The sequence below is a fragment of the Amphibalanus amphitrite genome, unplaced genomic scaffold (genome assembly GCF_019059575.1).
Source record: "Amphibalanus amphitrite isolate SeventyFive unplaced genomic scaffold, NRLGWU_Aamphi_draft 000035F_arrow, whole genome shotgun sequence".
Taxonomy (NCBI): domain Eukaryota; kingdom Metazoa; phylum Arthropoda; class Thecostraca; order Balanomorpha; family Balanidae; genus Amphibalanus; species Amphibalanus amphitrite.
In genome coordinates this window covers 346,519-416,729 of record NW_024881531.1, presented here as the reverse complement: position 1 = coordinate 416,729, position 70,211 = coordinate 346,519, and the positions used below count along the sequence as shown (strand labels likewise).

At 50.8% G+C, this 70,211-nt stretch overlaps 4 protein-coding genes across 4 annotated transcripts in view; 3 read left to right on the top strand and 1 right to left on the bottom strand.

Annotated features, from left to right (window-relative positions):
* Positions 1–7,842, top strand: part of LOC122370829 (transcription factor 21-like) — an 8,435-nt gene extending 593 nt beyond the window's left edge. Inside the window, exons 2-4 of the mRNA XM_043346764.1 lie at positions 2,659–2,806; positions 3,519–3,668; positions 5,579–7,842. Coding sequence (XP_043202699.1) covers positions 2,660–2,806; positions 3,519–3,668; positions 5,579–5,767 — 486 coding nt within the window. The 5' untranslated portion in view covers position 2,659 and the 3' untranslated portion in view covers positions 5,768–7,842. The remainder of the gene's footprint in view (positions 1–2,658; positions 2,807–3,518; positions 3,669–5,578) is intronic.
* A 23,072-nt stretch (positions 7,843–30,914) lies between these two features.
* Positions 30,915–33,204, bottom strand: LOC122370820 (DNA-binding protein inhibitor ID-4-like). Its single transcript, XM_043346754.1, has 2 exons — positions 32,702–33,204; positions 30,915–32,223 (listed from the first exon to the last, which is right to left on the bottom strand). The coding sequence occupies exons 1-2, from the start codon at positions 33,074–33,076 to the stop codon at positions 32,191–32,193; spliced, it is 408 nt and encodes a 135-aa protein (XP_043202689.1). The 5' UTR covers positions 33,077–33,204; the 3' UTR covers positions 30,915–32,190.
* A 4,876-nt stretch (positions 33,205–38,080) lies between these two features.
* Positions 38,081–41,209, top strand: LOC122370814 (transmembrane protein 177-like). The gene is made up of 6 exons (XM_043346744.1): positions 38,081–38,090; positions 38,376–38,546; positions 39,230–39,458; positions 39,636–39,860; positions 40,101–40,262; positions 40,595–41,209. Exons 2-6 carry the CDS (start codon positions 38,401–38,403, stop codon positions 40,817–40,819), a joined length of 987 nt encoding a protein of 328 aa, XP_043202679.1. The 5' UTR covers positions 38,081–38,090; positions 38,376–38,400; the 3' UTR covers positions 40,820–41,209.
* A 4,087-nt stretch (positions 41,210–45,296) lies between these two features.
* On the top strand, positions 45,297–57,233 carry LOC122370524. The gene is made up of 21 exons (XM_043346191.1): positions 45,297–45,339; positions 45,425–45,594; positions 45,850–46,041; positions 46,377–46,468; positions 46,642–46,738; positions 47,048–47,206; positions 47,413–47,559; positions 47,914–48,156; positions 49,624–49,722; positions 49,831–50,178; positions 50,317–51,347; positions 51,844–51,976; positions 52,231–52,396; positions 52,699–53,629; positions 53,861–54,060; positions 54,228–54,655; positions 54,878–55,082; positions 55,225–55,439; positions 55,724–55,876; positions 56,127–56,256; positions 56,516–57,233. Exons 1-21 carry the CDS (start codon positions 45,297–45,299, stop codon positions 56,788–56,790), a joined length of 5,457 nt encoding a protein of 1,818 aa, XP_043202126.1. The 3' UTR covers positions 56,791–57,233.
* The last annotated feature ends 12,978 nt before the right edge of the window (positions 57,234–70,211 follow it).

The following is a 70,211-nucleotide window of genomic DNA, read 5'->3' as shown; positions in this document are numbered from 1 at the left end:
GTGCTCGCAAAAAGCAAAGTCTCTGTTCTTCCTGATATACTCTTAGTTTTACATCCGCAGCTCTTCTAGCCACTGCATACTTTGACAGTAAATAAAAACTCCGCTTTCCTGCCAAGCTACTATAGCGACCTTTTTGTTCTTGCGTCCTGCGTACTGCATACGTTTAATGGGCTGCCATTATTTTTTGTCTTTGATTGCGTTTTTCATTTAACCATGCCTTATTGAAGAAATAACTTTTTGCAACGGAACGTGAATGATGCAGCCGGCCGTGCGCGGCTTTGTGCGCACGTTAAACTTTGGACTCTAAATTCTGCCATAGAATCGGAACTACGCGATCGGAGGGTAGAGGGCAGGGTCATCGCAACAAGCTTCGCTTAGCGGTGGCTCTGTCCTTGTGAATCCTTCCCATCAAAAGGTTCGGACTAAATTTATAAAAAAGTCAATGCATCCACACGCCATACATTGCGACGGAACGTTTTTGCTGAACTTGAACTCATCTGTACCCCTCCCCCACATTTACATCCCGTGCATCAGTTGCGCCTTCTGCCACCCTAGCTTATTGGTCTTATTTGTCTTGGTCTTTACCTTTCATCCCTTTTTAGTCGTGTCAGGAATGTGATCCAATCGTAATACCAAGACAACTTTCTAACTCGGCTCATAGTCATGAATTAGGATTGGGGCAGCAACAAGAGACAAGCGGCGATCGAAAGCCAAAGATAATTCAGAAAAATAAAAATATATGTCATTATTTAGGTCAGGTCAAAGGTCATGCCACGAGAGGTTATCGAATGGTAAATTTTCTCGAGTTCGGGATTTACAACGTATTAGCTATTGACTTGCGAACTAATTATTTCAAAGCCTTAGGGCACCTGGTAATATCTAAGTTCCGGCCAGGAGGCCTAAGGTAAGATTCTGTTTTTTTTTTAGGAAAAGGTTTTGCCAAAAATAGTCTCAGAACCTCAATTGTGACACTTTCATGCTCGCCTTGCTTTGACGCGTTCAATGATAAACCTTTTGTTGTGAAAAGTTTAGCCAAGTTTATTGAACTCAGGTCTAGGTCAGGTAAAAAAGTCACGAAGCTGTTCGAAAGAGATCATATTTCATATTGATGAATTGGGTAGGCTTTTTATTTTCTGGGTTCATTTGTGGCCTTCGTCATCCGCTAGTTTAATTTGATCGGGAGGTTTCGACGGAAAACTCCGATGACCTCAGACGACCTTAGAGACGTCACATATGATGCCATGCAAGGCAAGAAAATAATGATTTTGCATAAAACCTTGCAAAAAAATGCATTAAGTTACGAATAAATGTGCCTTATATTTAATAATGCCTCGACCCTTGCCCGTATTGGTGATTTCCAGCCGCGAACGTATGGGGGGGGGGGGTCCGTTGGACCCCCCTTGCCGCTTGGCCCCTGATCGAGCTAGAGCTTCGCGGAAAAAACGAGCGTGTGGCCCGTCAGGAGAGGAAGCCGATGACAATTTTAAGGTCCTAGGTCATTGGTTGACCTTCCAGGTCAGGTCAATGGACCAAAAGTCGGGAAAATCGGGACCTGTTAGAACGTCGTTAAGTGTGGCGGCTAATTGCTATGGTTTTTGTCGGGGTGCTGATCACGCACATCATGTTAGTTGTGATCACATATGATGTCTTCATGCATTTAGGCCAGGTCGGGTCAGGTCAGGTCAGGTCAACCAGTAGGGGTCCTGCTGGGTATTAGTAGCACGTGTGAACCGCCTCTGACAGCTTCTTAACATGTTACATAGGCACCAAAACTTCTTTATAAATGTTCAAAATGTAAAACTCGAAAAAGTGAACCGAGGTCATCAAAGGTTAAAGACCTGACCTGACCTTCAGGTGACCTTGACACCCATCCTGACGCATGGGAACATCATATCACATGTTTAAACGCTTGAAACCACGAAAAGACTGCAAACGCAGGGCTAATGCTAGCCGACATACGCCGCATCGCGATTCCGGCCAAACAGGGCCTCAAGAAATCGGTCACAGGTCAAAGGTCATTTAAGTCAGGGTCATGAAATTTTCAAAGTCGGTGTAAAATTGATTGACTCGAGGGTACTGAACGTTTCGTCGCCATCGGCCGCTTTTTACGCGAGTTATTCGCGAAAAACCGAGGAGGGGTCCGTTTGACCCCCCACTATACGGGGGGGGGGGGGCTAACTTATTTCTGTCGTCAAAATAAGAGTTTTCATAGTTTCTTCGTTGTCCTTTAATGAAGTCACGTGACCGAACTGACCCCAGGCGGCCACCATTAAAACTAAAAAACGCTTCAGCTCCCTGCGAAAGATTTCCTCGCACTGAGTGCGCTGCCTTTGTGAAGTGGCGACATTTTTTTTTTTTTTTGACCGAGCAGAGGTTGACTTATGACATCATAGTTCAGTGACCTGGTTTGACCCGAAAATGCAACTGATTTTAAAAGCTTAGGCTTAAACCAACTATCTATTATGTAAACTTTTCGCCCTCTAACGCAATCGTGTTTTGAGAAATTATGAGAAAGCCGTCAGTGCGTGCAGTTGCACCCCACACTCTCTCCTCAGCCGAAGGGTGTTAAATATGTCTGACAAATGTGACGCTTTTTCATGATTATGCTTAGCATGTTATGCATTGTATCATCGCCGCCCGTTCCCCGTTTTTGACCAGGATGCCACGGCGCCGAAAGTCGAGCGGCGACTCCAACTCCTCTGTGAGCTCTTCCGGCCTTCAGGAGAAGCCCCTTCAGAGGAACGCCGCCAACGCGCGGGAGCGGACCCGCATGAGGATACTCAGCAAGGCGTTCACACGACTGAAGGTCAGTGGGCGGGGCCAGGTCGCGACCCGTCCGCCGCGCCCGGCTGGAATCCAGCAGGAATGCTGGCGAGATCCAGCAGGAATGCTGACGAGAGCACCTGTTCAGTGTGTGCTCACCGCACTCAGCTGGCCCTCTGTCGCAAAACGCCGTTTATGTAAACAGTGAGACTTGTTTGTGCTATGTGGTGATTCGAATGACAGTGCAATGTTATGCATGACGGCTGCTATTTTCGTGATGGGTAGGGACACTCACTGAAGGGTTCTGAACGCGTTTGAGGCTGGTGACAATGTTTACCTTTGTCTCGTCGTAACGACGAATTGTGGACCGTTCAGGAGGTCGGTCATGAGACGTATTGGCTCCCCATGTCGCCACAGTGGTACTGTGGTACGCGTCACGCATCTGCATAGCAATCTGCAACCCATTGTCCTTTGGTTTATTGCCTCAGTGTGGCTCGTGCATAAAGGCACACGCCAAGCACCAAGTTACAAAATTAGTCATTTGACTCTTAGTCTTGACCATTTATCATTGTAGTGCCTATCCAGTACCCTGTCAATTTAGCAAACCAAATTTTCCCTTCAGGCTAGGAAGCATTTATTTTTTTCAGGCCCAGGTGTGATAAAAAACTATGTTGGTACGTTCAAAGGTCATTCCTCCCCTAATAACTTGACCTCTATCTGTCTGAGTTGACCCGATGACGCCTGTCCGCGTTCAGACGACGTTGCCGTGGGTGCCCTCGGACACAAAGCTGAGCAAGCTGGACACGCTGCGGCTGGCCTCCTCCTACATCAAACACCTGGCGGCCCTGCTCGAGTCGGATCCCGACAGTCTCGGCGACAACGTCTACCCCCACCCGGCGCTGATGGTAAGTCATCGCATACCCCCACCCTGCGCTGATGGTAAGTCATCGCATACCCCCACCCGGCGCTGATGGTAAGTTGTCTATACGTTTAGTTTCTACCCAAGCCAGGCTCATGATGCAGCAAGCCATCACATACCTCCAATCGGCGCTGATGATAAGCCGCCTAGCCCCAGTTTTCGCTGATGAAAGGTCGATTACTCCTACCCGGGGCTGATTGAAATATAAGTTCCCCGGTGGAGGCTCAGCAATTTGGGTTATTTCGCAACGGACAGTCCACTACCTTGTGGTATTTATCCAAAGGGAGACACGGTCAGTTAGAAATGGCCAGGTCTTTCCCATGACAGAGCAATCATTAATCTTACGCAGCCACACATTCGCACACCAGCTTCAGAAGGGGTCGAAGTCCGAGCGTGGTTTCCTTGACACCAACCTGCTGGGAGGGCTTAGCATTTTAAACGCTTTTTGCGCTGGCTGGTGCCCCACTTGTGGCACTCCGTTAATCACATAATGACATAGTATGACGTGTTCGCTGGTCAGGGGGAGGGGTAGGATCGGTGGCCACAGATCGAGTGCCACTTTGACCGGCGAGCGGTGATCTATTTTCGGACAGCGCGCGGGCCGATCACCCTCAATACGTGCCTGTTTACTCTGTGTCGGGGCTGTGTTTGTGTTCGGAAGAGGTGTGCCGTCCCTACCACTGGGTCAGTCCCCCGGTGAAACCTATAGGTGCCCACAAACAGCAGCGCCGGTCTGCGGTGGGAACACGCCGCTCCAGCGGCACATTAGCCGCCGTGCGCCACATCGGCCGCAGACTGCTCCATTTGCGCTCGGAACCGCGACACCGCAGCCGGCCGCTCTGGTATCGTCGGAGGCGACGCGACCAAGTGACGTGACGCGTCGTCACGACGGCGCGCGAAGCTGAATAGCGGCGCTGTCAATCACGCTAAAATGTTTATTTTCGCGGGCCGTATCGAATCACGCTTCCGATTGGCGGGCCGCTCACAGAAACAAACAGTGCGATTGGTCATAAAGAGCTCGAGGCACTCGAGTGAGACGCCCCATATGGTCCCCTGTTTATCCCCGCCGACTGTAAAACGGCGCGAGCAGCCCGTCGGCCGTCGTCACCGTCCGCGCGCCCCACCCGAGTGCTCGCCCTCTCCGGCTACCCGCCGCCGAAAGGATTTTAAAGTCGGACGCGACGCAAGGATATCGAGTTACGATAGTGGTGCTGTGCTCGTCAGGAGGTAGAGTGAAGAGGTGGAGGCGGGACGGCCGCCGTCGGCGAGGGTTCAAAGGGCCGGCAGTCCGACAGGGCCAGTCCGGAAATGGCGGCTTCTTTGAGCGTGTGCCTGGTCACGTTCGTTTGAAGGTGCAGAAGGGTTCGAGAGAGAGTACAATTCAATGCATTTGCGGGGAGCTGACGTTATTTTTGCTCACGAGAAATGTTCGCAATCAGCGTCCAAATCACTACTCATAACTGTAAATTTGGACTTATGGATTTATCGCCACACCATAGCAGCACACTGATGCATGTATCATACGACACAGGAGTTACAGGTCAGCTCTCCGACTTCACGGCGCCGCAGCAACAATGACTGGGCCGATTCTGAGGCGGTGGGGCGCCTGTCTCAGCAGAGTTGTCACATGTGACGAGCGTGGAACGCCGGCTCACAGCAGGCTTCTCGCCCCTCGCCAGCGGGCTCCTCCTCACCCAAGCCCTCCCCTCTCCATACCTACGGCGAAACCACGGATCGCTTGAGGAACTGTCGGAAAAGGCGGTACAGCTGCAAATGTGGATGTCCTAATCTTCATTCGAATTTGTTAGTTTAAATCGTGGTGGAACTGTCACATGTTCTCGTTTTGAACGGTATGTTTTATCAATGGAAGCATGACTCGATGTTTTTTTTTTGCAGAGCTGGCCATACACCGCCCAAAAGGCCTGGTCGGAGCAGGCAGCCGCCCAGCCGGAGGTCAGCCGAGGTCAAGGTCAGCCTCAGGGTCTGGCAGCTCCGAGTTCGCAGGAGGAGGCGGCGTTTGCTCCGGTGGAGTACGCCTGTTACGGCGGCGCTCAGTACGACACCAACTACAACTGCCTGCGGTAGAGGAGACGATGGATCGGAACACGGACATAGGAACAGTGCTGTGGCTGGAGAAAGGTGCTGGAACAGTCTGGAGATCGACGTTAGCTGATGGCTGCGGCTCTAAGGTGCTAATGAAGATATGGAACGCATGCAGTGTTCAAATCATTGATAAATATGTAAGATGCAATTGCACATGCATGATGTTCAATTAATTGACAGTGTCCCGCTAAGATAGTGCAACCGTGCCTAAAATGAAATAGCACGTATATACTTAGAGATTCCCATTAAAAAATTGAATGGTATCGTAGCCATCAAATGAAATCAATTAAATTATGCGGCTTAATTTCAACCATATAAATAGGTACATTAAATGTAGTCACGTTAGTAATTGAAAAGTCAATACGGTGACAAGCAATACCAGCGTAGAAAACTAAACAAAATCGAGTATTGAACAAAGTGTGTCTTTTGTAGACGAAAAGACGGTTTTTAGAATGCTGTGAGGAAAACTTTCCTTGTCGCACGAGTGTGAAACTGAACTATATATTATCTCTCTCTTGTTAACCCGCGCCCTGGTGGGGGGGGGGGCTATTTTTTGCCCCCCCCCCCTCCAGACTTTTCGATATATCTCCAGAACCGCTGCGCCAATCGCCACCAAACTTTCAGTACCCTCTCGGACATCAATTTTACACATCGTGACCAAAATTTTTCCAAAGGCTATGATAGGTTGGCTGGAAATGACGTCAGAGTGACGTCATGTTCTGCCGTTTTCGACCAAAAAAAGGGTTTCGAGGGAAGAGCTGTCAGGCCTATAGCTTTGCAAATACAGAAAAACGACAAGACATAAAATATGTAAAATTGACAGGGCTACAAAACTGCTATCTCGGATTTTTGAAATTTTTGGATTTTGACCCCCAAAAATCAAAAAATAGATTTTTTGAATATAATAACCGAAAAATCCAAAAAGTTTTTGGAGTTTCGCAAAAATCGGAATATATATGATAGTCCTTACCGCCTTCTATCCACATACCAAATTTGAGATTGATACCTCATTTTTTGGCGAAGTTATAGCGAAAAAAACTGTTCAAAATTGATGACGTCAAATTTTCAAACTCAATTTTTAGCAATTCTAGACCCCGTAGCGCAAAACAAAGACCACCATTAGACTCCCCGTGACGAGCTGCATCGAATCAATACCCATTTTGTGCAAAACTATCAACTTTAAAATTTGACCTTTCTTGACCTGACCTTGACCTGACCTTCACCAGAAAGTGACCTAAGCCGTACCTGATAGTCTTATAACCAACACCATTGAGTTGGAAATGAAAAATTGGCCATAAAACATGCATCGCACAACCTAAGTACCTAATGTTAGGTTCATGTGACCTGACCTCTGGGCTCTGACCCTTGGTGACCTGACCTGTGACCTGACCTGGTATTGTCAGTGACCTCTTATAGCAACATATGTACTAGGCAACTGACGCCCTATCGCTGATTCTCGACAAAATGCGTTTTCTTCGGTGTTATAGCGCATTCCCTAGATGACCCGTGAACGGTGAAACATGTCATCTTTGACCTGACCTGTGACGTCATCGGTGACCCCGAGGTCAATGAAATTTGGTTTCCCTCAACAAATTTGACAGGCCTTTCGAACGCCGTTTGAATTTTGAGGATCCGTCAAGTAGTTTCGGAGATACGAGGGGGGGCAAAAAATAGCCCCCCCCCACCAGGTCGCGTTATAAACAGACCCCACCAGGGCGCGGGTTAAATATTCGCCCTTATGGACGAAGAATAGATCGGAGTCAATGCACGTTGTGATCGTATGTAAAGCATCGTCATTCATCGATTGGGTAATGGGTACATGAGCCGAATGACATGGCAGCCGCAGCTATAAGTGCCGGCTCATTCAACATGGAGCTGCCGCCGACCTGTGTCATGCATTGGAATTTCATTCTCGGAGTAAATAACTTTTTCAGTTTTCGCTTAAAGCTCTATTAAGCCATGTGAATGAAAAGCACTGTCTGATTTTAGACGCTGCATTTGATGTATTTTCATTGGCTATTTGGCCTCAATACACATTCGTTTTCTTGTACATACTTGTGTGTATCAAATTATCACGCAAATAACCTCTTGTTATACAAGCATGTATGTAGGTACTGAATAAGTTTCACATAAACACAAATGTATGTGATAAACTTGATAACCATTTTCTGAAGCTTCTAATTAAATCCGCTTCGTTCCGTTCATTTACAACCAGTCCGATAGTGAGTTAATGTCAGGACTGAGTCGAACTACATAGTACATATCTTAGTGAGATTTAAAGGATATAATAAAATGACAAACAACCATGAGACATAATTTAATTTAAAGGCTCATATCAAGTGGAGGTAAAAACTCGGCTCGAAATCGACCACTGGAACGAGAGGTATAATTCATTTTACACTTAGGCAATGGAAGCATACGTTTCGCGCAAGTAACGCTACCTATCCCATTTATAATCGGCTAGCCAATAAGCCTATGGCAGCAGACCACTGTGTATTGTGTAACTGCTTGGAACAGACGCCCATCTGCAGAGGAGCCCCACACAAAGGCCATGGCTTGCTGCTCGCAGTCGCCGGCTGGACAGGCAGCCGCGGTATATTTCGGGAGCTTCTCCGACCGCTTCGTTAGTCGTCGCGGCGGGAAAACAATGGGCCTGCGCGCGGGACACAAAACACCTGTGGCCTGTCGGCGCCTCATCGGACACTCCCTCCCGCTCCTCGGCCCCTCCCCCTCCCCCTCCGAGCGACCGGATATGGGCGGGGGAAGAGCAACCTTCCGCCGGCCGGCTGTGTTTACATGACATTTATTTTATATGCACTAGCAAGAAACTGATCTGTAAAGGAAGAGTGATATATTGTTGAAGAAGTGCTGGGGCTGATGGTTGCTATTCCAAATTCTCTAGTTGAAGCTATTCTCTCGGGCAACTCTTGTGCGTCAATTCAAACAAAATTTGATGAAGTGTCTGTCATCGGTCGAGGAAAAAAGAAGTTTGCAGTTTGGATTATCTAACTGGTTTTATGCTTTTATGTTTGGTTATATGCTTTGTGAATGTAAGAACGCATGAATAAATGACTTAATACCTAATTCGCCTCGCATTGCCAATCAACGACGCAACAACTCCCATAAGCGTATAATTGTTTCGTCCCTCTGTTGGATAAGGTCCTTTCAGCCTACACTTATTTGGAATTATGACTGCTTCAGGCTTCGTGTGAAATGACACCTCAGGATTTCATAGTACTGAACAATGCATAGGTATACCTAGTACCTACTCTTATTTAGTTGTTTGATAATAACCGCAATTAATGTAAACATAAGACGTTAAAAAGGTAGTTACTCGTATTGTATTGTATTTACGATCATGGGCGATCCATACTGGCGTGGCGATTCGTACACTCCCATCACAGGGAGAGGGATTGAATCAGTGAACCTATCCGATCCTGTTGAGACAAGAGTGTCCCGGTGGAACAGACCATCCAGCCATGCACTCGGGTGCAAAGGGTCACCCTATAGTGATAGGGTCTGTTCCTATAGGGTATGTATAGGGAACTGCCGCCCTACTCAGAAGCCATGCGTGATGTGGGAATGAATCTCAATTCTCACCCCAAAACAGGTGTGATCAAGAAAGGGGGTAAATATTTTGTACTTATAGGTCTTGATGACAAAAGAACGGATGAGCATGCGAAAATAGGTATGTTTCAGAGGGGCATCGTCAAAAGGGATGGATGGTCGGGATGCATGATCGGGTCAGAGGGCCTTTTCATGGTAGGCCGTAGGACATCTATATTGATTTCCATGTACTGCCATATCTAAAACATCGGATTGTCAAGGAATGCATACTAAACCGTGTTTCCTCAACCCTCCCCCTTCCCGTGGCCGCCAGAGCACTCGTATGCCCCTGTGTCTTCGGCAATGCTTTACTTCGTAGCGTGTCACGAGCGCCACCTACGCAGAAGAGCGCGCGGAGCTTGTGCTGTTTTTCTGTAGGTGTCGCTCGTGGCAGCTGTGATCACCGGGTGCAGTCGGCTTTTCGTGCTGAGATCGGGGACGGACAGCAGAAACATGTCGGATGTGGTCGGGCCTGAGGCATGCCGAATAATAAAACAAATTTGAAGGGAAAGAAGGATTATGTGCATTTATAAATGAATGAATGAATGAATGAGTATAAAATGAATGTGATGGCGTAACAAAAATGAATATAATAGCACTTGAGGACTATTCGCGTGCACTAATGTGGTCACTTGGTAGGATGCATAGGAGAGACCGGGCAAGCGGCCACCCTCGTTAATCGTTTTAGCCCTGCACAACTGGCGTCAGTTCCAGTCCATGGCTGCCAAATATACTTCTCTTCGCGGTCGTTCGAATGAGCCAGGCCGGGGTTTCCGGCCCGTCGCCATTGTTCTGATCGACAGATGGACGGAACGCCATTTTTTCGCAGGTTTTCCTTATTATCCCAATAGGTATGTTCATGCTTTTAAGTGCTATTTTATGCCATGACTATCTGAAAGTTTATTTGGCCTACATATTTTTTTTTTCAAAATTTTCAAAATTTCGAAAAATCGAGATAGGTAGCAGTTTGATAACGTGTATTTGTAGTCCACTCATGCAAAGGAATTTGATCTAAATATAGCTTTAAAAATTAAAACTGAGCTTTTGAGAGCGTTTGCCGTAATTCAATATTTTGCATCAAAACTGGCTGACATGACGTCACTTTACCGTCATTTCCGGCCAAACAATTTTAGCTAGTGTGTCGTGTTGATCCGTCAAATGGTTTAGAAGATATTGCCGAAAAACGGGATGAGGCCCTGCAAAGCCCCCTTCCCCCCTCCAGTCATGCGTGAGCTAGCTATCATATGGGCAGTTCTAAAACGAACCATTTCCAAAATTGTGGAACAATTTATATTTCTGCCAGTTTGGGGATTATTTCCTTTTTCATCCTCGGGAAAATCCATCCTAATCGTTGGTCCCACTTTTCTGTCAGATTAGACGGTATCCACAATCGGACAGCGTGAGAGCAGTTCCAACTGAAGCCGCCCTTTAGGTCACAAACCTAGGGTCACCGTTGTCACATGACCTCAGGGGCATGATATGAGCTCATGAGTAGGGTATTACTTATTCTGTGGGCATTTAAATTATACCTGCTTAGCAACGCCTCAACGCGTTGACTTTGGTAAGAAAGAAGGACATTTCCGTTAGGTACGAAGAAACAAAGATTAATTTTTTCTTAGTGACAAGGAAGCTGGAGAATTGACCGGACTCATGATGTCACACGACTTAGTATGCTGGTAGCAGTTATTCGATCGGGGCAACTAAGCGCGAGCATGTACCTTCTTAGATGAGATCACTGAGCGTGACCTCGAGACACGACCTTCGGTGACCTAGGACTAAAATTCACAACATAAACGAAAAACATGTCTGATTCTATGCATTCTAATGTGTAGGTATGGCATGGCAAAAACAGCGACGCTACACACCGGCGTTTGGTGTAAAAAACATACACGCTCGAAAACGCCTCTCCCGTCGCCACGGCACGCCTCGGCTAGTCAAAAGTAAACGAAGTTGACCAATGCCTTTTCAAAAGAAACATATTTTTGTCTATGTGAGAATGCAAGCTGTTCCTAAAGAACTTAGATGTCAGCCACCGTCAATGCAGTCAACACTTCCCAGAGCCAGATTGTGATTCCGTGTGCCTTTTTTACCGACTGTCGCTCTGTAGACGGCTCGGCAAATCTCTGCCTTCTGTTCAGCCCCTCCCTCCGCAGTCCATTTCACGGAGCTCGGCCAGTTACACCTCCCCGGCTTTGTAAACACATTGTCCGCCACCTGTTCCGGCGAATCGAGGCAGCGTCAGAAGTGTGTGCGCCGGCCCGGATGGCCGGCAGAGAAGCCGAGCCAGTTGGTCGATCTGCCGAAGTCGACGACACCGCGCGGCGACCGGTGTGCGACGCCAAAACACGGCATATGCAATGCCATCTGCCGCTCCGGCGGCATTCGCAGCGCGACGCTTCTGGCGCTTTTTCTGCGCCGCGATTGTGTGCGGATTCGTCCCCATCTGGCAGCTTGGTGACCAAGCCTGCCGTATGGCGCCCGCGATGGAGCGTCTGTCGTAGGACACGAAATGCCTCGGGGGAGGATCATCGCACATGCCGGGTAACTAAAACGGAGCCTCAGGCGCACTTCTAGAACAACCATTTAAACCAAAGTCACCTTGAGTGACAAAAACTGAGTGAGAAGAGATGGGGAGACGGACCGGCCGGCCGGCCGGCGCATTCCTCAGTCGCCCTCTGTAACAGGTGAATGAGGCGGCGGCCGGCGCGGTGGTGATTGTGCGGCCGCTGCCGCCCGCGGCTGTGCACCTGCCACCCTCTGCCGGGCCCGGGGGCCCGCCGGCCCACCTGGGAGCGCCGCCGGTCCCCTCCCCGGCCCCAATCACGCAGCACTCCGAGACCATCTGTCGGCAAGACGAGGGGAGCGCGGAGCCAGCGGCGAGGTGCCGGAGCCAGCGGCGAGGTGCCGCCGCCGCGCCGCCAGGGCCGCGCGGCCGCATACCTCGTGTGTCTTACACAAAGGTCCGACGGGGAGGGAGAGGGACGCCCATTGCCCAGCCGTGCCTGAGGACGTTCGGTGGCGCGACGTGGGGCTGGTTTATGGGTGATTCAGTGGGCTCAGGATGGCAGGCGACATATGGGGAGCGTGTGAACTGATGTCATCGGGTCTTTAGGGAAACACGCGTTATTTTGATTTGCGAGTTGTCATCCGCGATGTAATTTTATTGCGTGAAATTGTTACAAAAATTGGTTACGCTCAAGAATGTTGCTTTTACGACTTGAGCCGCATTTTCATTAAAATGCAATCAGCCACCATTCCGTGACATCATGTCGAGAAAACATTTCATGCGTGTGACGAAAGCCCGAAGACGACGCCTAACTATAACATGTGCCAAAAATCAAAGCTGACACTGAACAGAATAAGTTGATATTGGTTATTCACTCTTCCTTCAACAGATTATCAATTGCCTTCTTGGAGGTGGGCACCTAAACTCTAAACCCTTTCCTCCCATCCTTCTTTCTCGGGTACGACAGTTGCAAGAGCTTCTGACTTCGCTTCTGACGGCCGACTGAAGACGACCTGGGGGACGTGAGGTACCGAGAAACCGAGCCCGATTCCTCCCCATTCCGCGCCGCAGTCTTTCCAGATTTCTTACCAAAGCTCCGAAGCTACCGTTTTTAATGTGTTATAGCGTTTAGCATAAGGTCGATCGTCGAAGCAAAGCTGGCAATTTTCTTATTCAAAGCACCATCCTGTTTGTCAGGGCATGGATTACGCAATGCGCATTGCACACGTGTGTAACGTGAGCTTTTACTTTGCTTTTATGTGTGTGGTTATTGGCACCTTTTTAGTTTCCTGCTGTGAATGGTATCTCGAGACGCTAAACAGCATATGTTTCGATGCTAACCAGGTGCCATCGTTCACACAAGAGGCTCATGGCCTGTGAAGTGATCCATCCAATAATTAATTACTCGTCGGTCATTTACATTTACTCGCATCGCTGAACATTTGTCGAAGACATCCAGCAGATGTTCTACGAAGCATGGCACATTAGATGCTAACAAGACTGTCATGCTTACCACCAATCGGATAAGTAATGACCTAGACATAAAACCATCACATGGCTGTGTGGAATCAAATTGGAACCTTGTTTTGCAACAGATGACGGTATTAAAGCTGGATATGTCATGAATAAAGTAGGATACGAGTAGGTAACGAGAATGTTTAGTTAACGTCGACAATTTTCTTGTTTAAAATGATAAAACAGGAACACCCATTCCTAGCAGGGCTGCGGAGTCGATGCATTTCGAGTGACTCCGACTCCGACTCCGACTTCAGCTCGGAATCCGAACGTTTTCCTCAAGTCCATTTAGTTCAAGTCCATGACAGTAAAGCTCATGGTGGCCAGATGTTTTATTTTGCCTGAAACTATCATTTGCCCGTTCCAAGGCCTTGCTCCGCAAATATCCTTTATAAATAGCTACCATGCATAATAAAAAAACAAGTTTCGGCGAATCCACCGTCTTCTGTTTTTTTTTTTTTTTTTGAAAAAGCTCGTCCAAAACAGGTAAAGGGGCCTTTTCCGACAAAATCTGATTTCAGGTCAACGAGCGTAGTATCAAGCAAGCAGGCGCAGGGAATGACATTGAGCCATGCATGCAGCGTCAAGTGCGACTCCGGAGTCGGAGTCGGTAAGGTTTTGGCGACCCCAAATCGATTACCGATTCTGGGTAGAACTATTAACTCCGACCGACTCTGACTTCGACTACGAGTCCGCAGTCCCCTGATTCTTAACACAAATAAAGAATTAGCTATTGTTCTCAAAATCTACAAGTTGATGTCTAGCTCTAAATTGTTTTCTGAGAAATATGTTTTTTTTTGCAACTTTTCCCGAGCACCAGACTTGCTCGGTATGGGCCAGCGTGCGTCGGTTATTTACGTGCTTCGTTTATCAGGCTATAACAGGCCGAAATAAACAGCTGGTGACAATTTTATTGGCTTCATCAAAGCTCACAGAAGCGTCAACCGTTTGGCCGTACCCTCAGATGAGTATCCTACAGGACATTTACACCACGGTGGATAAATATAGAATTGCTTATTTTCCCAATTCCAAAAGTATTCTAGCAGCATTAATTGGAAGATTGGCCGACTTTCGCATTTGCATTGCTCATGCTTTCGAATATTGTCGCTATAAAGAAATGAGCTCAAGCAGCATGGCACCTTCAGTAGATACTCCATTCATATTCGGTCCTATAAGTCAAATTTTGAACAACCTCAACAACCCTTGGTTTCCACCATTCGTTATAATCACATTCTTGTTCTCATTTGAAGCTGAATACTTTTTCATGTTGTTACGAAAATGTTTTCTTCGGAACCAGCTCGTGCCACCTTTGAATATAGGCACGTGAATTATGGATTTTCGAAAATAAAATAATTTAGCATCGCGGACGGTTAAGTAGTCTGTCGCCACGCGCAAGGTTCTTTATCGGAATGACAGTGTTAGACGGTGAACGACTGCCGCCACTGTTGTGGATACATCATGTCGAGAAATGACGAACAGTAGTAAAAAAAAAACTACATTTGGCCATTTGGGTATTGTGAGCAAAGCAGAGGTCGGCCGAGGTCATGCCCTGTCGTTTACGGGCATACCGAGCTATGGGCGGTGGGCACACCGAGTCGGCGGTGAAATAGAGGGACTGTTCGGGCTCGGTGGCGGTTAGCGCAGCGGTTAGCTGAGGACAGTTCTCGGTGGCAGGGCTGAGGAGTCGGAGTCGGAGTCGGAGTCGGCGTCGGAGTCGGTCGGAGCCAACAGTTCTGACCGGAGTCGGAGTACGGAGTCGAATTTAAAATCCGGAGTCGGAGTCGGGGTCGGAATCACCTAAAATCCATCGAATCCACGGACCTTCCCGGGCTGCGGAGTCGGGAGTCGAAGTCACCGAAAAACCATCGACTCCGCAGCCCTGCTCGGCGGCAGCTCGTAAGTATGAAGTTGTCGATCCGCCCTCCCCCCCCCCCGCCGTTCTGTACGACAGGAGCTCGGATGGTCGTCAAAGACTGCGCGTAAGCCTCTGTCGAGGGTCTTCCCTCCACGCTATCCTACAGCAGCAGCTCTGACAGTCCTCGGCGGCTGTCTGTAAGCAGCTGTCGATCGGCCGCTGTCCGGCAGCCGCCGCGGGTCCAGCGCGGCGCGGCTGGCGCCCGGGCGGTTGCACCATATGCGCCGGGGGTGCCGGCGGCGGGCAGATGGCGCCGCACCGCGCGCTGGACGACATCTGCAGCCGCCGACGCAGATGACGCCGCGGCGCGCGATCGACTCCATCATATGGTGCCCGCTGCCTACCAACAATGATATATCAATGCGATCGGCCGCCAGCCGGCCGACAGCGCGGCCGCTCGGCGGCGGTGACAGCTGCCCCCACGAGCTGCCCGGCCCGGCGCCCAACTGGAGCTGGCCACCCGGCGGCCAACTTCAGACCGGCGCCGCCCGCCGGCCCGGTAAACCCACAGGAAACCATTCATTTCGGCCATCGGGCGCGGGGACAGTATCAATTTCAGGCGGTTGGCTGGGCGTTGGCACCAGGATCGGGTTGGAAATTTTCCGTAATCATGGAGAAGCTGACACAAATAGACGCCAGTGCTAAATTAATATATAAACATTTTATATTTCTAGTTTAGTGGCCATGAGTGCCGTCAGTCGTACCTAATGCATTTATCCCATAGTCCAGGATCATTCAACCCCACATTCTGGGACTCTAGCTAGAAGGTAGCTGAGGAAGCAGCACCCTGCAGCCTGCTGGTTATCGATTTTGTCCCATTTGAAGTTCTCACGGAAACGGCCTCTAATGATCGATCCGGAGGGAATATCCTCCGGTCACGCATGTGCAGTATGCACGCTTGTAACACTGCCAATGGAGGCACATGAAAGCAGTTAGGAGGTAGAATTATAAAATTGCAAGTTGTTCTCCTCTTGCTCCCTCCCAAGTCCCAGGCATACATCTTTTTTCTGTATCTCTCCTTGTCTTTCTCTTCTCCTGTTCCCTCTCTCTCTCTCTCTCTCTCTCTCTCTCTCTCTCTCTCTCTCTCTCTCTCTCTCTCTCTCTCTCTCTCTCTCTCTCTCTCTCTCTCTCTCTCTCTCTCTCTCTCTCTTCCCCTTTCTCCCTCTCTCGTGCAATGAAATTCTTGGCTTTCAAACCTATATTTCTACATAACATCACTTTAGATTTATGATGTCAAATTTGCAATCGCGCAAAAACAAATAAAAAATACAATCGCGCCAATACATGTAATAAGATAATAAATACTAGTTCAGTCAAAATAGTTCACATACTCAACTCAGTGCCGCACTTCTATAAGTATATGCGGAAACAGTGGCCTGCAATCTATTGGCTTCAAATGCAAGCGAGTAGCCACCCACCTAACCGGTCCTAGCTGCATTCCAAGTGTGAGCGTATTCGTTTCACCTGTTCTTGAGATGCAGACGCGCGTCCCACCCCGTGCCTCGTGTCAATGTCACCCGAGTCTCTACATCAAATCGTGTGATGTGATGTGTGATTTCCTTTATGTCAAATGTATATGAAAACTGAGTAACATTCATCCATAATCAATGTGATTGATTAGATCCGTCCCTTCTTCAATCACGAACTGTTTGGTAATAATCTTTGGGAACCGTTTCGGAGATATTAAAATTTCAAGCTGATAAATTCGTCCGATTTTGGACGAATGAAGCGCTTTGAATCCGTGAGAATTCGGATAAATTACCGAGATAAACTGATTTCTGAATCATGACCATGCTCGCACGTCTCAATTATAAGGTTAGTAATAAAATGTCAAGCCTTGAGGAAACATGCAAAAGATTTTGATTTTGAAAGCTGAGGATTTTGCGATTTTCGGCAGATGTCAGCCAGTCTTTGAATGCTGGATAAAGATGACAATTTTATGGCATCGGCGTTGAGCTTTCGATTATACCTATAAGACGTAACACCGCTGTAATGAAAATATGCGATATAAAACAGCTTATTTACTTATTACTTTATTCAATCACCATGAATGGGCCAGCCCCCACATGCAAGTGAAGAAAGTTAATTAGCTTGTTAGGTATGACGAGGGAACGTATGTAGGTACAGTCACCGGCAGTTGCTACCCATCACCCCCGGACGGCGGGGGAGCAAGCTACCACCGCCCCTGCGAGACTAGCGCCGCCATGCGCCAAGAAGTGGAAACACCACGTGACTGAGGCCACGTGAGGGCAGGGTCACGTGATGGAGGGGAGGAGCATAGTAGCTTTTGCGCCCGACACTAACTGAAATGCGGCGCTGTGATTGGGCGCCTTAGCATGAATGAAGCCCCGGCGCTAGAATCAGCCGTTCGCCTTATATGGAAAGTGAGCCTTTGCGTTTCACTGTTCTGTATTGGTTTGAGAGCCACGGCACCATACGTATTGTGAGCCCCTTTGAACGGGTCACCGCCCGAGGCACTGAGGCGACGGCTGTGCCGGGCAAAGTCTAGCCTGGTGGGAGAGGTGGGCCAGGGAAAGTGCGATCGAGCAGCCACACTGGGACGTGGATTGGTATTATCCAACCGCGACAAACGATGTCAGCAGCCTCTTCTCGTGTCATAGACAGTGTCTGTGACACGAAAAGCTAGACAGACAACGTGGGCAGTGCCCAATCAAAAGCTACTAAACGATCCAGTTATAAGAAGTTGGCAAGGTAGCCAGACCAATTAAAAAGCTTTTTAATTCGATTTTGGTTGACAAATGACATACAAGCCCGCTGTGATGGACCAAAAAAGGAGCCGAACAGTTCATGCAACTTCTAAAAAGCTCAATGGTTTAAAAATTCAAAAGTTAAATGTTAAAATTCAGCCTGCATGTTAATTTAAACTCTGGCCCGGCGCTGGCAGGAAGCTTATATTGCCACTTGCAATTCCACTACGTTGTAATATAACCAAGAGTTCTGTGAGAGCAGCAACTGAAAGCCCCGTTGAGGGGGGGGCGCGAAACGGCCCCCTCTCTCCTTTTCAGTCGATATCTCCTAAAGTATAGCAAATGTCGCCACCAAACTTTCAAGACCCTCCGGGCATGCATTTTTACACCTTGTGACCAAATTTTTCCAGAGCTCTTATGAAAGGTTAGTCACAAATGACGTCAGAAGGATGTCATGTTCTGTCATTTTCGACCCAATAAAAGGTATAGCGGGAAGAGCTGTCACGCTTACAGTTTTGAAGATAACGAAAAATATTCAAGATCAAAAAGATGTAAACTAAACAGCGCTACCAAACTGCTAACTCTTATTTCCAAACCAAAATTGATTTTGACCATCAAAACTATAGAAGTATAACACCCCGAAAATACCAACAACTTTCAAAATTAAAACTGAAATATATGTTATAGAACTATCTGCTCTAGATATGTCAAACTTTAAACTCGATAGCTCCATTTTTAGCAAAGTTATAGCAAAAAAAAAAAAAAAACTACTCAAAATTTATTACGCAAAATTTTCTAATTCTATTTTTAGCCGTCACAGAACACACAGAGCAAGCCAAAGACCACCATTGGATTTCATGTGATGAGCTGCATCGAATAGATACCCCTTTTACGCAAAATATCAACTTTGAAATTTCACCTTCTTTGACCTGACCTTGACCTGACCTCCACCAGAATGTAATCTAAACTGACCCCAATGGCCGTCTAGCCCACACCATTGAATTTTAAATGCAAAATTGGCCATAAAACATGAATCACACAATCCTAGCATAGTTGGGTTCATATTGTTACCCTTAGTGACCTGACCTCTGTGAACTGACCTGGCATCAATGACCTCTTTATGCAGCATACACCTTTCTTACGCCATGACATGGTCCTCTCGTAATAGAACGAGATGAGGAGAGTGTTTTCACGCCTCCTTATGCACGGCTCTAAGTGTCATTGAGCTATCAACTGTCAGCGGTTTTCGGACAATGAAGTTCTTAGTTCTTACTGAATCCAATTTTATTTCAAACGATTGTCACTGTGCTAGTTTTCTTCTCATACGTTTTTGAAAAAGCGCTGAAGAAGTCTTTGATGGACGAAACCGGTCCGCTTATTCTTTTTCTAATTGTTTTTTGAATACCTATATTCGTAGACTACTGGCTCTTTACTACAAAATTTGAGAATGTTTGGTATTACTTTGACCCGAACGATGTGCAGCTGAATTTTCCCTCTTGAATGATTATGAACAGCTGGCGAAATTAAATTCAACCTAAACTACCGACAAGCAGAAGAAAATCCGATACAAGCCTACCTCAATCCTCTCACCCTATTCAACCGTTGAAACGTTAAAGGCATTTGTTCAGTCCGAGTCGCTATGTCGACCACCCGCCCCGTGCTGGGGGGGGGGGGCGTTTTTACGCCCTTCCCCCCTCAGGTTTTTCGCGAATATCTCAAAAACGGCGACGAGACGCGTAGCGTTATTCAAGGTCAGGTCACCAGGTAACGTCAAGTGACCTTACCTCAGAAAAGAATTCGAAAACTCGCTGTAGCTACACCGACTGAGCGATCACTTTAAAACTTTCAGTAATTGCTTAGGGTAACAGTATGTATAAAATGGATACCTCGGATTTTTATGTCTGTGACCTAAGGTCAGGTCAATTCTGAGGCGACTGCTCCATTAGGTATAAGTCAATGGAAGAAAATTGAAATGCGCCTCTTTTGGACGAATTTCGTTCTACACCCTCTCAAACATCGGTCCATAGGTAGGTAAACATGACACACTGAATCGGAAAATTGCACCTGTGACCCCTGTGTGTGCCCCTGAGGTCATTTTAGGACATAAAAGGTCTTCAGCAGTTTTTTACTTTTGACAGAGACGTGCTAGAGCGGTGAAAACACCGTTGATCTGAGGTCAACCTTGAGGTCAATCAGAGCGGTGTCCTCTGGGGGCTAAACCGTTGATTTGAGGTCAAATTTGAGGACATATCGGCAAAAGAGCGTTAAAAGAGCTATCGAATGCGCTTTTCCGCGGCGCTGTAGCTCTGTTGGTTCCCGAGTTAGCCGTCGGGTGTTCAAAATCGTTGAAATCAACAAAATTTGACCTTTGATGAATCCTGGTGACCTAACCTTTGCCTTGACCTTAAAATGACCGAGTGTTTTTCTCCTTAATTTTGACGCTCTTTCGATTGCCGCTTACCGCGTGTCGCTACGTGGCCCAGGAGCCGAGTTGACGGAGGGGCGTGAAACGACCCCCCAAGATTACTTCCCCCCATCACTCGACGGAAAGTTCATGCCACTAACACAGCGCGGGTTAATTGTTATGTTAGCTAGCTCCTGTTGTAAGCTGTGGAGTCCTGGACGGTGGACCTGATCTTGAAGGAACTGGGCCTAACATTTTCATAGCAAACGTAAAAAATGTTTAATAGGTTGTGCAAAAAATAGCATCTCTTTTAGGAAACATTTGCGAAACCTTGAACATCATCCCCAGACCCCATTAGTGCCGAGCTCCCAACGACGACCATAAAAGCGCCCCCTTCCCGTCATAGGCGGCGGAATGGGGAGGGCACCGGGGCACCGTGCCCCCCTTTGATTTTGGCATTTCAACATTAGCCCTATGAGCGTTGCATGAAAATAATAGGACCAAAAGTCGGCTGTGCCCCCCCCCCCCCTTAATTGAAGGTGTTCCGCCGCTACTGCATCCCGTCAACGTGGGTTTATCATAAGGATGCTAAGATTTAATTTCCAATCCGAGGCTGTAATGATGGAAAGCAAATTTACATTTTACATGTGAAACAAGCTGACACAACTAAATATTTCCTCTCTCGCTCCCTCTCACTGATTTACCCATTGTCCTCTTTCTCATTTTACCCTCTCTGGTTTTCCTTTTCTGTCCCTCTTTTTTCTCCTCCCGTCCTTATCCCTTCCCTCCAGTCTTTCTTAGCTCTCTCTCCCTCTCTCCTCTCTCCCTCCTCTCCCTCTCTCCCCTCCCTCTCTCTCTCCTCCCCCCTTTCTCTCTCTTCTCCTCTCTCCCCCTTTCTCTCTCTCTCTCTCTCCCCTTTTCTCTCTCTCTCTCTCTCTCTCCCCCTTTCTCTCTCTTCTCTCTCTCCCCCTTTCTCTCTCTCTCTCTCTCCCCTCTTTCTCTCTCTTCTCTCTCTCTCCCCTCTTCTCCTCCTCTTCTCTCTCTCTCCCTCCTCTCTCTCCTCTTCTCTCTCTCTCCGCTCTCCCCTCTCTCTCTCTCTCTCCCTCGCTCTCTCTCTCTCCGCCTCTCTCTCCTCCCCGCGCTCTCTCTCTCGCGCGCGCGCTCTCTCTCTCCTCGCTCTCTCTCTCTCGCTCTACTCTCTCTCCCTCTTTCTCCTCTCTCCTCTCTCCCTCTCTCTCCCTCTCTCTCTCTCTCTCTCTCTCTCTCTTCTTTCCTTCCTCACATATTCTCGACTGCCACAGCGTTGTAGGACTTGTTTCCAGACAGGTCCAGGCTCTCCCCAATCCGCAGGCCCCAGCCCACACGGCCCTACCGCGCAAACAGCCTCCGGCGGATGACCTCTGACCTCGGCGACCTGACCCCAGCCAACCGATCGCGTCCCTCTCCACGCCTCCGCCCCGCTTCCCCCACTACAGCTGCGTAGTAATTGTAGCGTGTGCAAAGGTCACGTGACATTATTTACTTCTGCGACTTGTTCGGCTGACAAGAGATGGCACTAGTGGTCTGTGGATCAGAGGCGGGGCTAGGTTCTACGACTTCTTGGGGCACACTTTAGGGCAGAAAAGAGGTTTTTTTGGCTCCCCATCCCAAAATGCTTCGAATATACAAAAACAAGTTATATATTCGAAAATCGGAGGACCAAACGGATCGTTTGACGTATCTTGCGCAACTGAGAATTGATCGGTCTTCAAACTACTGAACAAAAACGAGGTGATTAGTAGCAAGTGCTGGTGACTGTACATAACAAGGCAATTTTTAGATCCTGAATTACGAGTAAGTTGCAGTTCTGAGCTGCATATTGACGGTGCGGATTCCATCTGCAATACCTGTGCCACCTCCTAGCGATATCAGCAAAGAGAAATGCGAAGAACGCAATCAACCAATCCCACCAGCATGGACAACCTTTACCGCCCGTGGCGGGACCTCCGGCGCCGCGTGCGCTCTGACCCGGCGATAGTCTCCCGTTCGGCGCAGATGTTGCCGCGCGGGATGCCTGATTTCATTACCGTCTGCGCCATTAGCGGCTGTATGGGCGACAGCAGGCCGGGCGGCTGACACCGGGCCTGCTCAGCTGCCGGCTCCCACCGGTGCGGCGGCCACACCCGGCCCGCATACCAGCCGCGCCGCTCCCGACCCGCCATATGTCGGCTGGGGGCCGCTGAGAGCCGAGCCGGTCCCACCCAGCCGGGGTGCAGCGAGACGCAGAGGGGACGCGCGCGGCTTAGGTGCATAATAGATGCAGCCGGGGCGCAACAGAAGCCAGTGCAGCAGAGATGTTAAACGGCGATGCTGCAGGGAGATGGGTGAACGGCTTAGTTAGCGATGCACGGTGCGTACTGGTCTTGTGGTGCCCGATGTCGCAATCCTGCAATCCTGATACTTGCAGTGCGTTCTTGATTCGTCACGCACGTGGAGGCTCGAGTTTTGAATGTTTTGAGACTGCTGACCGGTGTACACTGCATGCAAGCTAGTTTGAATTTAGATAAATACGTGCATATAGGTAACGCCAGCCTTTTATTCTATTCGATTCAATGCTCGATTCATTAGCTTGTTTGGATGACGCCGTCAAATCGGAACAGTGAATAGGGCGAACAATACAAGTCGGCGAGCTGAGCGCTCAGGGCAAGGACATCCGCGATTGGCAATGAAGCCGTCCGTCACACAACTGGCGCTGACTATTCCCCCTCTGTCCTCCAAACGCTCCACCATCTGGCCACTGTCTATAGCTGCAATTAACCAGCCTGTCGGCCCGGTGGCCACTGCCGAGGGACGCTATGTCACGGTGACCTGGGCTGGGAGTCCGGGTCCCATAAAAACAGACGGAACCGGCGCGGGACCGCAGGAGCCGACCCGTCCGTCCCGACCCGCCGTCCCTCCCCGGTGGCCGGGGCTGACAGATTTCGGGCCGGCAGGGTCCAATCGCCCGTCTGACGAGGGTGGCCGTCACTGCCTCCGTGCGCCGCTCTGTTGGCTCAGGATTGGGGCCACAGGTGTGAGACGCGTGAGAAATTCCAGACATTGTCCGCCGGCCGACGGAAGGGACTAATAAGGTTTACCTGGACACAAAGCGAGCGGCCCGGCGCGCCAGGGGGCCGATCGTTACGACTCTGTTTGACTGTCCAACAGGACGGCCCCTGCCGAGTGTTTTGTGACCAAGTGACTGCGCCTGGCCGGGTGGGGCGCTGTCTGCCCACAGGGACCCCGGACCTGTTTGGCATCGCCAGCGGTACATCGGGCGCCTCTTTGCCCAGCGCGCCGTCCCCGGTACGGTGGAAGGGACGGTGGGAGACACCTGCCAAACCTGGGACCGAGGGGACCTAACGCCGCGTGAGGAGTCGCTCTGCGCCTCTCAGCGCATCGGTGGTCACCTGTGTGGTCAGAACGGGTGAGAGCGGCCACAGCCGCAAAATAACCGCATCAGGTAAATGTATTGACACAGGGAACGCCCCCACGTCCCGATCGCCTGCTGTGATAATAAGGCGGCGCTCCCAGGATTCGAATGGGTGAAAGGCCAAAAGAGGCTCCTAAACAGCGTCTCAAGGCCAGACGGAATAACAAATAGGGCCTGGAAAACGGCAATTACTCTGTGGGCTTAGGTTAGCTAAGCCATGGGCTAAGGCATTCGTACTCTGTTTGAAAAGAGTGATGCTATTAGTTCAACGGCAGAAAACGGAAATAGCCCAAAAAGGCGTATCTATACCTTTAAACTTCACCCCTCCCCAGCCCCCTCCCATTTCAGTAGTGCCACGGCCGGATCCATGAATTGAAATCAGCGGCTCTGTGGGATGGGTGTGGACCCGGGGGCGCGGCGGACCGCTGTGGGCGCGGTCCGCCCGGTTCCGGTCGGTTCCGCTCCGCCGTGGCATCACTTCCGTTCCCACGCCCCGCTCCGAGCCGGAGGCGGTCGGGTCGGGTCGGGCTGACACTGGGACACGGCCAGCCACGCCGCTCGCTGTCACATTTCTGAATGGTTTGGTAAAAGTGAGAGCCATTCACAGCAACAGGCGCTCATTCAGCGCTGTTGGATGCGAGGTCCCGCCGGCCGCTGATGTTGCGTGTTGGTCTGACGGCTGGTTCAGAGCGCCGTACGGCACTCGACAGTGATTCGACGAATCAGACCAGTACATTCACCATTCAACGATGCGGTCAGCGGAAAATAAATGGTGCACTGTGACGAGCATTACCGTAACGAAATTCATCGTTAATCATTTTGATGGATCGTTACCGCATTCATACGAAAGCGACAGCGTCCCACCCACATCTATCAACGCAAGCATTCAACCCTACTCGCTAACTACCATGACATTCCAGCATGACTCCAGCTCTTCATTCACCGGCTCGGCTGAAGCTCGGTGAGCTCTGAGCTTTGACTCGCTCTCCTTCCAATTAGTGAGCTAGTCAGATGTCGACAGTCGCTGACTGTCTTTGTGTGAAGGCTCCGGGACCGTCACCACAACGTGAAGTCATCTCACACAGCTGCCCATGGCCGGCTGACCATGGAAGCATGCCCAACTTTTTATGTCTGTAGATTTACGGGGGTTACTTTCGGGATACATTGCAGGTCCTAGTTCTTTATAGGTAACGGGTGATTACGAGCGAGCGAGCGCAGCGAGCGAAGTGAGTCTTTTCAATATAGCGGAAAAATCTCAGTATGAGCGGCCCGGCCCGGCCCGCCCGGCCCGGCCCGGCCCGGCCCGGCCCGGCCCGGCCCTGTAACGCTTTTGAGAGGCTTATATCTCAGCAACCGCTGGACCGATTGGCCTGCGGTCTTTTTTGTTGGGTAGCCCCATCCCTTCTACCCCGTAATTGACTACTTTTGATACATCTCAGTGGCCGGCGTGGCACGTGCCACGTGAGAAGTCAAGGGTGTTCAAGCTGTTTTGCAAAAGTAGTGATTTTGAGAGGCTCATATCTCAGCAGCCGCTTGGGCGATTGGCTTGCGGTAACTTTTGTAGGGTAGCAGCATCCCTTCTACCAAAAAATAGGATACTCTCGATGCATGTGGGTCACCCCAGTGCACGTGCAAAATACAACAATAAGAGGTGTCAAATTTGTTCCCATTTTAATAACTCGGTAATTACTGGGGCGATTTTGCTGAAACTTGGCATACAGGTAGGCACCCATCAGACAATGCATTCCCATGTGTTGCGGTTAAGGTGCTACTGCACGTGCGCACGTGCAGGGGGCGCTTCCAGATCTCGAGAACGGCTGGGCCGATTGCGCTCAAATTTGGTACACGGTTGGGGACCAGTTAGTAGGGTGCCGTGCAAAAGTCAGTTTGGACCCCGTTTGCACGTGCGCACGTGCAGAATGCCGCTTCCAGATCTCAGGAATGGCTGGGCCGATTGCGTTCAAATTTGGTACACCGCTAGCGACCGGTTAGAAGGGTGCTTTGCGCAAGCCCGTTGGAAGTACCCTCTCGCCCTTTCGCACGTGCAGGGCTCACTATCTCGCTCGCTCGTTCTTCGCCCAAAAGGCGTTTTACTGGTACAATGATGCTGCAATAAGGCCTCTCACCGAGCCCTGCAGTTTATATGTTCTAGGGCATGTTACAGGGTTCGTGCGTCTCGTTAACTTTATAGTTGTCAAAATATAGACCGTTTGTTTAACAATAGTTGAACGGAGTCGCATTGTTCGGAGATCAGGAGTCCATTTTCGGGGGGTTTTCTTTGCAAGGCGGAATGATAATTCCACGACACAAGTGAGTTCGGCAAACAGCAACAGTATCTCGGAGACTCACTGACTTAGTGAGTCACGGACGGAGTCAATGAGTCACTTCACTCCTCGATAGACTCATGAGCTGCAGTAAATAAAGCCAAACTGATGAGACCTCATGCGTGAGGTGAACAACTCAAATGCGAGTTACTCCAACAGCAAGTTACACTGGTCTCATTACCAAAACTAAGCCCCATCTGCACTAAGCCACGGCAGTCGGCAGCATTGCGCCGTTCGGCACAGCCCTCCCCACAATCCGCCGCCGTTCGGTTCGGCGGCAGCTGCCGTGCACAGTGCGGCTGGGTGTCGCAGTCGGCTCCGGTCGCCATCTGTCAGCGCCGGGCGACCACTGTCAGCTCGGGTGTCAGCCGCGGGACGGCCGGCCATCTGTGACAGACGTGCCTGCCGGACAGACGTGCCCCGCAGGCCGGCCTGTGTGACAGACGTGCCCCACGAACAGACGTGCCTCCCGGACCATGTGCCTCCCCACCGACTGTTCCGTGACAGACGTACTTCTCGGGCCGCTGCATGTGACAGACGCGTTTTCCTGACAAACATGCCCTCCCGGACCGGTCTGCGACAGACATAACTCTGTGACAGACATACTTATAGTTCTCTGACAGACGTGCCTCCCCGACAGACCACATCTCTGACAGATGTGTCTCTCAGACCTCTCTGTGACAGTCAGGAACGAGTGACTGTGGGACTCTGATTGTGGGCGCTCTGACAGTGGGATTGTGATCGTGGGACTGGGATTGTGGGACTGTCATTGTGGGCGCTCTGACAGTGGGACTGTGATCGTGGGACTGGGATTGTGGGACTGTCATTGTGGGCGCTCTGACAGTGGGACCGTGATCGTGGGACTGGGATTGTAGGACTGTCATTGTGGGCGCTCTGACAGTGGGACCGTGATCGTGGGACTGGGATTGTGGGACTGTCATTGTGGGCGCTCTGACAGTGGGACCGTGATCGTGGGACTGGGATTGTGGGACTGTCATTGTGGGCGCTCTGACAGTGGGACTGTGATCGTGGGACTGGGATTGTGGGACTGTCATTGTGGGCGCTCTGACAGTGGGACCGGGATCGTGGGACTGGGATTGTGGGACTGTCATTGTGGGCGCTCTGACAGTGGGACCGTGATCGTGGGACTGGGATTGTGGGACTGTCATTGTGGGACTGTCATTGTGGGCGCTGTGACAGTGGGACTGGGATTGTGGAACTGGGATTGTGGGACTGTCATTGTGGGCGCTGTGACAGTGGGATGTGATCGTGGGACTGGGATTGTGGGACTGTCATTGTGGGCGCTCTGACAGTGGGACCGTGATCGTGGGACTGGGATTGTGGGACTGTCATTGTGGGACTGTCATTGTGGGCGCTGTGACAGTGGGACTGTGATCGTGGGACTGGGATTGTGGGACTGTCATTGTGGGCGCTGTGACAGTGGGATGTGATCGTGGGACTGGGATTGTGGGACTGTCATTGTGGGCGCTCTGACAGTGGGACCGTGATCGTGGGACTGGGATCGTGGGGCTGGGATTGTGGGACTATCATTGTGGGTGCTCTGACAGTGGGACCGTGATCGTGGGACTGGGATTGTGGGACTGGGATTGTGGGCGCTCTGACAGTGGGACTGGGATTGTGGAACTGGGATTGTGGGACTGTCATTGTGGGCGCTGTGACAGTGGGATTGTGATCGTGGGACTGGGATTGTGGGACTGTCATTGTGGGCGCTCTGACAGTGGGACCGTGATCGTGGGACTGGGATTGTGGGACTGTCATTGTGGGCGCTCTGACAGTGGGCTCAGACGGAGACGCTGTGGGCGGTGGCCGTCTGGCTGATGAGACGCTAATGCGATGTTGTTAGCACACAGTCTATCGGTCGACAGCACGCCCACCTTATACTAACATGACAAGCGTGTTTCGCTCCCCGATCAGTTCCGCACGTCGGCGGCGCTGCTTCGGTTCTCATGACTGCCACTGAAAATGGGCTGCGAGGAACAATATTACTTTGCTACTCGCAAGGAAGGCTCATGTAGTCGGCTTATACAAATACCGAATACAGAATATCGAATTATCTACATACTTATAGCATGTCCGATATATCTGTGCCCTGTGTCGGTGTGGAGCAAAGAGGAATGCGAATAAGGCATTGTTACGTTTCACATGCTTGAATTAACCTATATAGACCATATCCCACAGAGACGAATCGAAATAGGAGCACAACTGAACCAACAGCGAGCGAATTGACGCGGAGAAAGGCAGAATCCTTCCCGTGGTCTCCGCTAATCCCCCGCACCGATCCCTGACAGGCACCAGCACCAGTCACCCTCGCCGTGAGGGTGACAGCACCAGCCACCCTCGCCGCCGCGCCCTCTCGGCCCTTGGCCCGCTGCACGGTCGGCCCGCACACCTATCCACCGGGGCAGGTGTGACCTCATCGGCGGCACATGCGGGCCGCTGAGTGGGCCGAGGTCGGTTCGGCCCGGCCCGGACCGCGATAGTGGGGAAGATCAATGGAAAATCAGAGCCACATCTGTCCCACATGTCCTTCAGTACCTACCGTTTCTATAATTGCACCGCGCTTAACTGCAGAATGGACTTCGGGGTTTCTTTTTTTTCGACAACCGCTCTTACTCAGATCGTCCAAAAATATGTTGCACGTAAAAAGATGACCATGAAATAAAACTTGACCCTCCATTGTTTGTTAATGTCACGTTCGCCAAAGCCATGTCACATATAAATCCGCTGTTAAACTTATAAGCTGTAAAGCTTTTATGCCAATCTAAGACTTGTGCCTATCAAAATATTTGTGATAATGAACAATAAAATCGAGCAAACAAACAAACATATGTCAGGGTGCAGGCATCCGTCCGTCATATTCACGGTATATAATGCACTGACCAGGACACAGTTCGGGCTCACACGTGGAACAGGACCGCGCCGCGCCGCGCCGGCAGCTGCGAGTCGCCGACGTGCGTCACTTATCTGACATTTCAGTGCACGTGCACGGCAGCCCGCCCCTCCCCTGGTGGGGGTGGGGAGGGGTCAGAGGGCGGCAGTGACACAAATGGAGGGCCGCGGCACCTGCTATTTGACACTCGTTCTCTCACATTCAAAGGTATAATTAACTGTGTTTTGTGTGTAATCTGGGCATCCAGCAATGAAAAACCATCGTGACAATGTCTGTTGAGTGTGGTTATAAATTACTTATCAAAACATGTATTTTCCTTAAACTTTCGTGTCGTCATATGACATATAGTACAACATTTTATGCCAAGACATCACGTATAGGTAAAGCTATTGAGCCCTTGGTAATGAAGCATAATGGGGGATGATGGAGCAACGTGTGTAACGCTTTCGGTGATCAGTGATGGAATAAATATTTTGTAACGCACTTTATTGCTAAATTTAACTTGATTATGTGTAACATGTCCGAAGATGTACGTGTGAACAGAGGTAGGTATAAAACGGTTCGAGATAGGTATGTGTATTGTGTATTCTGCTGAAAGTGAATAGATCGACCTATTCAATAGGTAATGTTATTCGATAAACATAGAAGTTTTATTGGTTTGTCCTGAGACTTGCGCAAAAAAAAAAACGAATTAACTGATGCAGATTGGTTCAGCTCACTTTTTTCATTCAATTTATGGGAAAAAGTGGTGGGCTGCAAAGCCCATGGGTCATATATAGTTGAAGGACACATATACTGCTATCGAGGAAATTATCAGACATGTCTTCATTCTGTTTGCGTTGGAAAATATAAAGATGTAATTTGTGCCTTTGCTAATTGTTAGACCAGTGCTTTGCTGATTCAATCAAAGCTGATTGAAACACGAATTATTGTGGGAAATGCCGTGTAGTTACATTCATTTCAATTACTTCATCATCATTATCTCACTCCCGTCTGTTCTATATAATTTGTTCCCATGCCTATGACACCTCCAGCCTATGTTCTGTAAACAAAATCACCGTCTATTTGTCCACGCATGGGAGAGCCCGCCGGCCCAGGCTGACTAATTCGCCCTGTCGCGGGCGGCGGTTCACGAAATGACCGTCCGGTCGCCGCGGGCCACTTGACCGACTGGTCACGGCGGTGTGCACCCACGGTCTGCCGGCTGACCGAGGGTAATACGGAGCTCTAATGACCACCTGACAGCCGGCCCACCGCTGATGGACTCTGTTCCCACGGCACCTCCAACCCGCCGCGGACCCACTGCCAACAGATGGCGAGCAGAGAGGCGCCTGCAAACTGCAATGTTACTCAGGGCTCATTAAGAAAAATACAGGTTATACCGTATTAAGCATACCTAAGACAGTTACAAGACGTGAAGTGGTGATCGTCGTTCTATTTCCGTCTCGTAGGAAGCAATGAATTAGGCACTTAATCCTCAGTAGATGTAAGCCCGTTATAAGAGCAGACCCTAGGTAAATACCAATTATGTGTGTTATTTATTAGCAGCAGTGCATCTTTTCTGTCCCACCTATAGGTAAACCACTTTTGCAACGCAACGAAATGAGATTGTAGTAAAGATTATTGTTATTAAATACTACCGTTTAATTAATCGACTACTAACCAGCAAAAATAATCGACATTGTTCACGATTCACAAACCTACAGAAAATCCATCAACTCGCCAATGAATTCTAACAAAACACCGTCTCGAGGCGTAGAGAATCGTTTTCTTTTCAAAACACAGCAACCATTTCTAACAGCTGTGTATTTCTCGACACGTGACGGCGCCCGTCACGACACCGTCACCCACCGTGCACACACGTCACGTCACACTTTGTACTTGGCCACTCCGGCTACTAGACAGTGTCACACACGAGCACGACACGTACACAAACACGCTATATATAATTCATATCACAGATACAGATAACAATATACAAACACCCGCAACAAAAGATAGCGCCGCGGCTCGAACGGGCGACAGACGGCGAATCGGTCGGCTCACGGATGTGGTGTTTGCACGGGGAGGAGGGTAGACCGGAGAGGGGAGGGGCGGACAGTGTGCACAGCTGCTGCCGCGACACTCCTATGTGTTCAGCGGGGAGGGAGACACCCTCGGTCAGAGAGCGTTCCGACTGGCCAGACACTCACACCGGATTGGGTGGACAATGCAGTCGGCACACAGATGGGTCCGTGGCCGCAGCTGACGGACTGGGGATGGGACGCCAGAGTGGCCGAAACTAATGACCATTCTGTGGTTTTAACAATGCCAGTTAGGGGCTCCATCATTGTCACGAATGGTGGTACAGGTTTGACGATAACTTATGATATCTGCGACCCGTCTATCCGACGGGGTTCAACACTAAACATTCAGTGCGTTACACTGACGGATCCATGTAGAGGAGGCATTATGTAGGGGCAATCGTCCCTTCTGCAGTGTCAGCTATTGATAAAAGGGTGTCGTTTTCCTTGCAGAGAAAGAAAACGAGGGAACATTTATACGAAACAATTATCATTATGTACATTGCACCGCAATGCACGAGAAAGCGAAATCCGAGGAGATTTTAAAATCTTATGTTTTTGGGAAAATGCCCCTCGCAGCGTTCAATACCACCTTTCTGGATCCGTCAGTGTACGTACGTCAGTCAAATAAAATATCAGGAGGACGGTGCGGGCCGATCACGGGGTAATATCGACCCGTTCGAGCAGCCGGCAGCGGCTCGTTCATCTGTCACACCCGGCCTGTGTGTCTGTCACATCTGTCCCGTCCGTCCGTCCGTCCGGCTGTGGGACAGATGGCTGGGACAGCTGGTGTCCCCGCCGAGGGGGCGGCTCCGGTCGCCCCCCACCCCACCAACGGTCCCCGGGGGGACAGACCCGCAGATCGGCGGCGGACCAGGCGCGCTCCCAGCTCGGCTCCCACGTCGATCCGGTGCCGGTTTCGCTCGACGGGTCCGCCGCACAGAGGGCGAGCAGTGGTCGCAGGTGGCCGGCAGCCGGACGCACCTCCGGTCCGGCGGGCGGTTACGAGCCAGCAGCTGGCGGCGGCGGCGGCGGCTGGAAGGGATCAAAGCGAGCACGTCACGCCGCGAGCTGGTACGATGCGCCGCCGCAGCTGCGTCAAGGTGACGCCCACAATGGAGGGCCCGCTGAGAGGGAGCGGTGCGCTCACCAGACGCGGCGGTATGCGGGGCTGCTGCGGCCGACCGGCCCACACCTGGCGGCCCGCCGGCGCCCCACAGCCGCACAGGGCACAATTGAGTAATGATTTTAGATGACGTTGCAAGTTAGGTGGTCAGTTGTGTTCAGATGAAAGCGCTGTTTCGTGGCACCATCAAATAGCATTCATACTGCACATAATTTATGGCCGCAATTTACATATCACAAGCACAGCAAGCCACCTCTCTCTCCCATCCCTGCGACCAGAGGTCACCACCTCATCCCATCCCTGCGACCAGAGGTCACCACCCCACCACCCTACCCGTCGCCGCCCCATCCCCTCCCCGTCCCCATTCCGACCTCACCGCGTGCTCACCTGACCAGACCGGTCCATATCCTCCTGTGAGTCACCCTCGGTCGGAGCGGTCGGCGCCGTCCTCGCGTGGGCGGCCGTCCTGGGGCGCTCGCTCGCGTCGTCACCATTTTCGGTGTCCTCTCGCTCGCTGTGGCGCGGCAGCTGGCGGCCGAGTAGGGTGTCCTCCAGGTCACAGATGTAGTCGATGACATACTGAATCACCTCCAGCCTGGAGAGCCGCCGGTGTTTGGGCGCAGAGGGCACCAGGGCGGTCAGGCGGTTCAGGTACAGCTGCACCTGATCGGCACAGTCGACCGACGCCGCCCGGGCGCGGGGAGTCTTCATACCCGCTCGTAGTCGCGCAGAGCGACCCGTGTCCACGACAGCAGCCTTCATAGCTCCGCGGTGAGATTCTGGAACTGCGCAGCGGCGGACCAACGCAACAGACCCACAGCGACGAACTGCCCGCACAGCTGGCCGCGCTGGGGCGGCGGCGGCGGCAGCCGACAGGTGGCAGCCACCGAGCGCTGATTGGCTCTCCGCCCCGCCGGCTGACCAATCAGAACGGTGCCAGCCGCGCCAGGCTCAAATACTGTGACGTCATCCAGGTGTAATAGGGATGGCGTCACCACTCACCAGATTTACAACGGAAGTAGAGACGGCAGATGTTCCATCCATGCGATCCCCGGAACATTGAATGAGTCGGCCGGGCATAATGTAATGAGCGCGCTCATGTCTGGCCGGAAAGGCCTGGTTACGCACAAAGGTGGGAAATACCCATCTGCCTTTCGAGGCACACACTACAGTAAATTAAGAGCAATTATCAAACAAGAGCAAAGTAAAGGGTAGCGAATACTTACCTCCCTCGCCCACCCTCTCTGCTCACACCACCGACCACCTTCAGGCTGGACTCGCTCCCCGAGTTTGGAATGTCTCTCTCCGCCAGAGAGGAGACGTGGGCGCAGTCGCAGGTCAGAACGAGGTCAAGCACACAGGTCCTGTCGACGCCGCCCTCTGCACAAACGATCACTGTGCAAACACAGACCGGCCGGTCAGAGACCCAGCGCTCACAGAGCCGTCAGCCGGGGTGGTCGGACGTAGGTACTGACTGTGCACACAAACACCTGCAGATAGCCGGCGCCGCACAACCGGGCCGAGCCGGTCGGACTATAGCCTGGCTTGCAGTTCCGACCGGTATGGTATCCCGCCTATCCACGGCTGCATACAAATGAGGCTAGAGCGGGACCTGTAAAGCGACGCTTAACCCTTGCCGGACTTATCGGGTTTCTTCATAAGGAAGACGGCCGAGGGTAGCGGCGGGGGGGGGGGGGGGGGGGCGTTCCACATCGCCGTTCACATCGCCGTTTCAACCCTACCTACTTGAGCTGTGAGCTTCGCAGAAGAAAGCCGTGTGCGCCCTTACAAGGCGTAGTAAGTATCTGGTACTTACCTACACAATGTTAATTTTCAGGCCAGCCAGTGACCTCTGAGGTCAGAAAGGCCCCAAAAGCAGGAGCCTGCTTTGGTAATTAACTTCGTAAAGGATAATAAAGATGTCGTGATTTTGGAATTTGGCACCATCCTGTTCGTCATGCCCAGGCGCGTCGAATGATTACTTTTATCAGAAAAGGTCAACTTGGTCTTTGCAGTCGCTCAGGTCATAAAGTTTGTCGCATGAGGTCACATTGAATGTCAATCGATTCGACAGGTCTTTCGGGATCTATTGCTTACATAGGCGGCTATTCCGTTGTGCCTCACTAAATAAATTTCGCTCGGGAGTTACTGAAAATATAATCCGATGACCTGAAGCGAGCTTCGTGACAGTCCGTATTATCGTATACCTACCACAGTGCAAAACTGAATAATCGGACCTTGCGATAAATGCTAGGAGTATAGGAAACCACGAATCACGATTTCATGTGCTTGAATTAGTTGGAGACCATTTACGGTGTCAAAATATTCTTTTTTCATATTCCCTCCAATCTCCATTGACTTATCCTATGTCTTATCCCGCGCCCTGATGGGGGCATTTTGCCCCCCTGTGGTTTTTCTTGAATAGGGAAAAACGGCGCGGCGGTGCGCAGCGCCGCCAAATTTTCAGTACCTACCTTTCAAAACATAAAGTTAACACCATCACACAAACATTTCAAGTTAGGTATACCTAGGCCACCTTAGGTCAGGAGTTGTTGAGGTCAAACTGAGGTCATGTTCGAGCAAAAATGAGCTAAAAGAATGAAATCTTGAAACGCTCACAAAAGCTACAGCTAACGAGCAATTTTAATGTTCTTTATGTGGCCGTGTAGAGAAAAGACGGCGCTACAAAACTGCTATCTCGGATTTTAAAATTTTGTTACCTTGACCCCCCAAAATAAAAAGCATTTTTATTACCCATCGCATGTGTAGAGGGGGGGGGGGTCGGATGGACCCTCCCCCATGGTTTTTTTCGCGAATAACTCGCGTTTAAAGCGGCCGATCGCGACGAAACTTTCAGTACCCTCGAGTTGATCAATTTTACACCTACCTCTGAAAATTTCATGAGCCTGACCCAAGTGACCTTTGACCTGTGACCTATTTCTCGAACCCATGTTTGGCCGGAATCGCGATTCGGCGTATGTCGGCTCACATTAGCCGCGCCTTTGCAAGCTTTTCGTGGTTTCAAACGTTCAAATATGTGATTTGATGTTGCTCCCATGCATTTGGGTGGATGTCAAGGTCACCTGAAGGTCAGGTCAGGTCATTGAACATTGGTGACCTCGGTTCACTTTTTCGAGCTTTACGTGTTTCTAGGCTAGTTTTTTTAGCTGAATTCGAATTTATAAACTATTTGAACATTTACGAAGTAGTTTTGGTGCCTTCGTAACATGTTACGAAACTGCCAGAGGCCGTTGACACGTACTACGAATACCCGTCACGACCCCTACTGGATGACCTGACCTGACCTGACCCGACCTGGTCTAAATGCTTAAAGACATGATCTGTGATCAAACCTAACACGATATTCGTGATCAGCACCCTGATAAAAACCCCTAGCAGCCACACTTTACGACGTTCTAACAGGTCCCGATTTTTTAAAGGTTGCCTGACCCACATTATCGCATTTGTCCATAAAACATAAAACATTTGGACCATAAAACATGTATCACACGAAACTTCCGTACTGTGACCCTCAGTGACCTGACCTCTTTGACTTGATCTGGTATTAGTGACCAGTAGCGGCGGAACACCTTAACCTTCGCCCGTATTGGTGATTTTCCAGCCGCGAACGTATAAGGGGGGGGGGGGGGGTCCGTTGGACCCCCCTTGCCGTTTCGCCCCTGATCAAGCTAGAGCTTCGCGGAAAAAACGAGCCGAGCGTGTTGCCCGTGACGAGAGGAAACCGATGATACCCAATTTTAAGGTCCTTGGTCATCGGTTGACCTTCCAGGTCAGGTCAATGACCCAAAAGTCGGGAATATCGGGACCTGTTAGAAAGTCGTAAAGCGTGGCTGATATGGGTTTTTTTGGGGTGCTGATCACGAATATCATGTAAGTTTTGATCACAGATGATGTCTTCATGCATTTAGGCCAGGTCGGGTCAGGTCAGGTCAGGTCAACCAGTAAGGGTATTCGTAGTAGGTGGTAACCGCCTCTGACAGCTTCGTAGCATGCTACGAATGTGCCAAAACTACTTCGTAAATGTTCATATGGTTGCTAAATTCGAATTCAGCTCCAAAAACTGGCCTAGAAACACGTAAAACTCGAAAAAGTGAACCGAGGTCACCAAAGGCTAATGACCTGACCTGACCTTCCGGTGACCTTGACACCCACCCTAATGCATGAAAGCAACATCATATCCCATGTTTGAACGCTTAAAACCACGAAAAGACTGCAAACGCGCGGCTAATGCGAGCCGACATACGCCGAATCGCGATTCCGGCCAAACATGGTCTCGAAAAGTAGGTCACAGGTCAAAGGTCATTAGGGTCAGGGTCATGATAATTTCAGGGTGGGTGTAAAATTGATTAACGCGAGGGTACTGAAAGTTTCGTCGCGATCGGCCGCTTTTTACGCGAGTTATTTGCGAAAAATCGAGGGGGGTCCGTTCCACCCCCCCTATACGGGCGAGGGTTAAGGGAGGGGGGGGGGGGGCACTGCCGACTTTTGGTCCCATTCTTTCCATGCAACGCCCATAGGGCTAATGTCAAAATGCCAAAATCAAAGGGGGGCACGGTGCCCCGGTGCCCTCCCCGTTCCGCCGCCTATGTTAGTGACCTCAAATAGTAAAACATGTCTTTGACGGACAATTGCATATCGATGATTTTTAATAATATGCCTTTTTACTCGATTTTACAACATATTTCTTGAACTGTCTGTAAAGTGTAAACGGTGAAAATTCGATATTTGACCTGACCTGTGACGTCATTGGTCAAACCGAGGTCAATAAAATTGGGTCACTTCAGGGGCGTCGACGCGTAAGGAAAACTGGTCCGACTTTTTCTCGGGGGGCCCCCACCGGTGGGGGGCCCCCAGGTGTCGAACGGCTTCCCAACGTACATTTACATACATACATGAGTATACAAATGTATAGGCCCCCGCGGTGTTTAGCAGGGCCCCAGAGGCGCAGCAGGGCCCCCGAATTCTATAGCAGGGGCCCCCGTGGCCGCAGCAGGGACCCCCGTAGCCGCACCAGGGGCCCCGTAGTCGCAGCAGGGCACCCGCGGGTCGCAGCAGGGCCCCCGCGAGCCGCAGAAGGGGCCCCCGCGGTGTCTAGCAGGGCCCCAGAGGCGCAGCAGGGCCCCCGCATTCTGTAGCAGGGGGGGGGGGGGGCGAGCCGCAGCAGGGCCCCGCGAGGCGCAGCGGGGCCCCCGTGGCCGCAGCAGGGCCCCCGAGAGCCCCAACAGGGGCCCCCGCGGCCACAGCAGGGGCTCCCGCGGTCGCAGCAGGGCCCCCGCGAGCCACAGCAGGGCACCGCCTAGTCGAAAAAGTGGTCCGACTAGTCGGAAAAGTCGGACCGGTGTCGACGCCCCTGGGTCACTTAAGGTAGTTCCCAGTTGGGGCTATCCAACACCGTTTGATGCTTGTCGCTATGCTTGTCGCTATATTGTGTGGTTCTCGAGATCCCGGGGGGGGGGGGGGGGGCGGCAAAATGTCCATCTGTGCGCTTTGCTCGGCAGGCCCCATCGGCGCGGATTACGGGCCTAATGGTTGCTTGTTGACCGACTTCATCATGTGACTTTTACGTAAAAGCAAAATAATCGAGATGGGTAGGTAGAAACTAGGTAGGTATATAGGTATGCAAATGAAAGGACGTGGGAGCACATACGCCATGCAAGTTTTATTCCCCTGCGTACAAATTATCTGACCCTGAGCGCGTTGCGTCGTACGGGGCGATAAGCTTGCGATAAGCCTTGCTTTCATTCTTTACGAAGAGGTTAAATTTAGCTACACTGACTTAGCAATTTTTGAGACATTAAATGCGCAGCTGCGACAACAAAACACTTTGTTCACGACTTCCGTATAACGCCTAAACTAGCAGAGTAAGCTAAAATTAACAAATCAGTGTAGGATATGATTGCGTGTGCAGCACTTTGACATCTTGTAAAGAACATATGACCTTCATGATAAGTGCTTCTTGTGTGAAGGGTCCCGGGTCACCATTTATTATTTATACGAATAACGCAGTTTGAGTTGTATTTTTGGTTTAGATAAGTCCAAGATAAGTCCACGCCAAGATCCACGCTATGGCGAAGTTTCTTAAATGGATTTCATCCAATCGCCGAATCTCTCAATATTGTGTGGGACTCGCGGGTGGTTGCATATTTGGTGGATATTTGCTGCCACACGGGCTATTTCTAGATAAGTATAAGCGTTTTGTACAGGCATACAGGTAAGATATAAAACAGTCGTACGTATGGTCATGCATTAAAAATGACTGTACCACAATCGTATTACAATTTTATGAAGTTAGTCTTCAGTAAAGGTCAGCGATTAAATCAGTTTATTGATATAAAGCATATGTCCAATGTATTAGAAATTAAGCATCATCATCAATGAGATTATTTCTTTTGAAGAGCCAGGCCTTAACAGGATGCCATAACTTTTTCAGAGATGGCTTTTAGCTAAAGGTAAAATTTGTAAGTTTTTTTTTTAACAAATAGCACGGTTCAAGTTTTATGTGGGATTCGCTAGCCTAGCACTAGGGCTGCCCACCAACAACTTCTTTTAAATTTGTGAACATGCATCACAATCCTTTGGAATGAAATGACTATGGTACAGGGAGCTGAAATATGCAGCCACTGAGGTCGAATATCTCAATTTGTATGTTCTGTATAACTTACGTGCTGTTGTATACCAGCTCAAATGGCATAAAAGCCTCGGTAAAACTTAAACTATGAATTATTTTAGGCTTTTATATTCTATTTATTTATCCCATATCTCTTGTAAATTGTAAGCCTAAAAAGCATTTCATTGTTTCCACCTTTTGACATGTCCTGTTCCTACATTTTTTAATGTTTTATTCTGGACTTGCACAACTCTCCTCCCTCACTCCCATGCGCCTGTTTCCTGCAGAGAGGGGCTGCCTGTGAAGCTGACGCCGGAGCTGACGCGGCATGTGGACGCGGTGCTCGATGACGCCGCGGTGGACGCCGACGAGCGCAGCCGGCTGCGCTTCTTCACGGCGTTCGGCGCCGATCCGTTCCACGCGGGCGGCACGGGGCTGCGCTGGGGTGCCGCCATCGGCCTGCCGCAGACCTTCGCGCTCGACGGGCCGGCCGAGCTCAACAGCAGCGGCTTCACGGTAGGCGGTGGGAGGCGGGCGTAGGATCGTCATGAAATGGTGATCAGTAAATTAAAGTTGCATGCCTTTTTACAGGATTGAATTTAAATGATATAATTCCATTTAGCTCTTATTCTACATTACTGTTCACTGCTGCACTTATGTCAAATGAACCTATTTCCCCTTTGTCGACGGCAGGTGGGCGGTAAGAAGGTGGACTGGGAGTCGCGCGAGGGCGTCCTGCTGAGCGACGGCCTGCGCCTCTCGCCGGCCGCCCAGCGGTTCGCCATCGCGCGCGAGCTGTGGCACGTGCGCAGCTCGCAGGTGTGGCAGGACGGAGGTATGGGCGCGGCAGCGCTGTTCGCTACTTATCTGCTGGGCAGCTCCCTCAACCAGCGACTGGGCTTCGCGCAACGGCCACGGGTGAGACGACGATTGGGGATAGGAGGGGCGCTATATATTGGGTAATGTGTCGGGAAGGGAGACAGTGAGGCAGCTTAGGGTAGGAAAGTATGGTTGAGCAGTTACAGTTACGCTGTCATCACGTTGTTGTAAATGTCGACATACTGTAACAACAATTAGCGGGGACCTAAACGGGCTTTCCTCATGCCATTTTCTAGGGTGCATTGCATTAGGTCATTTTCTGCCTCTTCTCTCCGGCAGGGTCTGCGCGTGATGTTGTACTCGCTGGTCTCCCTGTTCGGTGTTGCTGTCTGGGTGACAGTCACCGATGTGATCCAGCACCACCGGGACAGCGAGTCGGACATGGCAGCGGCCCGGCTCGGCGCCGCCTACGCCTGGGGCGGCGTCGAGTTCTACGAAAAGGTATAGCGAAGCCTGGAAAGTTTGACTACTGATTCCGTCTTTCGAGATAGTCGGCTGGTAGTTGTTCATTTTTATGGAACTTTTATTGGGTACCAGTGCGCTGAAACTTTCTATTAGTACGAAACTATGTTTTGTATGCGGCGATATCAGCTTATGTGATTTTCTACTTGTTCTGAATGTTGATGCCTAAGAATCTGTTTTTTTTTTAAATATTCAATATTCACGTCAGTTACTAAAACGTCATTTTATTTTGACACGTCGATATAACCGATAAAAAACTCAGTCCGTCCATATTGTCTCGTTTGAAACGCCCTCTGTCTCGGCCTCCCCAGACCCTGGAGCGGAACCGGGCGCTGCGCCGTCTTCTCGGAGAGGACGGCGAGAGCTCGTACTCGGCGTTCGGTAACGAGCGTACGCTGCTGCGCCAGCCGCGGATGCCGATCACCGAGCGATTGGAGACGCTTCGCGCGTACTGCGAGAAACACCACCCGGTCGAGAGGGCGGCTGGGGAGGGGTCGGTGTCGGCACAGGACGCGCCGCCGGCCGCCGCCGCGTAGGGACGGTGTGGGGAGGGTGTATGAGTGGGGGGGGGGGGGGGGAGAGTGTGGGTATGTTGATGAGGTGTGGGTGTGTATGTGAACTAAAAACACGTTTGATGGTTGGTTCAGACGGTGTTGAGCTGAAGAGAATCTGAACGATTGGAATTCGGACGTCAGTGAAAGGGCTGGGTGATTTGGTCCGATCTGCAGTGTGTTGCATTGTGCTAACGGCGATTTATTTTTCATTTCGCCATGCCCATATTGTGTGCTCGGTTGTTATTCGTTAATGCTGTTGATGAACTGACGTGCTGGAAGTTGGAAGCTGTTCTTTTGCCGCCGATGCGACTAAGTCAATGCAAGGCTGGTGAACATTGCGTCGTTTTTTGTAGTCAATACAGTGATGTGGATTGTGAATCAAACTGAAAGGCCAATTTCTGATCGCTGTTGCCGACAACAGCGTCAAAGACATTTACAAGGGCTGTATAAGTGTATAGCCTGTATATGCTGTTTCCCAGTCCGTATTCTGTTGTCACCGAGCCCCCCCCCCCCCCCCCCCTCCATCCCGTCTACAGCAGTTTACGGTAGAGGGGAGTTTATCGTCATGTGGCTAATGGGCTGACTGACTGGGTACAATGTCCGGTCTGAAAATAGGTCACAGACCCGGCGGAGGTGAGAAAAGGATCGGTTAGTTGAGAGCAGGGCTGCGGAGTCGGAGTCGGAGTCGGTCGGAGTCGACAGTTGTGACCGGAGTCGGAGTCGGAGTCGGAGTCGATTTTAGAAACCCGAGCCGAAGTCGGAGTCGGAGTCACCGAAAATCTGTCGACTCCGCAGCCCTGCTAGGTCTGCGGAGTCGGAGTTGGGAGTTGGAGTCGGTCGGAGTCGAGGTCGACAATTCTGGTCGGAGTCGGAGTCGGAGTCGGAGTCGCCGAAAATCCATCGACTCCGCAGCCCTGGTTGAGAGGGACATGCTACAGTTCCGCCCTCTAGGCCGACCCATTGTAAAAGGTAGTCTTTGCCAAATTGCTTTGTATTTCTCGCTCACCCTCACACACCACCGTGCGGTCCCATGGCTCGGACACGACTCCCCCTCTTCCCTATCCGGCGCGCCGGCATGGCCCCGAAACTGGGACGAACGGCCGCCGGGACCGCTCCGACACCAGATGTGCCCTCCGTCCACACCGGAGGGGACGGGGCAGACGGCGGCCGGCCGACGCTCCCCGCGGCGCCGAGGCGACAGCCTCCAAAACTCAACTCTCACACTACACCTTCCCCTGATTCTCAAGAATCAACCACTGAAATTTTAACACAAACACGCACACAACCAGCCAAGCAATCCTAAGCCATTCTCTTAAACGCTCCTAATCAGGACGCATAATGTCCACGTGCCTTCCCCAATCATTTAAGAATCTTTTTTACGTGCAGCGCCCGGCATGAAGAAATGCGCTTGGCCAGGCTCGCCAATTTTGTCACGGACCACAGATGCCACGAAACTACCAGCTCTCTCATTCAACCACTTGCCCTCTCCTGTCCATCAACGGCTCACACAAAATCAATTGGTCACCTTAAATCAAATGCACACAAAAACCACGAGCTCACAAACAATCAGACACTTATTCTAAAAAGTTCCGGTCACTGCCACCACACGGCCCTCCTGTGGAATTTCTAGTGCAGTGCCGGCGACTGCCACCACACGGCCCTCCTGTGGAATTTCCATTGCAGTGCTGGCGACTGCCACCACACGGCCCTCCTGTGGAATTTCCATTGCAGTGCTGGCGACTGCCACCACACGGCCCTCCTGTGGAATTTCTAGTGCAGTGCCGGCGACTGCCACCACACGGCTCCTGTGGAATTTCCAGTGCAGTGCCGGCGACTGCCACCACACGGCCCTCCTGTGGAATTTCCAGTGCAGTCCCGGCAACTGTCACCACACGACCCTTTTGTGGAATTTTCAGTGCAGTCCCGGCAACTGCCACCACCTCCACAGCCCACCGGCTGCCACCACCTCCACAGCCCCACCAGCTGTCACTCCCACAGCCCCACCAGCTGTCACTTCCACAGCCACACCGGCTGTCACTCCCACAGCCACACCGGCTGTCACTTCCACAGCTCCACCGGCTGCCAATCCCATGCAGCCCCACCGGCTGTTACTCCCCACCGGCTGCCGCTCCTCCACAGCCCCACCGGCTGTCACCTTCACCACTGCGAGCATCACTCGCCAGCGCACTAACTGCGAGCATCACTCGCCAACACGTTCACTGCGAGCACCACTCGCCACCACCCTCACTGCGAGCATCACTCGCCAGCGCACTCACTGCGAGCATCACTCGCCAGCACCCTCACTGCGAGCATCACTCGCCAGAGCATTGCACAGAGCGGCCCAGCCGCTCAGTGTCCAGTTAGTCCAGCGGCACTAGGTTCTTCTGCCGGTCGCAGTCCACCTCGCCGTATCTGCCGATCCTCCCGGCCGGCTGTATATGGGCCAGTCCAGCAGCAGCCACCGGGACAGACGTGGTGACGGGCGGGGTCCACGGCAGACGCCACGGCTCCTGGGCGACCCCTGCTTCTCACTGCCTCGACAGCTCCGTTGCAAGTCGTTGCAAGCGGTGCCGATCACTGCCGCGTCACTGCACCATCGCTCTCTTCAGGCATGTTGCCGAAATAGCTTGTAAAAGGTAGTCTTTGCCAAATTGCTTTGTATTTCTCGCTCACCCTCACACACCACCGTGCGGTCCCATGGCTCGGCTCGGACACGACTCCCCCTCTTCCCTATCCGGCGCGCCGGCATGGCCCCGAAACTGGGACGAACGGCCGCCGGGACCGCTCCGACACCAGATGTGCCCTCCGTCCACACCGGAGGGGACGGGGCAGACGGCGGCCGGCCGACGCTCCCCGCGGCGCCGAGGCGACAGCCTCCAAAACTCAACTCTCACACTACACCCATTTCACAGCAAAACTCAAGCCATTAAAAAAAAAATACCTATGCCCGAAACGCTGACAAAATTAATTCATTATTCATGGTCCAATATCCCCTCTCGCTCGAGTTATTGGCAGCATTGCTAGATAGATAGCATTCCGAGGGCTGTCATGGGCTGGTGGGACCCTGGCCCTATCTTATCGTCATCATCGCTATCGACGCTTTTAGATCTATGCTGGCGACCCAGGCGACCAAGATTACTTCAGGCGACGTTCTTCCCGCAAAAAACTTCACGAATTTTTATTTCCTTCATGTTGTGAAGTTTTTTTCCCGACCCTATCTGCGGCAGGTGGCGCAGTTGCAAGGTGGCGCGGCTTTTGAAAGGTAAACAAATTTTGTGCTCTGTTCGTGCGGCGTGTGGGGGGAGCATTCCGGTCTAGGGGTAAGATACTTGCCTCTAGATTCGGCCATCCGGGTTCGATTCCCGGGCAATGCACGTGGCATTGCCGCTACCTGACCGCTTGGAACAGCGTGAGAGTTCCGGTTAGCACCTTGGTCCACTGGATGTGGTGCTTAACCCAAAACCAACCAACCAACGTGCGGCGTGTGCATAGCCAAGGATGATTGATATAGATTTGATGTCAATCAGTGGTACCAATCTTGAAATGTCAAAACATGTTTGTTATTTCAATTTCTTATTTTTTTGCAACTTCTTTTTTGTTCTTTTCCATGCATGCCTTTCAGATGTATCTCAATCTAGTGAGAAGTGAGAGTGTTGTAAATTGAAATAGTCAGAGAAGTGTCAAGTTCATTGTTCAAGTGGCTTGTAATTGTACTGTAGGCTGGTTTGCAAATAATTGATCAAAGACCAGTTTTACTGACAGAAAATAGCAGCCTGCTGATTTTTTTTTGCCCAAAGACAGCTTCACATACGGAGCGTAAATGAGATAGGCTAGGCACGTAAGACGTAAGTGGATAGGGCTTTACGGTTTGTGAATCATCTCCGTATGTGAAGCCATCTTTAGGCAAAAAATTCGGCAGGGGGCTAGGTATTTTTCTGTTGGTAAAACTGGCCTGAGCAATTATTTTCTATTTACTCATGTAATGCAATGCAATAATGCATGCATGCTGAATTATTCTGAGCTCTGTTAGCCCGGTGTTAGGTTTAATTGTAATGGAGGGATTGTCTCACCAATTGTTAAGTAAATTCTCTCATGAAAGATATACCCACTCCAAAGTCCAATCTCCAAATGAAAAGTTGCTATGTTTCAGATTCAAGTGCCAGCATGAGCAACTAAGGGTTACTTGTATCTCAATGTCTTATTTATTTATAAATGAGAGTTATGCCAGAAGGCCTGCAAGCTGATGATGGGTGAAGAATGTACAAGAGGCATGACACAGGCTGGAAGGTCACAGAGCTCTGTTGACCTCTTCATCACCAAACTAGGCAAGTGCTCACATTTGCTGATGCATGCATCAGCTAGATGCATGCTTCTGAATGCATTAGAATATATGCATCTGAAGATAAAGTCTAATAATATATGTTGAGTTTATCTTACTCCATTTCCATTTACTAGAAATATGACCTACCAGGTAAACATCCAAGTATGCATTCTCTCACCCTGCAGGTTTGGTGACCTTTTTCCTCCCCCAGCCCCTGAACTCACCCCCCACTACCCCCAGTAACACTACCCCCTCCCCCCCATCAGGTCACCATCTGCTGGAGATCCGGGAGCGCGCTGCTGACTCACTGCTGAGTGCCGTCTCGCTGGGCCTGCTGCCATCCCAGCAGCTGGCCGAGCGGCTGCGCAGCCAGCTGCTGCTGCCCGGCTGGGAGGGTCGACAGCAGGCGCTCCGGCTGCTCGACCAGATCGCTAACGTATGTGGGAATGGGCGGTGTCGGTGTGGTTGTGATATGGCGGGCGATGTCGTGACTGGAGCTGTGAATCGAAGTTCCCTACGTTTGTTTGTAACGATTTGTTTTGCTGAACTTCAAATTCGACGTCTTCAGTTTGGAAGTGCTGTTTTCCGGTTGTTTGCTGATAAGCTTTATTTTGAATTTGATTCTACATAAAAGATTGACAATTGACACAGTAATGCCCCATTCATGCCTCATAATGTTCATTTCTCTCAGAAGGGATCTATCAATGGCGAGCGGCTCAGTCCGGAGCGGCAGCACTCTCCGGTCCGGCGGGTGGGTGGGGAGCGCTCCCCACTGCGGAGGGTCGGCGGGGAGCACTCCCCGGGGAGTGCCGGACGGCAGCCCTCCCCCATCAGGGACGGTCCGTGGCGGACGGCCTCCCCCGGCGGGGACCAGCCTCACCAGGTGAGCAACTGAGCAGTCGGGGAGGAGGTGTGGGGCGGATAGTGCATGATATCAGGCGGAACCTGGTAGGGTTAAGGTGCGCTGATAAGGTTTGGTTTGCCTTCTTCCGTTTAAGATTGAATATATTTCTATTCACTTTTCATCTCTTTTTTTTTCGTCCCACCTCGAAATGTTCAATGAATGATTGTGCCCACCGTATTTAACGCAATGCAGCACATTTCCTATAAATATCCATCGCATTTCCCACCATCATAGAGTAAGAGCGGTCGCCGTCTTTGATTAGCGTCATTAAGTTGTCACCGTTTCGTAACTCGTCTGCTCATTCTGTATTCCAGATCGGGGATGGGCCCGACCAAAAGTACGGTGGAGACTTCATTCCGGTGCTGTTCACCCCGGATGATAATGATACGGCCGGAATGGAGGACAGGTCAGTTTGACAACTACTCGAACAAATACAACAAAGTACAAATGAATGATAATACAAAAATGCATGTTCTCGTCCTGATAAGCATCAATTTTACTGTCCAATGACAGCATCGATTTTCCTGGACAATGAAACGTAAATGTCAGCGATCTGATATAACAGTCATTTCCTTTCAGAATGTCAGTAGCTAGCTCGGAGAGTGATCAGGAGGATCAGGATCAGGATCAGGAGCCACCGGATGAGGGGGACATTATTCACAGTCTGCCCTGGAAGGTACGCTGTTCTAAATTCCATGCTCGATCTTTGGTCGGGTTATGGCCTCCGTTGTGCGAGTCTTGGTTGTTCTGAAATAAGATATGTTTTTAGCTGCAATTATCGGATATTTTTAGCTAGATGGCTATTTGCTTTACTTGGGTTTGGTGTTCACGGCTCGCCTTTTCATTGGGCGCAAAATGACCTTGTAGTCGGCGCGCCCTTAAGTCCCAATAAACAAACAAACTCGCCTTTTCATTGGGATACTTAATAATGTCTTTAATATTTGAGTGATACCTCGTTGACGTCACCTCCCCGTCCCTCTGCCAGAGTCTGATCGGGTCTGATCTGCACGTGCTGACGTCCACGGCGGCCTCTCTGACGTCCGGGGACGGCCGCGCCGTGCGCCAGGCGCTGCACTTTCTGCACGACGTCACCCTGAGGGACTTCCCCGCGGAGGTGTTCCTCCAGCGGCCCGTGCTGCTGCAGGTAGCTACCGAGGACGGGTTCTGAGATAATGCATCATCAAGTTTCTGTTTTACATTGACCTTCTAAATGTACCACGCTTTAGCGTCCATTCAGGACCTGTACCTATTACCGGCTAGTTGGGTAGCTGTGTTCACTACCGCAGGCTCCCCTCATCACGTAATCTTCTTTAGCACGTGCTCGTTATAACTGGCCGTCTCCTCGGTCAGGCGGTGTTCCACGTGCTGGTGTCCACCGACGAGTCGGAGACGGACGTGCTGCTCTCCTGCCTCGAGTGTCTGACCGTGCTGACCGAGACGCTGCTGCACCGCTGTGACATACTCAGCGCGCCCGAAACTCGCCAGCCCGCCACTCTGGTGAGACAGCTGCTGCAGGGGCGTGCAGTGTGGCCTGTGGGGTGGTCCTTACCGTCTAACCGGGCTGGGTAATCGTACTGCAGTGTGTGAAACACTCATGCAATGATAATCTGCTGAGTCTTGATTGCTATTCGGTATTCAGCTGCTTCTTAGTCGTTTATCATTTTTCTTCGCTTTGTTTTTTCTTCAGCGTTTTCGAAGTTTCGGTTATCCTGAAGTCTTATTTGTCAAGTCTATGAATGGGCTCATGATCCTTCGATGGTTCCATTACCTACATGACGTTTTCTCCCTCTAATTACTCCACCAGACCGCGGACCTCTCCCTCTGCTCACCTCCTCCGTCCCTCTCCCTCAGACGGCGGGCCCCACTGCCGAGGAGGCGGCCGGCGCTCTCTCGCTGCCGACGTTCTGCGGACAGCTACTCAGCCAGGCGCTCAGCTGTCTGTACGTGAGACACTGGGCGGTCCTGGTGGCCGCCGCCCGACTGGGGGCCGCCGTGTGCCGGCTGGGCCGCCGCGTGGTACCCGCCCGCCTCTGGGCCGCGCCTCAGGGGGAGGCCGAGCAGAGGGCGCAGCAGGCGCTCATGAAGGCGCTCAAGGTGGGTAATGGAGGCGCTAGGGAGATGGTGAGGGAAGAAAAGATGGCCGAGTGGGATGGTAGCTGGAATATGTAATTGGTAAAATGCTTTGTTTATGCTAGTTTAACCCGCGACCGCCTGGGGGGGGGGGTCGGATCCGACCCCCCCCCCCTCCGTTTTTCTTAAATAACTCAAGAACCGCTTACGCTATCAACTTGAAACTTGGCATACCTTCTCTCCCATCAATTTGACGTGTTCTGTGCAATTGTTAAGAAAAAAATTTGAATTTTTTTTTAGATATATCGATTTTAGTGATGTAACTACATGGCGTTTTTAGTCAAAAAGTGTTAAATGTTTAAAAAATCGCCAAAAATCAGGGTTTGAAGCAAATTGCAAATTAAGGACATGAATAGACGCAGCTCAACGAGTTCTTTAAAATGGCTATCTCGGATTTTCCATAAAATGCGTTTTTCACCCCTAAAAATTCAAAAAACTACATTTTTTGGAAAACAGCTAATAAAATCCAAAATTTTGAGAATTTCCAAAAAACCGGAATATATGTTATAGAGCTCTATTAGAACATTAGATGTCCCAAATTTCAACTTTCTATCTTGATTTTTGACCCCCAAATTGTAAAAAATAGCTTCAACATGCATAGGGCATGGTGACGTCATAAGCATTTTCGTGAATTAGAGGCACTTCTGAACATCGCATGTGAAAACAAATGACACCACTAGATTCCTGGGACAAAGCTCGTCTAGAAAAGTGCATTTTTATGTCAAAAATAAAAAGTTGAAAATTTGACCTTTTTTCTCAGCCCTCGTTTAGTTATGTATGGTATAAACGATTTTTTACGCTTTCAATGCACACTTATCACCAGCACAGTGACTTGGGGTCACATATAACCATTACCATCGGATTCGGCGTGAAAAATAAGCCATAAAACATGTGTCGCACGCCCATGTAGCAGAAAGTGAAAACCGTGACCTTTCGTGACCTGACCTGACCTTGACCCGTACTTAGTATGACCCCTATACGCACATGGTACCTTCACTAGGCCTTTGAGGTCATTTTTGGTGAGTTTCGAGCAGCAGCTATCGATTCCGCTGTCCGTAAGCCTAATCATGCAAAACCCCAGAATTTGACCTTTGACCTGACCTTGACCCGAAAGTTGACCTCAATCTTAAAATCTTAAGAGTGCTTTGGGAAGGTCTCGTAGAGACCTCTCGAACGCCGCCTCGCGGGGCTCGATGCGACCATTGGTTCTCGAGATAACAGGGGGGGGGGGTCGGATCCGACCCCCCCCCCCAGGCTGTCGTGGGTACGGAAATAGCCCAGGCGGTGCCGGGTTAATGGACTTTTCGTCCCGCTAAGTACAAGCCAGTTTCGATATATTCATGCTGTTGCTTGTTGTTCTACACGTTTTCCGATATTACTAGAGTCCATGAGCGAGCCGTCGTCTCACACCGGCCGTCCTGTGTCCGTCAGGTGTTTGACGAGGTGCTCCGCTGGCACCACAAGTGTTACCGTTCGGGGGAGAGCGTCCACCTGCACCGGGCCGGCTGGCTGCTGGCCGCCGCGCTCCTGGCAGACGCCTGGGCCTCCCTCCGACCTCCGCCCGGTCTCTGGGCCCGCCGACACCGGCTGCTGGCCGCCCCGCTGCACGTGCTGCTGGACGAGCTGCTGTTTGCGCAGCAGCCGGCGCTGCACGCGCGCCTGCTGCGTCTGGTCACCGACTCCGGCTGCGCGCGGCTGTGGAGACGGCTGGAGCGACTGCGCTCGGCCATGGAGGCGGCGCGCCGGCTGGCGGACGGTGGTGGACGGGAAGACGCGCTGGCGGCGGCCGCGGCCATCGAGCTGCACGGGGGCCGAGAGCTGGTGGAGAAGGCGGTGGCGGCCGTGTGTGAGACTCCGGCGGCCGAGGGGACGCCGGCGGGCCGGCAGGAGGGGGCTGAGGACGGTAAGGAGGAGGCTGAGGGTGAGGAGGAGGAGCGCGCCGGCGGCCGGCTGCTGCTGCGGCTCCTCAGCTCTCCTGTGCCGGCGGTGCGCTCGGCGGCGTACCGCGGGGCGGCGGCGGCGGCGCGCGCTGCGCTGAGGGACGCCGGCCGGCGGACTGTCTCGGCCCTCCTACAGCCGGCGGTGCTGGAGCTAGCGCTGACGGACGGGTTATCGGACCGACAGATCGAGTCGGACGCCACCGACCTGGTGCTCTACGCAGTCACCTCGGAGGCCTGGGTGCCCCGCCTCCGGCCCGTGCTGGTCGCCGCGCTGCCGCTGTTCCTCTGCCACGTGACCCGCCCACAGCTGACGCGACCCCTGAACCACGTCATCGGACTGTGTCGCGCCGAGCACCTCCGCAGTGACCTGATCCTGACAACCCACCGGAGCCGCGCTGTGAGAGAGGACGCCTGGAGTCGGATTATGTCGCGTCTGTCCGCGCAGAACGCCACAGTCGAGCTGCTGCCCGACCTGAGTCAGCTGGGAGCGCTGGACCTGGCGGAGCTGAGCCTGGTGGCCGAGCCGCCGCCGGTGGCCAGCCGCCGCGGCGAGGTGAACGACGTGCTCACGCTGACGGCTCTGCTGCCGCTGGCCTGGTGCGGCACGGCCGCGCTGGACGTGCGCCGCGCCACGCTCTCCCAGGTGGCGGTCCTGCTGCAGGACCCCGACTTGCACCGCGCCTTCCTTGACCACGACGGCCTGGCGCGCCTGCTCAGCAGCATGACACGCGCCGTGCTGCGCGAGCCCGACCTGGCGCACGACATCAGCCTGCTGCCGGACTGTGTGTCGGCGCTGCGCCACCTGGCACTGTTCTCGGCCGGCTGCCGGCACCACCTGGGGGACGATCCGCAGCTGCTGCTGCTGCTGGTGCGCGTGCTGCTTATGTTCCGACTGGACGAGCGGGTGCGCGCGGCGGCCGCCCAGCTGCTGCTGGCCGCCAGTCTGGACTCGGCGCTGGTGTGCCGCCGCCGGTCCGGTCAGCAGATCTGGGAGGTGCTCGTTCCGCCGCCGATGGACAGCGCTCTGCGGCTGCCGTTCGCGGTGACGGCCCGCCGGCGCCGGCCGCTGGGCCGCGCTCCCGGCGAGCTGCCGCCGACGGCGCTGACCGAGCCGGTAACTGTGTGTGGGGAGCGGCTCAGTGTGGCCGGTCTGCTCCGCACCGCCTGGAGCCTGGCCTGGCACGGCGAGCTGCGGGCCGCGCCAGCGGCTGCCGAGTACAGCCAGCAGCTGCAGCTGCCCGAATGGCAGCTGGCGGCGGCCGAGGCCGGGCAGCTGCAGCGGGTGGCGGCCGACACGCTCCGACACCTGGAGGGCGTGTGCTCCCACACGGCGGCGCGGGTGCTGCTCTCACAGTTGGGCTGCTATGTGACCCTGCATCGACATACGGGCGATGCGGACAGGTGAGTCGAGGGGCCAGAAGGCTGTCGACTAACAGCTTATAAGCAACAGTCAATAAAATCAGCAACATCCAGTCAGGCGGTTTGGAAAGTTCTGTTTGGTCACAAGTCCTTTATCAGTCTGCAAGCCTAATCAATAAAGTCCCAAAGTCGCAGTGATTCCGACTACTTTGGTGCTATTTCTCGTTTGTTAAATGGCTCGTCCCGCAGCATCTATACCACTCGTAATGACGGCTCGACGACCTTTTTTGCAGCACGCCCCGTCCTCGCACGCCTGTCTTCTCACTAATCACACCACCGTCTCTCCCCGCAGTGACGGTATATTCTCGTCTTCATCCGTCGACCGGTGGTTGTCTGTGCTGCGCCGTCACCTGCTGACCCCTCCCAACTCCGAGCCGGACCGGCGGGTGCTGACGGCCGCCCTGCAGCTGCTGCTGCTGCTGCCGGCACATAGTCACCTGCCAGACAGGTCAGATCCGCGCCGGGTGGAGAGGAAGGGAAGGAAAGGATATTTCTTAAGATAGTTTGTGCTCCGTCTCTACGGAGATACAAAATACAAATGCCGGCATAGCTGGAAATCATGCTTATGCGTATGAAAAGCGATCGATGGTCTATTATTCGACCTGCCACAGGTTCTTCAGCGAAGTCCACTTATACCTACCAAAACCTTTTTCAAGGGATAGTGTCACAATTTTTGTAGAAGTTGTGCACTGTTGTGACTTGTGGTAACCATTGGCTGATTCCTTTGTCTGCGTGTGCCGACAGGGCGGTGACGCTGCTCTCCGAGCACAGTCAGGTATTTACCGACTCCCTGGTCCGCGCGGCCGACCACCCACAGCAGGGTCAGCGGCAGACCGCGCTCAGAGGTACGAGATGTGGGAACCCAGTGGAAGATAGGGGGGATAATGGCACTTGGACGCTACTCAGAGGTTCCAGTGACAGTGTGGAAAGGGGCGGAAGAGCCACTTGAGTGATTGCAGATTTCGGCTCTCTTCATGGTTACACTTCGTTTGTTTCCGCCTTCTTTTTGAGTTGATAATCATATCACTTTTTACGGTGACAGGTGTTTTTGACGAACAATGCGTTCAACTCGGTCCTCACGTCCAGTCACTGGCACCACCATGCGTCGTCGCTGACCCCATCTGACCGCCCTCCTCTCCCCGTCCAGCGCTGCAGCTGCTGGCGGAGCTCTGCTGCCGCTCGACGCCAGGCGCCGCCGAGCTCCTCGACTCCCTGACCAGCCAGGCGGTGTCGGCGGCGGCCGGCGCCGGCTCGGGGCATTTCTACAGCCTGGTGTCAGTGCAGCGGTGTGCCGCGCTGCTCCAGACCGCGCTACTCTCTCCTCACCCGCTGCCGGAGACCCTCCACCCGTCGGTGCGCCTGCTGCGGGACCTCTGCGCCGCGTTCCTGCCGGCCTCCGGTCCCGCCGACAGCTGTATGGGCGCCGGGGTGCTGGCGGCCGCCGCTCTCTGTCTGCCCGCCGTCACAGACCGGCTCTGCGAGTGGAGCGACTCGTGCGCGGCCGCCTGGAGCGCCGACGTGCCGGACGGCGGCCGGCTGCTGTGGCTGGCCGCGCTGTGGCACCACCAGGACACCCAGGTGCGCTGGGGCGGCCTGGCCGCCGCGCTGGGGCTCACCCGCTGGCCAGAGGGCGCCGCGCTGCTCACACATCAAACCAGACACCTGCCCGGCGGCTGCTGGGGCGCCTCGCTCGGCCTGCTGCTCGATGAGGGGGAGGCGGCTGCTGTCCGCGAGCAGGCTGCTCTGCTGCTGGCCAGTCTGACTGCTCACCTCCACACCAACACCGACACGGAGACGGACACCGCAGACCGATTTTGTGGCCCAGAGGTGGCCAACGCTGCTGCCGAGGTGTGTCTGACGGGTCCGGGCGCGCTGGTAACTCTGCTCGAGAACGCTGACTGGCCCGGCCAGCTGTCTCGGCTGGTGACTCAGCTACAGACGGGTACGGCCGCCGACCCCGAGCAGACTGTGACACCCGGCCTGGCGGCCGCGGCGCTGCGGCTCTCCCATAATGCGGCGGTGCTGTGTCCCGTGGACCTGGTGGGGCCGCTCACCGATACCGTTCACACGCTGCTCAGGTGGGTAAAGGGCGGCGTGGAACCAGGATTTATGGCTTGTTTATGGTAGTTTAAGGGAGGACGAGAGTTTGATGTGGGTAGCAGCTCCAGGGAGGATGGACTGAGATATGTAGATGCCTTTTCGCCTTTGGAATGAGATTACGGGATGTAAATGGTCCTGAATCACGATTCACACCAACCTTACATTCCCGATAACTTTACATGTCTAACCGGCCTCCCTCCGTCCCTCAGGTTCAGTGACGCGCTGGGTGTGGGAGGCGGCTGGCGCGGCTGGCCGCCCGCCGAGGTGGCGCCCTTCTGGACCGAGGCGCTGCGGCTGTGCTCGGCTCTGGTGATGCTGGAGCAGCCCGGTCGGCCGGGAGCCGCCCACCTGCTGCTCTGTGATAGGAGAGCGCTGGAGGCGGCGGCTGGCACGGCAGTCACCACGGGAGGTAAGGACAGAGGAAGTGGAATATGGAGGGATAAGGTGCGGGAGTTTGCGAAGATGGGCTCAGTGTTTTGTTTCTTGGTAGATGATTGACGTTTTGATGGTTCATGCTGAAAATGCCTCAAGTCAAATATTTGAAGCCAAACGGAGTATTTGCTTCGTTTTTCGCAGACACGGAGCTGTGCGAGGGTCTGTTCTGTCTGCTGCTGTCTCTTCTCTCCTCGGACCGCGAGCAGGGTTTCTCTGCGAGCGCCGAGCTGCTGCTCAGTTGGCCGGAGCTGTGGCCGGCGCTGGCCGCCGCGCCCGCCCTCCTGGAGCCCCTGCTGGCCACGGAGGCGGCTCGGCTGCTGCGGCTGAGTTCCGGCGCGCCGCTGCTGGCCGGCCTGGAGTCGGCCGGCGAGCCGCTGTGCGCCGCCCTGCTGGCCGGGGGCGCCGCCAGCCGCCGGCCGCTGGCCGCCCTCCTGCTGGTCAGCGCGGCGGCCAAACGGGCGGCTCTGCAGGCGCAGCTGCACCGCCGGCTGACGGGCCAGCTGCGGGAGAACATCGCCGCCCTGGTCACCGGCTCACTGAGCGTGCGCGCCGCCAGGAGCAAGGTCAAGGTCAGTCACTGTGCGGAGACTCTCGATTCGGATATGATTGTCAATTGGCACTCCTTCAGCAATCAGCACAGTCAATAGCTGTGTCGATTTCCCTCACAGTGATAGGCACTGCCGCCTGTGAGAGACTCAATATATCTTGGGATTTACTCTTCTTACTTGTCCATTCCATCCACTCTTATGCATTGACAGCTAATCTGACCTCATTTTCCCGTGACCCGACAGGAGCGCAGCCTGCTGTCGGACCTGGTCAGTGACCTGGACCTGCTGCGTAACCTGATGAGCGGCTCGGCCGAGGTGAAGCAGGCGCTGGCCTCTGACGGGCTGCCGAACCTGCTGCACAAGCTGTGGCCCTGGTGTGTCACCTCGCGGCAGCTCACCGTCACCGTACTCTGCACGCTCAACACGCTGGCAGCCGGATGCACCGAGGGTAAGGCGGGGAGAAATGGGTCGGGGTGACGAACGAATGCTGTTATGGTCATGAGGGTATGGGTGGTACCGATTTGTGTCTGCCTGTCAAGTCCAGTCCTCTGATGTATCTGGCTGATCACCAATGGTGTTCCATTTACCAGGCGCACGCGGGCTGGCCTACACCAGCGCGGCGCTGCACCAGGCGCCGTCGGGCTCTCCGTCTGGCGCCTCCCTGGTGCACGTGGTGCTGGACGACTGCCAGCGCCACCTGGAGCGGCGCAGCGCCGACAGTGGCGCCGTGCAGCGGCTGGCCGTCAGCTTCAGTCTGCTGGCGGCCGCCGCGCTGGTCCAGGAGGGACGAGCCATCATCTGCCGGGTCAGTCGCCGTCCTGAGTTCCTTGTACTGAAGCTTGACTTGAAGCACTCAACTCTACTTGACTTCATTAGCACGCTGAGTTCATCTTCCTTTAACCTTTGGCCAAGAGCTTCAGACTGTCTACCTGACTGTCTGTAAAGATCGTGATAAAAAATGTAAATGCACATTAGCATAAAGCGAAGCTGTCACCACTCACGGTTTGCCGGTGGTTACGCCAGCCCGACCCTTTACTCCCTTCCGTCTTCATACACACTGACCACCATGTGTTTCCTGTCCGTCTGCAGAGTTCGTTTCTGTCCGGTTTCCGGTTCTGGCGCGGCGGCTCGAGCTCGGCGCCCGCCTCGGAACAGAAGCGGCGCCTGGCCGTCACCCGGCTCTGGATGCTACTCATCAAGAACGTCACCTTCTTCGACGAGGGACAGAAGGTGGTGGCCAGGGTGAGTCCGGGGAGCGGAGATCGTGGCGCATTCGGGCTTGGATGAGGACAGAGTTTTGGCATACAGTTTTGGGAACAGTTTTTATGTCGAATTTCAGGATGCTTTTAGCACTCGGCTGTTCGTCTTGATTTTTACTCTGGAGCCGCAATTTCTATTCGCACTTCTCAATGCGGATCGAAGCTTTGTCTCAGGTCCCGGCGGTTACCGGCTCGTGATGTCTGATTGTCTCATTTTGTGTCCCGTGTCTCAGATCCCGGAGGTGACCGGCTCGCTGGTGGCTCTGATGTCTCAGGAGGACACCAGTCTCCGCTCGTCGGCCGTACTCGTTCTGAGGAACCTCAGCTACATCACTGCCATGCAGACGGCTCTCATCAACACCGGTAAGATGGGATACGCGACTCCAGACTTACTGTCGGCTGTTTGCTGCAGCTTATCCGTTGCTCAGTTAATCCGCCGTTTGAGGCTGTATAATAGTTCTGATCATGGGATGTTCTGATCACTGCTGTTAGCTGACATTTGCCGTCAGCCTCGCTAACTGCTGACCGCTGACTGGTGTTGATTGCTGATCTTTACATACTGTCAGCCTTGCTGCCTGCTGTCTTATCTGTCACACTGACACCGCCCCTCTGTTTCCCCCAGACGGCTTTGTGGAGGGGGTGGCCGCCGCGCTGGGCTCCGGACAGCCGGCCGCCAGCTGCGCTGCCGCCGCACTCTGCCTACAGCTACTCACCAGCAGCCGAAAGGCCCGGGCAGTGCTGACATCTACCGCACATCTGGAGAAGCTCAAGTCGGCGGCCGACTCGCTGGATGTCGCGGCGGACGAGATGTCGTCGGAGGTGTTCAGTAGAGTTCGAGACATGCTCCGTCAGGAGGGCCCGGGCCTGGCCGGCCAGGCGGGAGTGACGGCTGTATGATCTAACCTCGGTAGTGAGGGAATTCGAGCGATCGTCCGGGATGGTCCCGGCTTGGCGTGTGTGGCGGAGGGGGTAAATTGAACCACAAATGTTCGTAGAAAACTGCTGAGTAACGCTGATGGATGCCTTTCGGCGGCTCTGCGGTATTTGCACCGTGACCTGGGGGTTTCCTGTATGTGTATAGTGAAAACCAGCGAGCATTATGAAGTGAGCATTCGAACTGACGACACTTAGCGAAATGGGTTATAGCAAATATCTGTGATATTGCATCGTTCACCAAATATATTTTCGCAATATCCGTGTGTATACTGCAATGCATTCAAAAGAAATGCTGGACTATAGGAGCTCTATTTTCGTTATGGACTCATTGCAAAACAAGTTTGTGCTGAAAATCATCACGTATTTTAATGTGTAGATGCTGAATACATATCCCTGTAGATGCGTTTGTAATTTTGTTTCTAGGACGGTAAAATATCCATGATGTAGACGGCACTTGAAGGATTCGAGACCTCTGTTATGTTTAAGAACAATGTCGATTAGAAGCGCTGGCCGTTGATCCGCTAAATTGAGGCGTGTCTGTCAAGACTGCAAGTTTATGGGAGCATCGTCCTGTTCAAATAATTTATAAACGTGTGTCTACTCCATCCCAGACTTACATCACTGCTATCTTTCCGACAATTCCAAGCGCATTGATCACGTCATTGTCATGAAAATTTGGTTCAGGAAGCAGGATGCCCAATGTCCATTGCACCCATGACCCCATCTCTTTCACTTTAGGTCATGCATCATGGACGACGGACGTATATCGACCGACAGGCACCGTGTTTTATAGCCCAAATACAGAGCACTTCGCTCATTATAAAACCGATTGGTGAGGGTAAACACCAGCCCCCAGCGAGGGCATACTTACACAGTACACACTCCACATTCCACCTGAATGTGACCTTTCACCTCAACATCCATTTGAATATAATTGCCCCAGTTGATTGTTGTTTATCCGATACCGGGCTCTCCCCGTCTCTATGTGATAAATGAAAGGGTCCATCGCGGGACGCAGAGGATTCTTGTATGCCTACAGCACACGGGCTCATAATAGTAGGCCTTGGCGAATGGCGATTGGCAATTGTTGGCCTATTCCGGGTCATCCATTTTCTGTGTTATTGTGGCGTCACTTTCCCGTCACCAACTGCTTTGTGCTCTATGTTTCAGTTGCGGACCCTTTCGTCTTTTTGGCATCCTTCCCGCCAACCCATTTCGGCTACCAGGCGCTGCGGTACAGTCTATCTTCAGGCGCTGCGGTACAGTCTATCTTCAGGCGCTGCGGCACAGTCTATCTTCAGGCGCGCGCTTTTACTGCCATCTGTCGGCGAAAAGCGGCAAAGCATACCTTCGAGTGCTTAGCACTTTGTAGCCATAATGTGAGTCGGGTGACATTATCAAATATGCACATACATAATTGATATGTATGTTTGCGTTATTAGCTAGACATAATTGATAGTCTGGGGCGTTCCACGACAGATCGACCAAGCCATAACACCCTACCTCTCAGATTTTGATGAAATTGCGTGTATGGGGTTATCAGTACCGTAGATTCATAATCTCTTATTTTTAGCGTTATAGTACGAAGGGCTAACGAGTTATAGCCAGAGGCATTTTTCAAAATGCCCAGAGTAACCCTCTTTTAAACACGTATTATCAAAAAATATAGCCAGTAACCTACATTAATATGTATATCATTGGAATCCTCATTGACTGTAGAAAATTATCCAGCCAAAATATTTTGAAAATTTTCAAAATCACAAGATTTTTTGAAAAAATGAATTTTTGATTTTCGATTTTCAAAAGGTGGCCATTTAATTTTCGACAAAAATATTATGCCAAAAGATGCCTCTGGATAAGGAAATTTAATGACAAAAAAATTGGAGACATGTTTTGCCTTTAACTTTTTATATAATTTTTTGTTTACGACAATGTTTGTAGCAAAAGGGAACATTTGGTGATGCCTTCCAGATCCAATCATTCTCCTACCCACATTCCCTCGAACTGTTTCATGAAAATTAGAAATAAAAGCCTAGCACTCACACTCACACACCAGGCATGCGTTTTTTGAATGATTTTTGCTTCACTTTCGCTGTAGTTTCGAACATTGTTCAACGACGGTCGAAAAATTAATTTGAGCTGAATACTGATATCGGCTGCCTCGCATGTAATTCTATATGCTTCTAAGCAACTTGCACTGATGAAACGTTGCACTGGCGGATCCAAGGGCCATGCTCCCCCCTCCCCAAAGCCCGTTTGCCCCCCAAAAGGCCCGAGTTTTAACATTGCGCCTATGGCGGTGCATGGAAAGGAAGGGGCCATTTCGGCCATTTGCCCCCCCCCCCCCAAAAAAAACAACTTTCGGCTGGATCCTCTAATGAAACGTTAGGAATTATCAATATTGTGAATCGAACGTTGTGGCCGGACATACCATACACAACTTCCGTTCATAAGAGCCGAGGCTGTGTTAGAGTCAAATGAGGAGAAGGCTCTAGCTAGTAATCGCATGAAGTTCGCTCTGTCCTTTTAATAACGGACTTTCAGTAATTGTAATGAATAAATTTGCCACAAAAAAATATATGAGTACCAAAATGCGGCATTTGAAGGTAATTGATTTCAATTGCCAGGGGCGTGACCAGGTCAGAGTGGGTGGGGATGACAAAATTACAAGTACTTGAAAACTCGCCGATATTGTATTCTGTTTTCTTGGAACTGGAAGCATCTCTAACGTTTTGAAATTAATGCATTTCGAGGTAGTGAGTGGCTTGGGATGCTCCATGTTTCACTAACATTCACTTAAATCATAGTACTTTATTCCCACCCGGTCGAAGGGGAGGGTTTGATGTGCAGCCCCAACGGTTTTCTCGATATTGTTTGCAACGCTGTAAGGCTGGAGAGCTGAAAGTTGACATACTTCAACATTGATTTAATCCGAATCTGTTGACACCAACAGAACAGGCTGAGGTCAGCTTACTGACCTATGACGTCACAAATAAACCTAGGAATGATGCAAAAAGTTGCAGCTTTGCACTGTGCTCTCAGTGTAAGGGAACCTTTTGCAGGGGATGAAACAAGTAACGGCAGTAACGGCTTTTGAGATTCCACAACATCAATTCCTCCAACTTCCCTAAATTTTCACCCGAGGTCAAGCTGGTCACGTGACTTCACTAATATAAGTCAATGGGAAATATTGAAACATTGAAACTGTTATTTGGATGCCGAAAATGATCCAAGCCCATCTCAAACGCCTGTAATCGTAATTTCATACACTTTTGCAATGAGCGATTCTTAGGTTTGCATTGAGGACCTTGCAATGCGTCGTATATGCCGTTACTTTGTATGGTCGTGTGAGGTCATCGGTTTTCTTTTTGTCAATGACTGAATGGAATTTATCTAACGAGCCGAGTAAGCCACCAGTGAACTCAGGGAACCCTGCTGAACCGAATCATATACTTACAAAATACAATAGCCGTTTTCACGACGGTTATCTGACACACATTTACTGATATTGGATGGGATTTGGTCAAATTTGGTTCATAGCTGATTCTTAATTGTTTTTAGCTTCGGTTGCGCTAGTTGCTTATTGACCTTATTTATCAAATTATCAGTCGTTACTTTTTACTCAAACATTAGAATAAAATTACGTTATGAAAATAGCTGCAGCAAAAGATTTGGCTAGATTCGTCTGGTATCCGTCGTGAAAACGGCTGAAATGGCCTCATTTGACCAGCTTCTTGACGTCAGTGGTTTTGATGTGGCCTCGACCTGGGGAAAACATCTTAAGCTGACGTCTTCCAAATGTCTTCCAAATAAAGTTTTATCATTACGGGCAACCGGTGACCTCTGAGGTCAGGTCAAATGCCTTGACGCAGGGATCCAATTTTCGGTCAATAAATCCCCTAAATGGTCGCAGCACCGTCATTTCGGTATCTGGCAAAATATTTCAGGTCACGGAACTGGTCGATTGAGATAATATCTTCCTACAGCAAAAGTATCTGTCGATTCGACAGCTCATTCTCAGTACATTGATGTCCCTCCCCTCAATGTCGTCATTTTGTTAGGACTTAGGAATCTATTAATGAAAAACTCTCGACTCAATCAGCGTTAGTGAAGTCATACATGACGTTGCGCAAGGTCCACCAGCAAAACTAAGGCATCGGACCTTGCAAAGAATGCGTGAAGTACGTTCTCCCCGTAAACTATTGTTTGGCGTTTCGCAATAGTGACATTTTTAAGCATTCCTATAGGCTCACTTACGTGACGTCATAGTTCAGTAAAGTGACCTTATATGAAAGTTAATTTGATGTCACAAGATAAATCAACTGGATAAATTGTAATAACTTTCCGGCTTCAGCACTCTATCGCCAATGCCTCCCCAGCACTGTGATGAGAGAACCGTCAAAGGTGGACAGCATTCGCTCCCTCGGCCACAGGGGGCTAAACCTCGCTCTCTTGAAAACAATACGCCATTATGACGTTTTTGGATCTTTGGGTCCTAGCTTAGCATTCGTAGGTGTCTTAAGCATCTTTAAAAAAAATTAACAGCGTTGCAATGAGCTCTTGATTACATTTGACCGTACTCCGTTCAGACCGGTTGACAGTTATTGTTATTTTTTCCACTGTACAACGATATTCAATGTTGTATAGCGACCTTTAGGGGAAAAACATGTTTTTAATATTTTCATCATTGAAAGTCAATGCGTTGACAAGACTTTTGCTGCAGAAATAAATTGTAAAAAAAGATGGCCACGTTCTCAAAATTTGATTTTTATAAATCAATTTAATGTTAAAAAATTAAAAATCAACATTTTTCCAAAATAATCGATGTCACAAAATTCTTTGGTTAATTCTAATTGTGATGATATGCAGTTTTATATGAATCTAATGGGTATTTAGCTAAATATCTGCGGATGAAACTTAGAGTTTTTATGGTAGCCATTAAGTTGCCTGGGGCAATATCTCCTGAAGTGTTCGACGAATGAGATTGAAAATGTCACAACACGAATCGCCGGGCAAGATAACCCCATAGACGAAATTTCATCAAAATATGAGAGGTAGGGTGTTATTTCGCGATTTTTTTGGTCGATCTGTCGTGGAACGCCCCTCTGAACGAAAATCATTGTGTGTTTATGTTACGGGTCATATGCTAACTTGGGCAGTATGCAAACTACCCGGGCAGTATGCAAAAAACTACCCAACAGCCCGGGCAGTATGCATACCGCCCGGGTAGTATGCATACTACCCGACTCCTTGGGCAGTATGCATACCGCCCGGGCAGTTTGCATACTGCCCGGGTAGTATGCATACTGCCCGGGTAGTATGCATACTGCCCACCTTTCATCTCACGGGCAAGATGTTTACTCGGGCAATATGCTGACCGCGGCTCGTGAGACTAGTTAATGCAATAGCTTGCATACGTGTCTATGACAGACGCTTTAACCCATGCGCTGGGGCGGTGCCCGGCGCCAGCCGTGTCGGGCTGGGGGGGGGGGGGGGGGAGTTGAACAACCCTGCTCGGCTCCTGTGCAACTTAGCGGCACAGGAGTAAGTGGCATGTAAGATGCGGTAAGCAGCATTCAAAATAGGGTAAAAAATCATGACGAAGCTACTGCAGTCATTTTTAGGTCAGGTCAAAGATCAGGTCAATAGAGTAAAAAAAAAAAAAAGGTCAAATTTGGCTTTCTTAACAAATTGGCGCCCATAACTCGTTGGCAAGTGGATCTACAGCGCCACAGAAAGTTGCCTTCGATAACTCGCTTTCTGGAATAAGCATTCAAAGTTGACCTAAGTTTAACGGTCTAGCCTCAAAAAGGCAACAATGCTTAATTGCTGTTTCGACGATTTTCCTTAAATATTTATTGATCCAAGATAGGTACGAAATCGTTTTTACCAACATCGTGTTTCTCTTGTCGAGACAGGTCGAATGCACTGTACTTAATTTGACTTTAAAGCCACTTTGAAAATTTGACCTAAGGTCAGGGTCATGACCTGACATGAAAAGGTCTTGTGCTTTATTAGCCAATCATTATCGTCGCCCTGAACACATCTTAGGTTGTTTACATCGCTCAAACATGTCTCCATCAAAAGTTATCGTAAAAAAACTGCTGAAGACATTTGATGACCTGAGATGACCTCATGGTCATAAAGAGAGGTCACAAGTGCCATTTTCCGATTCGGCGTGTCATGTTTACCTGTAATCCAATGTTTGAGAGTGTTTAAAATTATTTTCATCCAAAAATGCGTCTTTCAACTTTATCCTGTCAACCTCTAAGGGGGACTACGCAAAATTGACCTGACCTGAGATCATCGATATTATTTCAAAATTATCTTATATGCGTTTTGTACAATGACATGCTTTTACTCTTATCAATCGCTAAAAGTTTCAAAGCGATAGTTGAGTCGGTACAGCTATGGCGAGCATACTAGCTTTTTCTGAGAATAAGGTCACTTGAACTGACCTGATATCCCGACCATCAGAACTCAACTTGTAACGTCTTACGTGTAAATATGTAGTTTTATGCAGCATTTGCTATTGAAGCTGTAGTAAAGCCCTCTACAGGTTCAGGTGCCAAACCAAAACCAGCGAGTGTTGACACTCTCGTCACGCTATATCTGGCGTCATTTTAGATTAAAGTGACTTGTTGGCCGTTGGCTAATTAACAATGAAATTCTGAGACGAAAAATTTGAATTTTTATATTCCAACCTTTACCTATTCTATCCTTCAATCGATAAATCACGTTTGACGGCGCAAAAGGACATCGCGGATGAACTACATTACTCAGAGAGTCATTGACATGTTAAAAATGGACATGGAATACGCAACTTCAAGATAAGAAGCGGGCAGTATGCAAACTGCCCAAGTTTTGGGTGGTATGCATACTGCCCAAGGGGTCGGGTAGTATGCATACTACCCGGGTGGTATGCATACTGCCGCGGGCTGTCGGGTAGTATGCATACTGCCCGGGTAGTTTGCATACTGCCCAAGTTAGCATATGACCCGTAACATTTATATAACAGCGGAAAATCTAGGAATTCTCTGAGGAGGGTATGGTGAGTGCCGTCAACGGGTCAGTTCAGACGTTTGGGATAGATAGGTAGGTAATGGACGCATGGCTTCTGCTTATATGACTCATTGTTAAAAAAGAAAATCGTTTGGAAATTGCATCCTCTTTGATGTTTAAAATCCTAGTTCTTACCCTTCCAGTACAAATAATGGTTCGAATGAGTTCAGAACAGCGCACGCTCCGTACAGTTTCAGGCCGCAACAAAAATATATTTGATTGGGAAAACATTGTTGTTGCCGCAAGCCAAGAGGCGTGCTTACCTCCTTTCAGGATAGTCTGACGAGTTCAATGTCGTATATCGTCATCAAATATTTGATGTGATCGCTTGCCTTCACAATAGCGCTAGTGAGGCAGCGACGCAGCCGGTATGGATTTTACATTGTCGCAGAAACACACCGGAACCGTACCTATATCCTGTTTGTCATCAAACAAAGAAGCATCAAGGAATATGAGCTTATTGACAAGCACATGAGGCCTGCGATACATAACGCCTTGGCTTTGATAAGTGAGTCAGAAAGTCGGCTTGGCCGGTGCTCTGCGGTTCCTCCGAGTCGTTTGGGAGCTATGAAGAACTGAATCTGCATTCTTGATAATCGTTTGGACAGGATATACGTAAGCTCATTGGAAAAATATCTACCAAGTAAATCTGAAAAAAGCAGCAGCGAATTTGAGCGTGCTCGGTGTTTAACAACGTCGCATTATTGCAAAAACCACCACCGAGCCAGCCACAAACTATTTTTCTCCTGTGACTCTTGGATATGACATTCGGTTCATCCGGTGTGAGTCTGGGAGAACGGTGGGCGGTTACTCGGAAATCTACCACAGCTTCTGCCGAAGTCAGAGAAGACAGCTCAGTAAGTGACGTCAAGGGAGGCAGCTCAGCACATGATGACCAGAAAGACAACTCTACGCCGGTAAGCTCTGATATGAACGACTCTGAGGAACATAACCAACCGGCCTCTGTTCGGACAATCCTCCGTGTACTGCAGATCACTTCTTTGACCAGCTTCGGTGGCGGTGCCGACAGACCCGGCAAATGGAGGGAGACCGCACTGAAAACAAGTTGAAAGAACGTTATGCAAAAGCATCTTAAAATATTCCACACTTAGGTTTTTTGGGTATTAGGGTAAACTGGCTTAGAGGCAAAGCAGAACGTCTGGTTCATGAAGAACACACACAGTGTTTCACATAGACCGAAGACACGTGCTGCTTCTTCGCGTGCAATCTTAGTGGCCCCAGGGGGGCTTCAACTCGACCAACACCGGTTCTTCTTCGTTCTCCCTAGTCACGTGATATTACGTCACACCAAGCGCGCGAAAGATAAACCCTTTGAAGGTTTTGCACGAACTAGCATCGGGTTTAAGAAGAAGGGGTTGTGGTTTAATCAGTGTAATGGCTTTCATCAAGACCACGCCCGCGGTACCACGTTCTAGCGTCCACCGGAAGCGATCGCCATTTTTCGATCGCGTTGGATCACGCTTTGTGCAGTGACGAGCGGCTGGTGCAAGATTGGGTGAATGGCAAGTAATCAAATATTGAAGAACTGAAATAAGGTTAATTTTTTGCTTGTCAAGTGTTGTGTATTATTTATATTACTTGTGATTGACCATAATAAACAATATCACAACGCTCTTCAAATGCATGGATGAATGCATTGGATGAAGACAATTCATATGCAAGACCAATCAATGCAGTAAGTACCTATTTATATGTTGTATAAATGCCCCATAGCTTAAATTATGCATCTGGTATTTAGACAAATCTTCCAAATGAAGATAAACCAGGAATAGAATCAGCTTGCCATTTTGGGGTCAATTGATTTAGGTTATAAATTTGGCTGATTTTAATAAACATATGTTCGTGCTGATTAGTGCAATATTTTATCTATACTGTACTTTATATGTCAAGTGCATTATTTTATTTTTGGAGTAGGCTCATGGTCTCTGAAGTCAATCTAAGTTTCTTTACTCCCTGCCTGTTGAATAACGCATCCGCCCGACTCTTCATTCTAGGGGACGAGGCCATCTCCGCTCTGATTGAGGCCCTGGAGTCTGAGGAGAGCGTCCTGGCGCGCGCCGCGCGGAGACGTCGACATCGTCGAAAACGCTGGCTTGAGGCTGGTGGTGGAAGGAGAAACTGTATGTGATTTGGGAGAATGCGATATCGCCACCCGGCTGCTGACATGGGCGATAGCGCAAACATACAGTGTTTGTGAAAACATCCACTTGCTAAAGCTAAAAATGTGTTCATATTTGGCTCCTGGAGTTCTTTGGCTTGGATGTGTAAGGCAAGTGACGCGGCCGAATGGAAAGCGTTCCTGCAGGCTGATTGCGGGCTGATCGCAGACTGAATGCGGGCTGGTTGCGGGCTGATCGCATGGGCTGGTTGCGGGCTGGTTGTTCCTGACTGGAGACTTGCAGGCTGATTGCTCAGAATAAAGAGGAAGGTAATACATTTTAAGGTGTATCAAGTACTGTGTTTGCGCAGCAGATGTGACGGCGCAGGTCGATAGCCATGCATGGGAGGTTCAATAGACGAATGAACGGGGATTTTGCGGTATTGCAATAGAACTGAAAGGGTTCTACAACCGATATTCAGAACACAGGGTGGTTTCTCTATAAACCTCAGGGACTTCTTCACAGACCCTTTGGGGTTCTTATCTAGGTGCTAAGAACGCTCTTATTATAAACCCTAAACCTCATAAGAGTCTTTGGAAGAATCGTGTGGATTCTTTTGATGAGAATGCAAAGCCGTCTACGTGAAGAACCATGGAGGTTCTGAAAAACGGTGGCATAACATTTTACCCCACAGGGGTCTAAATACCCCTGTACGTTCTTAACGTTCTTCCAAAGTGTTTTCAGTGCGTATATGTCGGCCTTCTGTACACCATCAACACGGTCTGGGCAGGCTTCAGCGTCATGTTCCTCTTCACTTCAGCGCTCCGTCTGGTAAGAGCCGGCGATTCTATCGTTCATGTCGCCTCCGCGTCGGCGTTTTTCGGCCTCCAGTTGGCGCTTCTGTGGCTCTCTCTGACCTGGAACTGTGTCAGGGGAAGGCGTCGGTATAGCGAGGTACTCAAGAATGTCGAGAACCTCGGGCAGAGGCTTCAGCAGCTGCCGACGTCCTCGGCTTCGAGGTTGAAACTACACAAGTATATGAACCTCCTCCTTGGAGCTGTCGCCGCTCTGCTGGTGTTCACCTGCGCGCGGTCGTTCTACTCCGTCCTCATTGACGACATGTGCCGTTACACGTCAAAGTCTGGCTGTACGATGAACGTCTCCCTGGCGGTCATCTACTGGGAGTTCAGCTTCACTGTGTTCATGATTCCGTTCAAATTCGTATTCGCCGGTCTGCAGGTTCTGAGCGGATTCTGGACCATCAACTCTGAGCTGCGAGCTGCCATGAGTAAAGTTCACCCACCGAGCCGATCTCAGCTGCGTCAGTTGGTCTCCCTTCAGGACGACCTCTCCCGTGCGTTCCGCCGCCTCACCGACTGTATGTCTGCCGAGCTGGTCACGCTGACGGCGTTCGGCACCCTGACCCAGGTGTGCGTCTGGCTCCTGTTCATCACCGGCGCTCACCTGGGCGGCCTGGCGCGGCTCGGACCCGCCGTGGGGATGTATCTGGCCGGCGCGGCCCTCACCCTCACCGTGCCCTGTGAGATGACCCAGCGGGTGCTGAGCGCAGTGGCGGAGACGCGCGACCTGCTGCTGCGGCCGCAGTGGCGGCGGGCCGAGCTGCACCGCGAGCTGAGCTGGTTCGGTGACACGGTGCGCCGGGACCTGGACACGCTGGGCGAGCTGGGCCTGTTTCGGCTGCAGCGCTCCACCCTGCTGACCATCTCAGCCACCATACTCACATACGTCATCGTGCTGGTCCAGTTCTATCTAACCGAGGTAGCCGCCAGCTGCAGCTGCTCAAAACGATAAAACGCCGTGCCGCTCATAGATGAGACAGCGATCGGTCAACGCACACGATCTTACCAACCTGAGCTCGGCACAACGCACGAACTCATTTTCTTTACAAAAAAATAAGAAAACAAATCATAATCAAAATAAATTTCAAAATAATATTAACAAAATACGTAATTAAAGACATATATTTGTGATCATTAATGTCCAATAATGATTGGTCGCTAAATCCCTTACTCGGGTGACAGGTACTCGTATAGTATGGGGTGTATTTTCCTCGGTTATATGTATGTATATAACAGAATTACAAGACATCATAACATTCCTTAAAAATCGCCGCACTTTCGAAACATAGCGAGAACGTTATTTTGCATGAATCATATCGTAGATGGTCTTCTCTGAAATTGAAGGGAACTTACTCCTACAGATCCGGCAACCCAATAAAACATTTAGCTGTTCAGGTAATTCCAAAGCATTTTGTATGCTTAACATGACGCACTAAGCGACGGATGAATGTTTGCCCTGACGTTTCTTGCGAATCCCGCTGGCTGTTGTGTAATGTGTTAACCGTGAACTGAAGAGTGGGTGAGGGACGAATATTTATCTTCTGCTGTTTCCTGTCTTTGTTTACTAAGGATGTGGGACAAAGAGTACGTAGGACAGCGTATCATCACGTCATTCTGGGACTTTGGCTTTCCAAGCCACGCACTTCTGAGAACGACGTATGTTTACCTCACGCCCCTTAGGTGGCATAGCCCTATAACTAGCGTAACGTCAAACGGCGTACAACGCTTGAAATTTTGCCACGAAACGTCATTAGATAACTTCGATTAATTTAACCCGCGCCCTGGTGGGGTCTGTTTATAACGCGACCTGGTGGGGGGGGGCTATTTTTTGCCCCCCCCCCCCCCTCGTATCTCCGAAACTACTGGACGGATCCGCAAAATTCAAACGGCGTTCGAAAGCCCTGTCAAATTTGTCGATGGAAACCAAATTTCATTGACCTCGGGGTCACCGATGACGTCACAGGTCAGGTCAAAGATGAAATGTTTCACCGTTCACGGGTCTTCTAGGGAATGCGCTATAACACCGATGAAAACGCATTTTGTCGAGAATCAGCGATAGGGCGTCAGTTGCCTAGTAGATATGTTGCTATTAGAGATCACTGACAATACCAGGTCAGGTCACAGGTCAGGTCACCAAGGGTCACAGGTCAGGTCACATGAACCCAACTTTACTTAGGTTGTGTGATGCATGTTTTATGGCCAATTTTTCATTTCCAACTCAATGGTGTTGGTTATAAGACTATCAGGTAAGGCTTAGGTTACCCTCTGGTGAAGGTCAGGTCAACGTCAGGTCAAGGTCAGGCCAAAAATGGTCAAATTTTAAAGTTGATAGTTTTGCATAAAATGGGTATTGATTCGATGCAGCTCGTCACGGGGAGTCCAATGGTGGTCTTTGTTTTGCGCTGCGAGGTCTGGAATTGCTAAAAATTGAGTTTGAAAATTTGACGTCATCAATTTTGAACAGTTTTTTCGCTATAACTTCGCCAAAAAAAGAGGTATCAATCTCAAATTTGGTATGTGGATGGAAGGAGGTAAGGACTATCACATGTATTTCGGTTTTTGCGAAATTAAAAAAACTTTTTGGATTTTTCGACTATTATATCCAAAAAATCTATTTTTTAATTTTTGGGGTTCAAAATCCAAAAATTTCAAAAATCCGAGATAACAGTTTTGTAGCCCTGTCAATTCTACAGCTTTTATGTCTTAATCATTTTTCTGTATTTGCAAAGCTATAGGCTCCTCCCGCGAAACCCTTTTTTGGGTCGAAAACGGCAGAACATGACGTCACTCTGACGTCATTTCCGGCCAACCTATCATAGCTTTTGGAAAAAATTTTTGGTCACAATGTGTAAAATTGATGTCCGGGAGGGTACTGAAAGTTTGATGACGATCGGCGCAGCGGTTCTGGAGATATATCGAAAAGTCTGGAGGGGGGGGCAAGAAATAGCCCCCCCACCAGGTCGCGGGTTAAGTCAGATAACTACATTTGCCTCGATGGCACGATAGAAAAAATGATTTTCTATAGGCACGTTTAATATTATACCATGTAATTGTTCACAGAAAATGAGTTTGTTTGCGTACATTGGTAACAGCTGCCATGACGTACCATCTATCAAAATTAAGCACATGTTATAAGATGCCTACATGAATAAAATGTTTCCGTTAAGTGAATTCCCGATCTTATAAGAGACAACTGCACTTACTGTCAGACATGAGCATGGATCTGAGAAAATGGATCTGGGATCTGATCCCACGGATCCTGATCTCGGATCCGACGGGATCATAGATCCAGCTCTCAAATTTATCGAGAGATCCGTAGGGATCACAGATCCGATTCTCA

What these genes read in the sequence shown, in the direction of transcription:
- LOC122370814 (XM_043346744.1), top strand. Translation starts at nt 38,401, where the DNA reads ATGGCGAAGTTTCTTAAATGGATTTCATCCAATCGCCGAATCTCTCAA. An exon ending in CGTTTTGTACAGGCATACAG is followed by an intron (nt 38,547 to 39,229) that starts GTAAGATATAAA and finishes TGTTTCCTGCAG; the next exon opens with AGAGGGGCTGCCTGTGAAGC. An exon ending in GCTTCGCGCAACGGCCACGG is followed by an intron (nt 39,861 to 40,100) that starts GTGAGACGACGA and finishes TCTCTCCGGCAG; the next exon opens with GGTCTGCGCGTGATGTTGTA.
- LOC122370820 (XM_043346754.1), bottom strand. Translation starts at nt 33,076, where the DNA reads ATGAAGGCTGCTGTCGTGGACACGGGTCGCTCTGCGCGACTACGAGCG. An exon ending in ATATGGACCGGTCTGGTCAG is followed by an intron (nt 32,224 to 32,701) that starts GTGAGCACGCGG and finishes GATCCCTTCCAG; the next exon opens with CCGCCGCCGCCGCCGCCAGC.
- LOC122370524 (XM_043346191.1), top strand. Translation starts at nt 45,297, where the DNA reads ATGACCTACCAGGTAAACATCCAAGTATGCATTCTCTCACCCT. An exon ending in TCAGCTCTCCTGTGCCGGCG is followed by an intron (nt 50,179 to 50,316) that starts GTGCGCTCGGCG and finishes TCGGACCGACAG; the next exon opens with ATCGAGTCGGACGCCACCGA. An exon ending in CACGGCAGTCACCACGGGAG is followed by an intron (nt 54,061 to 54,227) that starts GTAAGGACAGAG and finishes CGTTTTTCGCAG; the next exon opens with ACACGGAGCTGTGCGAGGGT.